The sequence below is a fragment of the Callospermophilus lateralis genome, unplaced genomic scaffold, assembly GCF_048772815.1.
Source record: "Callospermophilus lateralis isolate mCalLat2 unplaced genomic scaffold, mCalLat2.hap1 Scaffold_79, whole genome shotgun sequence".
Taxonomy (NCBI): Eukaryota; Metazoa; Chordata; class Mammalia; order Rodentia; family Sciuridae; genus Callospermophilus; species Callospermophilus lateralis.
In genome coordinates this window covers 4,542,944-4,615,032 of record NW_027515935.1, presented here as the reverse complement: position 1 = coordinate 4,615,032, position 72,089 = coordinate 4,542,944, and the positions used below count along the sequence as shown (strand labels likewise).

Below are 72,089 nucleotides of genomic sequence, written 5' to 3'. Positions count from 1 at the left end.
TCAAGACTTTGATTAGTGATGTTATAAGAGAGGACTAAGGAGATTCCTCTTTGCTTCTCCACCTCAGAACACAGTGACCAGAAGACCAGCTATGAACCAGAAATCAGCTGTCATCAGATACTGAATTTATCATTGCCTTTATTCTTAGTTTCCAGAATTCTGAGAAATAAGTTTCTTTTACTTATTAGTTACCTAGTGTATGATACTATTGTTAGAGCAGTCAAATGGACAAAGACAGTCTTCTCACCATAAACGCAAATTTTAAAAACTATACATATTATATCATTTTCACATTCTCTATAAAGGAATAGATATTCATCACATCCAAAAGTGGTGGTAGTTGGAAATAGTGGGTAAGGCATTGTCAAATTATTATCTCATTGTAATACAAGGACTGTGAGAAAACTGGCAATACCACTCAAAACTAAACCTATTCCTCTGAAAATAATGAAGTAAAATTGCAATGCAAGTATTAACCAAAGGCATGTGTAGTTTGTCTTAGGTTAATACAGCTATTGGTTTTATTTTCAAAATTAACCAACGTATATTGGTGGGACACACATAGGGTGGATATTCCATTATGGAAGAAAATCTAGGGCAAGAGGAACAGTGTCAGGTCTTGAGCAAGTCCAAAACTTAACAAAGTAAACTCTGTAAGACTTTAAGCCTTTATGATAAATCTCTCTGGCTTCATGTCCAGATTTCTGAGCCCAATGCAGGGAAGTCCAGCCTTGAAGTTACTAAAATAGTGATCCTGCCCTCACAGCTCTTCCAGGTGGGGGTCAAGCTCTGAGAAATCCAGGTTGGCCCACGTTCATGGGTTTAGGTTGATGTTCTTTGGCCTCTTGAAAACAACACATTGCCATTATTTTCCCTCTTGAAATGGAAGAGGCAGCTCTAATGATCTCTGGTTTTCCTGGAAGTCATTCTCTTCTAAATGAGATAAAGGTTTTTTTGTTTATTTGTTTTGTTTTTTTAAGAGACAGAGAGAAGAGAGAGAGAGAGAATTTTTTAATAATTATTTTTCAGTTTTAGGTGAACACAGCATCTTTATTTTATTTTTATGTGGTACTGAAGATCGAACCCAGCGCCCCATGCATGCCAGGCGAGCGCGTTACTGTTTGAGCCACATCCTCAGCCCTCTCTTCTGATCTTGAAAAATAGAACACATTTGCTCTATGGACCCATCCTGTGAAATGTGACAACTATCCTTTATGCCATTTTGTCTCCTTTTTCTTTAGTTTAAGCTGATTCTGTCTGTTTCTTACATAGTCATATTCTAAACAGTTGCTTTCTCACACTCACAGTGTTCTCTCATGTTTTTCATGATTTCTTTCTTTTATCTTTTTGAAGAATTGGTAGGCTAAGAATTTTCCAGTCCTTTAACTTCTAGTTTTTTTTTCTTTTTGCTTAATAATTCCATGTTCAAATCATTTCTCTTTTTTTTTTTTCATTTTACTATAAAGATAAATGGAACCATTCTTCAATAATACAGTTGGAAATCTCCTCAGCTAAACACTTTCCTTGTTTAGAAGTTCTACCTTCCATAAACAATAAAACTGGAACACAGAGGTAGGGGTGTAGCACCTTGGTAGAGAGTTTGCTTAGTATATGTAAGGCCCTAAGTGGGGTTTCCAGCCCTGTAAACAAACAAAACAGATAAAAAAACAAACAAAATTCATCAAAGTTCTTCTTTCATCCTTTTAAAGGCTTTCTCTCCAAATAAAATTACTGAGAATAGATTTTATTATATGAATTTTGGAAGAACACAAATATCCAGTCCTTAGTAAACCCATAAATTGAAACTAATGACAAGTAAAATCTTAACTTTTTAAATTAAGAATTCTTACTCATTTGAATTTTTCTCAAGTGAATCTCTTGACTTTATAAAATGATCTGTATGTTGTTATCACTATAGACATAAATAGGCAATGTATAAAGAGAAATTTTACTTACTTCACTAAATAAGATTTCTGATTTTAACAGGATATGCATAGTTAGAGTCAATAAATTATTTGATCAACATAGCTACATTTTCTTCTTCAAAGACACAAGGTTATAAAGACACCAATAAATATATACTGTTTAGTTATTTCTTAATCTGATTTGTTAAACCTTTTTTTTTCACTGAATTCATTATGATGACCTTTCTGCCTCTGTTTAAATATCTCTTGTCTTAGGATTGGATAAAAGATGCTTCAAATTTAGAGTGCATATACACTACAAATTATCTAGATAATTCTGATTTATGCCTGTTGTTTCATAATAATTATTAATAGCAAACTTCTATCATTTCACTTTTCAAAGTTTACTGATCTATGTATTGTGTTACCTATTCACCTAAATTGCTCTAGAATCCATTCACTGCCCCAAAATGTTCCAAATTTCACAAATCAAACAGAACAAGACCAATTGTTTCCACAGCACAAGTTTGTGTCACTGGGAGTTTCTGTATAATGAATGAACTCTCACTTCCCTTTGTACACATAAACCTCACATGCCTGCAGGGAAATTATGTTCTCTCTACAAGGATCACATATTTCTATCTATTAATTATCTGTAGCAACAGATCTTCTTGTTTGTTTATTTTTCCTTGAGCTCTGGAATGATTCTCCAACCCTAAGTGGACATAGTTATATAAATCATTACTTCTATTGCTTTTCCTGGGAAGCAATCTGTAGCTATCAGCCATCTCTCTCCATGAAAGTTTAGTTCCTTTACCATTTAGAAGTGCTCACAGCCCCCTTATGGACATTGTGTTCCTGATTTATTGGTGGGTCATGTTGAAGAAATAAAATGTAACTTTAGTACTCATCTAAAATATTTTATATAGATCTCTTAATGTCTTTATGACCTCCTAAGAACTCTGCCACAGCACTAAAGGGTAAATAAGAAAAATGCTGTTTTTTTTTCACATTTCAAAGCTTCCAATTTGAGTCTTTGGTGGTGTGTTACTCAGCTTTGTATCACCATGACTAACTCCTGAATAAAAAAAAATGAAAGAGGGAAAAAATATCTTTGCTACTAGTTTCAGAGGTTTTTGGTCCTTGGTTGACTGGATCCAATAATTTGGTACTGAGGTGAGGCAGAATATCAGGGCAGAGGGATATGGTGAAAAAAAGATGTTGACTTCATGACAGCAGGAAGCAGAGGGAGGGACAGAGAAAGGGAGTCAAAGTCAAGCAATGCCTTTCCAAGGAATGCCCCAGTGACATACTTCCTCCAACCACTATCTAAAGTTTCCATCTCCTACTAATATTCATCAGATTATTTACTCATCAATGGATTTATTCACTGATGAAGGTGGAGTCCTCATGATTCACTCATTCTCAAAAAACCCATCTCTGAACAACTATTGATTGGGAAGCAGATCTTTACCACATGAGTATTGGGAGATTATTCCAGGAAAAAAAACAGTATTCACATTACTAAGGTATTCAGATATTACTAAAATAATTTTATTACTCATCCTTTCATAAAGTTCCTGGGAAATGATATAAAAATGCTACAATTTCTGGTTTTTTTTTTGACATTTGGTAAATTAAAATTTTTTTGGAGAATTTATAGCCTCACAGACAAACTTGGATGTGCCTGTTTACACAAACTCTATTTTATTTTATTCTTTTTTCATGAAAGCAATTGTTATATGTTATATAATATTTTCACAGCCTTGATAGGAAATTAGGATAGATAGCAAAGAGAGTAGTGACATTATTATCCCATTTTATTAATGATGGTATCCATGACATTTTGCAGGAAGAAGTCTGTTAATAGAGCTCATTTTTAAACACAAAATTTATTTTAATAACGAAGTAAAAGTACAAAAGAAACATGAATTTAACAAAATAATTATTTATATAAAATTGAATCAAAATCTAAGAAAATTTATTTCAGTGAAAATATCTAGAAAGAGAAGGTGGTGGTTAAGAGTATTTAAAAGAGAAAAATCTCATCAAAAGCATTTAGAGCATTTTTGGTGTTTAAATCAGGATAAAAGCATGGTGTGGATTCATAGGAGATGGAATCCAATGAGCACTTGATTCTCAAAGGGTATTTCAACATTTCCATTTGAACCAACACAGGCTAATCCTTTTATTCTTGTACTCTACTGATGTTCTTGATAAAGCAGAAGTCTTTATTTCATTGGAAAAATCAAGAGTTAATGCCAAGGAAATTGATTATATGCTGGAAATCTCCCTGCTGGAATCTATACATGCTTTAAGGAAAATATAAACGGGTAAATTGTGGGACCCACCTCAGACATCAAATGAAAAATTCAGAATAAGTTCTATAGTATCACAAAGAACAGTTGTTCAGCATCTTGAAATTGATTTCAAAATCAATTCAAAACATATTCATATCTTGCTGCAACTTTTATTTATTTTTCTTGGAGAAATTTGCTGATTTATTGTAAAATAATAAAACATCAAAAATAAATTCAGTCATGAAAATTCAAAGTCCTAAAGACAAAAAAATTTAGACTTCAAACAAAAGAAAGTAGGTAAAATAAACCCAGGAAAATATCAAGAATATAGAAATTCTCATTTGCAATATAACAAGTAAATTTATTTTTGAACTTTTATTCCCTGCATTTATCTGAGCATGATAAGACCAGTGACATTAAAAAAAAAGGCTGAACAGAAAGACATCTTATGACTTCAACTGCAAGAAAGCAATGAAACATTTCTAAATAAATTTGTTCTGTTTCATTTTACCTTAACCTGACAATTTTTGTTTAGTCTTTGAAATTGTGAGGAAAACAAAATACCTACTTAAATGAAAGAATAGAGTATTTCCTTCCATCTAATTCCATTGAATTAATAATCTCATATTATATAGAAATAATGTGATAAAATAACCTAACGTTGTGTGAAGTAATTATCCTAATTATAATACAGGACACTTAGTTGAAATCCAAATAATTCTTGATTTAGCATGTTTTATTTCTGTAAAATGTATAATATGATACTGACTAAAATGTTATTTGAAATGTGTATCAAGATTTAAAAAAATATATATGACTTTCTACTAAATTAGAAAATGTATGGACCCGGTAGAATTTAACCATAAGTTAATTAATGGCGTGCTTGTTAAAAACATATTGCATAACAAGCTCTTTTCTAAGTGCTTTCAAAAATATTGATCTTTAGTATTCATAACTCTGGGCATAGATAAGGTTTAGGTGTAAATACAGAGGCCCAGAAAAGAAGTGGCATTATAAAGATTACATATCTCTCAGATGAGGGAGCTGCAAATCAAAAAAACAAAAACAAAAACAAAACTTATGTTTTCAGGTCCATCATATGTTCCAATGGAATCGTGACCCTGTCACTTCACTACTACCCACCACAGTCACAGGCACTTGACACAATTTTTCAGGACCATGTAACCAATGTCGTTTTATATAAATATACATTTCCACCATATTATACACTTATAAAAAATTCAGTGAACTACTTATTTGATTTGATCAGCTTAATATATGGAGAACACAAAAATATAAATTTTAATTTCAATCATTTTGTGTTCATTATTGAATACTGAGTATAATAAAAAGGTCAATAAATATTAATTACCCCATACTATACACCAAGCATATTTTAAGCATCTGTACATTTTCTGTACATTAGAAGACGTTACTTGCACAATATTTTATAATGACTTCTGTATTTACATCTATGATTTCTGTCTGTATGATAAAAGGCAAACACCTTTAAGTACTTCTAAATATACTACTTTTTTCATGTCATTCAATATGTCATACTAAAATACAATTGAAGATGAATCCATCTAGTCTCTGAGATCCTCAAGGATAGAATTTGGACCTTTTATTCATAATGGGATCTCCATACTTCATACTGAAATAAATCTGTGTTAAATATACAAATAAACTATTAACTTCCTGCGACTAAGAATTTAATGTGACTGATATTCTGAAGTTAAATGAAGTCTGACTGTTGCTGGTTGTAGAATCTAAATGAGACCAAGGTATTTTATTCTTGCTAGTCATTTATCACCAAAATTCATGATTTCTCTTTTCCAAATAAAAAGTTATGAGTGTAAATTGACCAAGACATTTTCTTTGCTGGTCCTATTATTTTTATTGCTTCTGTTCAAAATTTTCCTCCACCACATCAGAAGTAGACACCTGTTAAACTCTTAACTTATGTATTTGAAATATTGTTATTTATTCTCTGCATATTGTGGTAAATATTTTAGTTAGAAACATGGAATTATGAAGGTCTTGACTATCTTACCCAAAATTTTTCATTTGCTGCATCATGGTCAGATTCTTACATAAGTGTTTGGGTTAAAAAATAAATGCCTATTCTATTAGGGAACTTTTGAAGTCTGACTGGAAACTTAAGGATGAAAAAATAATCTGGGCATTGTGGTGCACTCATGAAATCACTGAGACTTTCAATGCTGAGACAAGAGGATCATAATTTCTAGACCAACATAGACAATTTAGCAAGATCCTTTGTCAAAATAAAGACAAAGATTTTTTATTATTATTTATTATTAAAGATTTATTATTATCATTATTATTATCACATTATTTCTCCTCCTCCTCCTCCTTCTTCTTCTTCTCCTTCTCCTTCTCCTTCATTTAAAATAATTTTTTTAGCACTGGGGATAGAACCCAAGATCTTGCACATGCTATGTAAATGCTCTACCACTAAGCCATTCCAAGACTTATATTATTTATTTTTATCTATTCAAATGCTTAATGGCTGGAAATGTTGCTGTTTCTAAAATTAATCCTCAGAGAAGTCAGGTGTATAATAACAATATAGAAGGCATATAATGTTCAAGATTTTTAAACAAAAACCAAGAAGATTATCATAATTTTCTGATCATGAAATTTGAGACCAGTATAAACCTGTATTACATCTCTATACCTGCATTGTCTAGGATGAAATTGGAGAGGTTCTTTTTTTTTGGTTTAGTTTCTCCTCTATTATACAGGGAAATTCAATATATTCAGTTAGCATAATATAATTATCTACGTATAAAATTGTCAAAGCATAAGTCAAACTTATAGATAAAAATGTTTGAGTTGTTTTTTTTCTGAAACAGCAATATCATTGTAATTCAAATTAAGGTATGAAAATGACATTTTAAAATATTAACAAATTATTTTATTTGATTTTTATACTATGAAGAAAAGAAAAAGAAAGGAATGAACATGCAGTAAAATTGTATATTAAAATTATCTCACTTTCTGCCACAAAATGCCAGATAAAACATGAAGATCATTTATTTTCCAACTACAATTTTATGAGTCTAATGAAACACTTTCTTACTAAACAAATCTGTTTGGACTCAGAAAAATTAATCAGAGAAAAATTTAGAGATTATATTTTTTGAGAGTAATCATTTTATTTGTGTAATAGATATCTCAAATATATTTTATTTGTTTTCTAAAAAATAAACTCCTTTCTGAAAAACTTCATTTCATAATTACAGCTTTATTGTATGTGTTTTGATATGGAATGATGCAATTTGATTTTAGTGATTTCAAGTCAATGCAAAATAATTTCACACAGATGTATTGATATTGATGAAATAAATCTCTAAAACTGAAAAAAAATCAGTAAAGTTTCCTTCACGGAGTCATCTTTGCTTAATTAGATTTTGAATGTCTGTTGAACATGTTATAAAGTTTCAGTGTGGAATATGCAGGCATACTAACAAGTTATAAAAATATTTGCTTTGGCAGAGAAGTTTTAATTTCTTGAGTGTCCCTTGGTCAGCGTACACAATATGTGTTTAAAAACTTTGTTGGCTCAAATCTAAAAATTATTCACTATTTCTTATTCGTAGAAAATCCATTTGAAGACCAAGATTCCCTCCATCTTGACACACACGCACGCGTGCGCGCGCACACACACACACACACACACACACACACACATTATTCCAGGGATTAAATTCAAGGGGATTCCATCACTATGCCACATGCTCAGTGAGACATGGTCTCACTGAGTTGCTTAGTGCCTTGCTTTTGCTGAGGCTGTCTTTGAACTCTTGATACTCCTGCCTCAGCCTCTAGAGGCTGGGATTACAAGAACACACCTGTAATTTCAGCACTCCATTTAACTAAAGTTAGTTTCAGAAAGCAATGTGTTATTCCAAAAAGTAAACTTTCATCCCACCCACCTGTATAATATATTTATTTCCACAACTATATAAATATAGTTATGTACCATATGCATGATAATGTTACAAAAATTTCATCAAGTAAATTTTTACTCTCCCCCTTGAAATTCTCTATATGATGAGATCATCACATTATTTCACTTTTCATCATTAATAAGGAAGTAAAAATAACTGAGCAGTGATACCTACTTTGAAAAAAATTAAGTATAACTGTAATTTACTCAAAAAGTTAGATGAAATTAAATATTTATAGAATATTATTATTATTGACTACATTTCATTCAAATTACTGAAAAAAAACATGCTCAATTTATCAGAATATTAGGTTAAAATGATTATCTTAACAATTTGTACTTCTAGTAAGGTAAAGAAAATTAAAATATTTTTATTGTATTTGTATCACTAAAAAATGCAAAATTTGAGTATTGACATAGATTTTACTTTCTGAAAGTAATAAAATTTCAAAAAATATCACGATGGTGAGAAATTATTGAGTTCCATCTATTATGCATGTTCCAGCTAAGTGGTTTAAGAATCGTTATTAACAATTGATCATTTATCTAGTAAGTATTATGTACAAATACACTAGTGAATCTTTGTCCTTGACAAACTACTGAATTTCTCAGTTCCTAAGCTCCCCTATAAATGTGGGTAATTTTAGTAATGTAAGGATTGCATTTTTAAATACAGATTAGTGCCTTTAAAAAGTGCTGTATACTTAGGAACCATTCAATAACTTCTACTTGTTTCTTTTAAAAAAATACAATTCTAGACTTTTTGCATTTCCTTAATTATTTTACAGAATAAAAGGGCTCTAAGGGAATGTCAGTATTCTTCAGTAAGAAATAAAGAAACATTTTAGCAAATTGAATTTTAATGATATAAAATTATATAAACCAATTATATAATATGAGTTATATATACAAATATTAACATGAATAACCTAACAGAATGCTTTTCCTGAAGTGCTAGTATAATGTTTTGGGCTATCTTTTTCCTACTGCCCCCTTCTCAGTGGTAGATATCAAATTTAGGGCCTCAGATGTGCCAGGCAAGTGTCTACCACTAAGCTATAACCCCTTAAGTTTTATTATAACATTATAACTATTATATTAAAATTAGGTAACATAATATTAAATGTATTATACTTGCATAAATTAAGTTCATTTTCTTAATGTTTAAAAGCTATGTAAGATCAATTTGGGGGAATTTAATAATAAGGAATGATGATTAATTTATTGTTAACATTTTCTTTGTAATACTTCTATGATTGACCCCTATATTTGTTCTTATATGTATGTTTATATTTTTAATTATAAAAATAATATAAAGTTCCAGTGCTTTTCAAAATAAATGATGTGCTCCTGCGAAATATCATGTAAGTCAAAGAGGATGAAAACTAGTAATCCATGTAACAGTGGATGCAAGCAAGATAAATATGATTGGAAATCCTAAGATGATTGCATAAAGAACCCAAAGTTAAGGTTTTATATTACTAACCTGCTATGATTTGATTACAGTTAGTCCCCATAAAAATTTATATTGAAACTTATTTTTTCAACATGGCAGTGTTAGGAGGTATTTTCCAGTGAGAGATGTGTGGGACATGGGAATAAAAGCCATCATAAATAGCTTACTCCCTTCTGGTCAGAGTGAGTTCTTCCTCTCTGGGAACTGGTTTAGCTGCCATAAGAGCAGGATTTGATAAAGCAATCCTATACCATGTATATATCACATGTTCCCTCTTCCACACACTCCAGCTCCCCTTTCAGTTTTTCTGTCATACATGGAGTTGAACAAGACCCTCACCAGAAATCAAACAAATGTGAGAATCATGCTCATGGATTTCCATAATTATAGGGTGAACTAAATCCATCCCTTTGCAAATTACCCCATCTCAGGTGTTCCATTATAGCAACAGAAAATAAACTAAGGTAACACCCAAAGTGCAAATGATTCAAATAGAATTGAGAACAACTAATAAAAAAAAGAATTATCAAAAAACAAAACAAAACAAAACAAATAGAATTGAGAGGGTTATGGATTCCAGGTGGAGAACTTTAGAGAAGGAAATAGAACTGATGTTTTCAAACATTAATTAAATATATTGCTGAAAGAGAAGTGGTAAAATTATTTGATATTATAAAATTAATTATAATTACATAGAAATTTTTATTATGTGAATATAATGAGATAACAGCTAAAACAAAAAGTCACAAAAGCAAAGAGTAATTGTAAGACTCACAATTGATTAGTATGTAATGAGTATAATATAAAAGTTATCTATTATTTAACTTAATATTGTAATGTAACTATGAAGTATCTAAGTTGAGGATGGGTACTTTGAAATCATTTGAAGAAGAAGAGATAAGGCAGATGGCTAAATATTTTTATTAAATGAAAAGATAGCAATCAGCAACATGGAAGAGGGCCCTCATCACAACCATACCATTCTGGCACCTGATCTCACACATATACCTTCCAGAACTATGAGAAATGAGCTATTAAATATGTACTGTCATATTCCCCCTGTATTTAATATTTGAAAAGTAAAATTTGCTATTTTAAATAATCCATATATGTTTCGTATACTGCACATATGGATAGTAGTTTAAAGCTTATTATTTTTCTCCTCTGTGGATGTATTTCTCATATATTTCCATGTGAATATATGCATATATACTTAAGAATATGAATGAAAACACACATGTACACACACAAATTTCAAAAGAATTACCAGTGAGAGTTTGCTCTTATAATTTGTTTTTTACTTAGAAAGAATATTCAGGACTAGATACGGGGAGAAAGAGGAATAAAAAGAGAGGAGAAGGCAAGATAAATCTGGAGGATTACATTACAATAATTCTGGAGGAGTTTAGAATTGTTCACAAGCATGAACCACATTTCCCACCTACCCAATGAGTGTTATTTTCCAGGTACCCTTCTCTCTTAACAGACCAGGACTCTTGTAGGTGGTCCTGTAGAAAGAGGAGGGAATCTTAAAGACACTAGTGAAAATGATAGCATGAAAGGAGAAACTTCTACCCTAATTAATTTGGATCCCTTATGAAATACTGGGAAATTTTCTGAAGTGATTGACATGCTGAAACCACAGATAGTGGCTTATAAGAAACTTATTATGATTCTCCAAATCAGAAGAAATGCACCTCTTCCTGCCTGCTAAAAAGATAACTGACTCTAATTGATCATAACTCAAACAGTGACAATGCTTCTGTTTGTAATGAGCTGACTAGAAAAACACTGCCATATCTAGAATGCTCCTATACGAAGTGGTATTTAGCAACTTTCCACAATTATGTTATATCTATAGTGGTCTTATACTCAAAAATTCAGCATTCATGAAGTCAGTGGTTGCAGATTATTTATTGTAAATAAACTTTTATGTTGAGCATTAATGTGATCAACTTTATTCACCGGTACATGCATATACGACTTAGAACAAATAATGCTAGAAAACCAAAAGTAAGAAAGAAAGATTCAACATACATTTCCTCATAATCTGTCATATAATTCATGCAGCTTTATGTAATGAATGTCAATTTTAATTTTTCTACAGATGTTATAGTTAGATTATGTTTATTTCTACTAATATTCATATTTAATGCTGATAGGATTAACTGAATGATTATTCTTGATGCAATCTTCATACTGATGTTTGATATTTGCCATTTTTATTTTAGAATGCTTTTATTTTAGAATGCTTTTGGAGAAGGGGTTGATTTTATATGTTATAGTCAAAATCAAAATGAAATAGAAGAAATAAATCAACTTTATGCAAACATAGTAGTAACTAATTCACTAAATACATTCTCTATGAGCATATCAGGTGCATCTCCAATGTATTTTCATACAGAATTATTTCAAAAGGTACACATTATTGTGTTTGTATTGCTTTTACCACCAGTCCACTAGCAAACTTGATAGAAGTTATGGTACTAAGAAAAAGAGAAAGATCATGATTGTGATAGATCTGTCCAATAATTGCACTTGGTCAGTGTCTCTAAATCCTGGAAAATTTAAGAGATATTTATATGTGTTTGGTTTTATGTGGAGAATATTGAACCAAATTACTTATTTTGTTTGTTTGTTCAACCAAGAGTAAGTAAGGAGAGAGATTAATAATTTATTCAATTTATTTTTTCTTAATTGCTTTCTGTTCTTTTCTCCTTTTAAAATGGCAGGTAAACATATGCAAATAGTAGAAAACTAAAAATACAGAGAAAAAATATAAATTGTACACATTATTTAGGCAAAATTATGTTCATAGAACACCATATTAATATCCATAGTCTGAGGTTGAAATTAAGCCTATTTAAAACTTTTGTAATATGCTTAAATTGTATTTTCATTTTATTAATAAATAACACGCCACATAACAATATGTTAATAGCTATAAACATTAATAAGCATGATAACCTTTTTTCTATATGGTAAAAATACACAGGTATTACATAATTACTTACAAAATCAGTCATTAATATGTAAGAAACTAAAATGTCTTAAAAGTAAATAAATTATTATTAAGATTACACATTTAAGTATTTATAAGCATGTGCTATTTTCTAATACCAAAGAAAGCCAGAATTCTTAGAACTCAAAATTTGAACCTATTATTTCAAAAGTACATCTAATAACATAAAAATATTTCTTGTAAAAGGTTACTTTACCAATCAGTGTCATGTGGGGTTTTCTTCTTTTGTCCTGATGATTGAACTCAGGGTCTCACACCTACTAAGAACATATTTTACCACTAGCTACATCCAGGGCTCCATGTCATATATTCAAGTAGCAAATTTAACCACAAATGCTGGATGACATAGTCCAGATTTAAAAAGCTGACAAATTTAGCACAATTATATCAAATACAACTTTAGTTCAGATGAAGACATGCCTTACACCTCAAAATATGCATGCTTAATACAGGAATATAATCTGATGTTACATAAATACATAAATTTTTTAATAAATAAAAATAATGTCTCAATTTAATAGAACTTTAAAACAATAGACAATGAAGAGAAAGCTGGTATGGCTATAATTTCAGACAAAGCAAACTCCAAAGCAAGGAAAATCCTCTAGAATACAGAAAACTTTACATAATAATAAATGAACAGAATAATTCTCTCTAAGACATAGCAATCCTTAGAGCATAAGTACTTCCTCATCTGCACTGTGTCTGTTTGGTGCTTAGTGCAAAGCATTATATTAATTGAAAGAATAAAGATAATTAAGGAAATTTTGGATACTTCTATTCTTCATTTCAGAATAAAACTTAAGATCTGTCATTATCTTTTCAAATACATAATACCTGAAGATGTTTCAATTCCATGATTTGTTTTTAGAATTAGAAATTTAGGAATAAAAGACAAAAGTTGGGTAGCTGCAAATATGAATCATGTAATGACATAAAATAGGCCAATTTAAAATGTTATGTTCAGGGGCTAGGATTGTGGCTCAGCAGAGAGCTCTCACCTAACACGGGTTAGGTCCAGGTTCTATCCTCAGCACCACATAAAAATAAAGGTATTGTGTTGTGTCCATCTACACTTAAGAAAGAAATATTTTAAAAAATTTAAAAGTATGTTCAATTTTCAGTAAAAATGCTGCTTGTGTACTCTCAAGAACAAAGTAAAGTTAAATTTAAAATCCTGTTAAATAATTCCGCATTCAACAATAGTATATTAATGTCTAGGTAATTTGATAGCAATGCTATACAAAGAAACCCATACAGAATGACTTGTGAATTTAAGTCAAACTTTTTAAGACTAAGTGTAGCACAAAAAAAAAACAAAGAAAATCAATAATATCTGACATTTCTATACAAAAATTCAGCAGTTGGCTAAGCATGGTGGCACATGCCTGTAATACCAGTATCTCAGGAGGCTGAGAGTAGAGGACAAAGAGTTCAAAGCTAGCATCAGCAAGGGTGTGGTATTATGCAAATCAGTGAGACCCTGTGTCTAAATAAAATTCAAAATGTGGTGTGGGTGTTATTTCACTGGTCATGTGTCCCTGAGTTCAATTCCTCAGAACAACAAAAAATTCAGTATTTGTTTTTCCAAGTCTATACTTCTATCCAATAATAAGCCATAAATGCAGGTCAAATTTTGACAATATGATACTAACAGCAGTCATACTACAATCTCATTTCTATGGGACCATATGTAATAAATCACTTCCACACAGAAATTCCTGGGAGTATTTTAATACCTCTTGAGCAAACAATGCTTACTTCATACATACCATGTATTACTTGAGAAAGTCTATAACGGATACTCGTGAGTAATCTGAAGATAAAATTAATATTTAAGTGTCTAGACTTAAATCTAATAAAACATGTTGTCTAAAAGTTTAACTGCATTTTAAAACACAGAACATTATCTCCCTGAAAAGCTCCAGAGCCTAAAATCAGAAAATTTCCTCTATCACTAACAAGACATATACTGAATGCAAGCATGTATTTAATTCAACTTTGTGTATTTTGAATAAACCTTTTATGAAACAAAAGCTTCCATTTAAAAAATAAAAATATACTTTGTATTTTGATTTTTAAAAACTCTTACAAAAAAACCACAAAACTGTAACTTTAATTTCACAAAATTGATGCCAATAAATTTCTATATTAAAAATAGTTCAGAAGTTTTCCCATAATTATAATAAAGATAATTCATTTCTTTTTTACTGACTTTACACATCTATATTCATTACTTTTTTCCTACTACCATTCTCTTAAAACATTTCCTTTATTTCCTTACTATTCAGCTTACTATAAAAGGCAAGAATAAGTGCTATAGAAATGCTAAGTGTTGTTTTACTACAGATCTCTCTTCTGCTTTTCTGTTCTGGATTTTTTTTTGTTTGCTGTTTGGATTTCATTTTTGATACAATATGTTGCCCAGACATATCTGGAAATGTTGGGCTCAAGCCACCTTCCTTGCTACAGCCACCCAAGTAGCTGGGAAGCTGGGATTATAGGCATGTGCCACCCTGCACAGCTAATATATTCAATTTTTTTCCTATTTTTTAATTGCATCATATTAGTGATACATTAGGATTCATTCTGATGCAATTATAAATGCATGGAGTATGATCTCTTCCAATTCAGTATAAAATGCTTGCCTTTATCTACCCCCTCAGATCCTCTTTCCTTTCCTTTATTGATCTTTCTGCTATTTAAGTACATTAGTTTTTATTCTTTCAATTAATATCTTGTGGAAGTACATGATGATGATATTCACTCTAGTATAGTAATATTAGAGTTTTAAATAAAAATGAAGATACTGACAAAATTTTTAAAAACATGTTTTTCTATTTTCCTATGGCACTTCAGGTTCACAAAGGTATAATATGAAGATCTTTAGAAATACACTAAGTAGAAAGTGATATGAATTTAAAGCCTTCAAATACAAAATGGAAAGTTAGAGAATGGGCATGTAGAGCCTTAATATATCTAGTATAAATATTTTGGTGCTTTGAAAACAGATGACAACTTAACACTTAAGCAAACATCTTTCAAATTCATTTTCAAATCAAAATCAGAGCTGATTGTGTTTGTAATAAAGGTCTAATTATATCTATATCCTATCTTACACTTTAATCCTACAAAATAATCTCAAGTCATGTAGTATTAAGTAGATCACAGGGAAAATGAAACTTAGAAACAAATATTAGGAATTTTCTGATATGGAAAAGCACTCAACAGAATTATTAAACATAACAAATAATAAAATCAATAGTAATAACCCAAATGTTCTTACCAATTTCAGCAGGTAGTTGTTTGATTTTGTTCTCTCGAATGCTAAGCATTCTGAGTTTTGACAGGTTTTTTATGTCCTTTTCCATAGTAGTTATGCGATTAAAGTGAAGGTAGAGAGTGGTGAGAGAATCTAACCTATACACCACTGAAGGAATTTCTCTTAGTTTATTATGCCATAAATCAAGCAACTGCAGCTTCTTTATGTTATCAAGAGAGTCAGGCAAATTGGTAAGTGAATTTTCACTTAGAGCCAGTATCATGAGATTTACTAGACAGCCCACCACTGCTGGGAGGGACTGCAGTTTTTACTGTATAAATAAAGTTCGGTTAATTGAGCCAAGTGTTTGATTGATGATGGCAATACGTGCATAGACCTCTTGGATAAGTCCAAACACACTGAATTATCTTCCATGCATTTATTAAGCTCTTTAGTTACTTCTGCATTACTGGATTTTTCCCCAGTCCCACGTGGAGGACTTGCCCGCTTGATTGTATTAACTAAAAAAGCCACCCCTGGTTGGGCAGTACTGGAGATATTTTTTCCATCTTTGGCATCTTTCCCTTTGGTTTTAGGTTCTTTTTTATGGCTTTCTTTCTCCAAAACTCCAGAAGTCTTTGACATCTTTTCTCTTTCTTTGACTGATGGCACTTTCAGATCTTTCTCTTTAGAGTCTTTTTCTTTCCCTAAAATACCACTCATGGTGACTCAATCTTGAAAAAAAATACATTTACTTTTACTTTATTTCCTAGCAATTAAATTCAATGTTGAACAGAAAAACATCTCCTAAATCTTCTGAATTACATGGTCACATTGGTCACAACAATGACCCCACTTCTGGTACCAATTTTGTTTTCAGTCATCTTTTGCACCATTTTGACCAAAGTAACTGATATGAACAATTTTAAAGGAAAACAACTATTTTCGGCCTCATAGTTTCAGAGGTCTTAGTTCAAAAATTACCCACTTAATTACTCAGGTGAAATAGAAAGACATGTCAGAAGAGTGTGATGGATGAAAGCAGCTCAGGAGAAGGAAACAGAAAGGAAAAAGAATTGAGAGGCAGGCAAACGTGTGATCCCCTAATAATGGGGAAATATGTATATTTTGAAGGCATGCCTTTAAAGAACCACTTCTTCCAGCCTCATTCTACCTCTCTATAGTTACCACTCAGTTAATCCCTATCCAGAGTTTAATGCAATGATTAAATTAAATTTCTCATAACTCAGTAACTTCACATATAAACTTTACTACACTGTATCACACATGAGCTTTTGGACGTCAATGCCTACCTAAATCACAACAGTATTTCTAAGGGAAGAGTTTAATTCTGTGAGTACCTACATAAAAACAACATGAAACAAACAAAACAGAGACATATCAAAAAAACAATCTAAGGCTCTAGAAAAGCAAGAACCAATCAAATAAAAAAAAACAGCACAAGAAAGGAAATAATATCAGGTCTGAAATTAATGACAAGAATTAAAAAGCAATATAAATAATTAATGTGAAAAGAGTTGATTGTTTGAAAACATAAATAAGACTAATAAACACTTAGTCAAATTAACCAAAACAGAGAGAAGATAAACACAATTGGAGATGAAAAATCAGGTAACAGCACACATCACTGAAATGCAGAGGATCATTAGGGACTATTTTGAAAATATGTTTCAATAATTTGGAAAATCTTTATAAAAGGATACATTTCTATAAACATACAACCTACCAAAATCGAATCAAGAGCACATAGAAAATATAAACCAGATAAAAAGAAATGAGATTGAATTGGTAATAAAAGGCCTCCCAACAAAACAACAACAACAAAAACCCAGAGTGTCAGCTGAATTCTACCAGAATTTTAAGGAGTTATTACTGATAGTTCTCAAATCACTCAATGAAATGGAAAAAGTGTGTTGAGCATAGAAATTTCCAAAATCATCCTAGGAAGCTACTATTAGCCAAATACCTATGGACATATCAGGAAGATCAGGGTAGTATAGACCAATATATTTTATGAGCATAGATAAAAAAAATTTAAATATTTTTTTTAGTTGTAGATGGACACAATATCCTTATTTTATTTACTTTTTTTTAACGTGGTTCTGAGGATCAAACCCAGTGACTCACATGTGATAAGCAAGCAATCTACCATTGAGCCACAACCCTAACTCCCACAAATTCTTATTAAAATTTTAGCAAATCATTTACAAAATAAATTAAGAAGATTGTACATCATGATTACGTTGGTTTCGTACCATGAATGAATGTATGGTTCAACATATTCAAATCAAAAATTGTAATTCACCACATAAACATTATTAAGATTTAAAAATCAAATGATTATCTCAATATGAACAGAAAGAGCTTTTGACAAAATCTAGCACCCATTCATGATAAAACACTTAAGAATCTAGGTATATAAGGAACTTACTTCAACATTATATTTGTATTTTAAAAAATTAAAAAAAAAACATATCCTACTGGATAGGAAAGAACTGATAGTATTTTTGAATATCAGAAATGAAACTAGGATGTCTACTCTCATCATTGCTATTCAATGTAGTACTTGAAATTTTAGCCAGAAAAATTAGCCAAGAAAAAGAAATATGAGACATACAATTAGTAAAGAAACAAGTCAAATTATCACTTTTTGCAGATGATAACATTCTTTACCTAGAAATTTAAAAATTTCCAGCAGAAGAACTTAATGATCCATAAAAATAATTCAGCAAAGTAGCAAGATACAAAGTCTAAATACACCAATAATCTATCCACTGGGAAAAAAATCAAGAAACCATTCCATTTACAATAGAATTTTAAAAGTACATGGAAATAAATCTAACCAAGGAGGTAAAATAAAATATGTCTTCAATAAAAATTATAGACTATTAAAGCAAGAATTTGAAAAAAAGGATAATAAAAGATGGAAAGACCTCCCATGTTCATGGATATGTCCCATGGAAATTGCTAAATCATTTATATATCAAAAGTGATTTACAAATCCAATGCAATCCCTATTAAAATAATATTGGTATTTTCCCCAAAACCTAAAAAAATAGTTCTAAAATTTGTATGGAAAAATAAAATAACCAGAGTAGCCAAGATAATACTGGGAGAAAAAAAAACAATGCTGTAGCCAACATGATAACTGATTTCAATTTAAAATGAAGGGTTATAAAACAGCATGGTACCAATATTAAAAACAGACTCGTAGAACAATGGAAAAGAAGAATCTGAGACGAACCTATAGATACAGTCATCTGATCTTTGACAAAAGTGTCAAAACATACATTGAAGAAATGACAGTCTTTTTAACAAATGCTACTAGGAAAATTGGACATATGGAAAAATTATCTTAGATCCATCTTTATAACACTGTACAAAAGTCAAAGTCAATCAAATAAAAGTCAATCAACTCAAAGTCTATCAAATACCTGCTAATGAGACCAGAAATTATGCATCCATAGAAGAAAATACAGAAGTAAAATTCCAACATATATGTCAGAATGGCTATCAACAATTTAAATAAAAATAAATGCTGGTGAGAATCCTAGGGGACTGAAACTAATATAATATTGGTAACATTTTAAAATAAGTGCAATGTTTATGAAAGTCAATATGTAAGTTCTTTAAAACACTAGGAATGGAGCCAGTGTATGATTAAGCTATACCACTCCTTATATGAAAGAATTAAAGTCAGTATACTTTAGCAATACATGCATATCTAATTCACAAATGCCAAGTTATGGAAACAACCTAGATATTGGCAACAGACCAAACAGAAAATGTGGTATACAATGTAATTTTATTCAGCCCTAAAAAAACGAAACCATATAATTCCCTGGAAAATAGATGGAGATGGAAAACATCATTTTAAGCAAAACAAGCCAGTCTTAGAACGCCAAGGATTCTATGTTTTCTCTTATATGTGGAAACTAGAGAGAAGAATGGAAAAATGGGGATCTCATTAAAATTTAATGTGAACTATAGGGTAGAGGAAAAGCAATAAGTGATAGGAAGCAAGGAAGGGAAAAGGGAGGCACTTGCACATATAATTGACCAAATTATACTATTGCATGTATAAATATGTTGAGGGTCACAAAGAAGTCAAGATGGCACCTGGCAGTTTGCCAGGTGGAGTGGTCTGTGAAGTAACCCCAGGGAGCCATTAAGATGATGAGGATTCCTTGATGACTGACTGCTGTAACTCGATGATGTTAATTAAGTTAAACTGTGTGTAATTAGTTAGGTATATGTACCTCTGCTGTCTGGAAGAGAAGCGGCTCTTGCTACCTTGAGTTCCCACTCAGTTCCCACTGAGTTTCCCTGCAATAAAACAGTTCCTGCTTCAACCTTCAGCTTGCTTGTCACCTTCACTGTTATTGTGCTCGACCCGACTGTGGCATAAATATGTCAAACAATGGATCCAACTATTATTTACAATTTTAATGTGGTATTAAAATAACTTTAAAAGGCACAGAGTATAAATTATGTGATTAGATTATCTCAGACTTGACATTATAGTAATAAAAATAAGTATAAATGTGATATTAATTTTTTGCTATTTACAGTAAAATGTATTTCTGAAAAATGAAAGGCAAAATAGGATTCTGAGATACATTGTTATAAAAGTGCCTGTTATAGGAAAAGCAAGGCTATTATAAGTATTTTACCAAGCCACAAAATAATTAATAAATGTACATACTGCTTTTCTAAAAATAAAAAGAGAGATGATGCTTTTGGTATATAACATGCAAGTCATTGCTAAGATAGAAGAAGTATTTTATTCAATTTTCCATAACAGATAGTATATGCATTAGGAATAGATAGAGTATGAATTTTAAAATTTGAACATTGTTCTGATATTTTTTGGCAAGTAAAAAACTTCTCTTGAATTCTAAATCGGGGGATATTTGTAAGGTGTGTTCTTTTATTAAAAACTATGTCACATTCTTTACATTTGTAGGGTTTAATCACTATTCTTGGCATTTTTAAATGTTAGGCTTTGATTAAAACTTTGCCACTTTTTGGCAATTTAAACTATTCTTCCAAGTATGAATTTTCTAGTAATTATTAAGTCATGATATCACAATAAATGATATTTTACATTCTTTAGATTTGTAAAGATTCTCTCAAGTATGAATTCTCTCATGCTTGATAACCCTTGAATTGTACCTAAAAACTTTGCCACATTGTTTACAGTTGTATAACCTTTCCAGTATGAATTCCCTGGTGTTGGGTAAGGCCTACTCTTCAAATAAAAGCCTTGAAATTTTCTTTAGATTTCTATGGGTTCTTTCCAGTGTGAATTCTCTGGTATCTACTAAGTTGTGATCTTTGATTAAAATGTTTGCCACAGTATTTACATTTGTGTTTTTTCCTCCAGTATGAATTCTCTGTTGTATACTAAGGTATGATATTTCTTTAAAAGCTTGTCACATTCTTTACATTTGTATGGTTTATCTCCATTATGAATTCTTGTGCAGAAAAAAGGCTTTGCCTATCACTAAAAGCTTTACTACATTCTTTATATTTGTATGATTTCTCTCCAATGTGAGTTTTCTGGTGCTCAATAACTGTATGCCTAACATTAAAAGCTATGCCACATTCTTTATATTTGTATGATTTCTTTCAAGTATGTATTCTCTGGTGTTAAATAAAATGTGATATTTGATTAAAACCTTTGCCATATTTTTTACATTTGTATGGGTTCTCTCCAGTATGAATTCTCTGATGTTTACTAAAGCATAATCTGTGATTAAAAGCTTTGCCAAATTATTTACATTTGTATCACTACTCTTCAGTGTGAATTCGCTGATGTCAACAAAGATATTGTCTCTGAGTAAATATTTTTCCAAAATATTTATATTTGCATGGCTTTTCTCCAGTATTAATTCTCTGGTGAATTATGTAGTGTGAATTTGATTAAAATGTTTGCCAGATTCTTTACATTTGTATGGATTTTATCCAGTGTTAGTTCTCTGTTGCACAACAGGGCTGTTCTAAACAGTGAATGCTTTGCCACATTCTTCGCATTAGTATGATTTCTCTCCAGTGTGAATTCTCTGGTACCCAATAGGGGTTGCCATAACATTAAAAGCTTTGCCACATTCTTTACATTTTTCTGGGTCTTTCCACTATGAATTCTTTGGTGTTACATAAGGTGTGAGCTTTGATTAAAAGATTTGCCACAGTTTTTAAATTTGTATGGTTTCTCTCCAGTGTGGGTTCTCTGAGGCTAAATAAGGATTTGCCTAACATTAAAACTTTCCCACATTGTTTTACATTTGTATGGTTTCTCTCACTTAATGTCTATTACAACCTTCTGAGAACACCAGTTTGTTAAATGTGTACTTCATTTTGGTTATAACTTGCATATTTTGTTTTTTACTAACTAATTTATACTTACCATAGGAGGAGGAAATCCTGGTGAGTATGACAAGATACATACTCCTAAGTAGTATAACCCCATCTTAAGACACAGGCTTGTAAACACATACACATGTAAACATATGTAGTACTCCCTAAGGCTTCATGGTATTGCGAATTTGGCAGGGACTTTATAAACCTATCTTAGTCTAATCAATTGTGACACACCTACCTCTGAGGAGGTTACTTTCTTTGAATCTTAAAGCCTGTGTATGACATCTACCTTGTAGTGTTCTTGTGAAGAGTAAGAGAGAATATGTGTGTGAGTGTGTGTGTATGTATGTATGCATGAACACATACAAGCATATATGTGTGTGTGTATATATATATATATATATATATATATATATATATATATATATATATATGAGAGAGCATGAATACAAGATGAACAGTACATATTAATAATGCTGGCACATGTATTATAGTTAACTTATTATAGTTCTATCTCTCATATGAACTAAAGTTTTCTCAATGATGAGCAGTATCTACTAATTACACTGTTTCTGGGACACCCAGCCCAATATCTTGCACATTCTAGAGTATTCAGTAAGAATTTTTCTAATGATTGAAGCCAGCATTCACACACAACAGAATGGTCAAGATAACTATCTGCCAGAGATAATGACACAGGAGCAAAGAAAAGTTATGTTAACTCACCCTATATTATAGTAGTGGTTATAGGAGAGATTTCCTATACTGTTTGGCCTATGTGGAGTCCATAACTTTTATAAAATATTTAAAATCTTTCTGATGTATTTCAGAGTGCAGTCTAATTTGGAACCAGACAGGGCATTTACAATCACTCTTTCTACAATGTTTAAGAAATTAGGAGGAAATGGTAAACACTTTAAACAATGACTAAGTAACATGAGGATTCATTGCAACATTGCAAGATTCCTAGTAGAGAGATGATCAAATCTGACATTTTTTTGGATGGGGGATGTGTACCAGGGATTGAACTCAGGTGCTGAACCACATAGCTACCACTTTTTATTTTTTATTTGAAAGGGTTTCTATACTAGCTTGCTTTGGACCTCACTAATTTGCTGAGGCTGGCTTTGGACTTGTAATACTCTTGCCTCAGTCTGCTGAGCCCCTGGGATTAGAGGCATGTTTTAGTCAGTTTCTCATTACTGTAACTAAACAATCTGTCTAGAACAATTTTAGGAAATAAAAGGCTATTTAGTGGCTAAAAATTTCAGAGGTGTCAGTCCACAGATAGCAGGCTCCATTCCTTGGGATTCCAGTTAATGCACAACATCACAGCAGAACAGTGTGGAAGAGTGAACCAGCTCACATGATGAGAAATCAGCAGAGATAGAAGAAACTCCACTCTCCAGATACAAAATATAGACCCCACAGCCATGTCCTCAACAAACCACTTCCTCAACCCAAATCCCACCTACATCCAGCCACCACTCAGATAATCCCATCAAGGAGTAATTCACTGATTAGATTAAGGCTATAGCCCAATTCTGCAGCAACTACTGCCACTAAAGGCCCAAGCATCCAAGATACTTGGATACAATACACATGCTGACTTTGTCCTTGAAATATATACTGCCAAGAATACAAGCTATGTGAGAACCTTTCTAGATCAGTTCTTATTATTTTAAAAAAATGGTTATGTGGTTTCCAATTTTCCTCTGATATTTTGCCATATCATGTCAACTTAAAGTCTCAGAATCAAATATCTCTTTGAGTATATCCAGTTTTCTTATTAGTTAAAGACATTCATTGATCAGTTCTTATATTAGATAGTGTAATTATTCTAGGGGCTTCTCATAGTTTACATTAATATTACATTACTATTATTCTCCTTCATTCTTTCTTGCAGTTTGTTTGGAATGTTTATAGTAATTCCTCACATGACATCTAAACAGTGTTAACCCATTGCATTTATTCACTACCACTACATATTTAGTAGTATATAGAGGTATTTATAACTTGGCTACTATGAATTTGCATGAACTAAGCTGACATATATGACATAAATAGAAACAACATATATTTTAAAATGTAAACATTTTATGCTCCAGGAAACATTTGTCAATATATGAAAGGAATATAAAATAATATACATCAAAACTATTATATAAAATGCTATATTCACATCCATTTTAAGTAATTTTTTCATAAAGCTTGTACAAATTATGGTTCTTACATCCATAACATTTAGTCTCTGGGACTCTCTTACTTACCTATCCCCTCAGTCTTAGTGTCCCCATTCCACGAAAGAAATGATTATTTTTTTCTCTTTATTTTCTCTTTCATTATGATGAAAATGGTTGAATAATTCAGACACAATATATTATTATTGTTGTTGTTATTATATCTCTAATTAATGAACCAAAGTATGATTTCTTTTATTCTCTCCCCACTAACCCCTTCAAATTTCATTCACCTTCATCCACATTCCAAAGTATTTCATTTTTCTTTTGAAATCCTTTTGTTAACTTAATTAGGTTCTAGAATGATGTGTTAAAATCAGCCATATATAGGTTAAAATCCATGAAATATTAATTATGTGTTCCACGAATGATATTCATTATTATATAATTTATTAATTGATGAGACATATATGAAATAATTACCTAGTAGATAATACCATACTGTGGTAGGATTGTAGGAAGAAATACAACAAGTCCTTGCTTCAATAGTCTTTCTACCTAGTGGACACAACAGGGATGTGAGCAGGATATTGCCATATAGTCCATGTTATATAAGAGGTTGGTTCAGGAACTTAACATGTTTGTTGAGGTTTTTTTTAGTGGTGACTACATATGCTGAAATTTCTCCTTCACACATCTGACTAGCTTAATTCCTTTAACATTGTCTTCCCTCTAATTTCAAATTGGCTTATTTTCAAGTGAATTGTCCTGTTGCTGCCTGCTATTATATACTCTCTCACAAACTGTGTTAGTTAGCTTTCTGTCACGGTTACAAAATACCTGAGAAAAAACAACTTAAGGAATGAAAGGTTTATACATTGTTTCTGGATCTGTGTTGAATAAGAGCATCATGGTGAAATGTGGAGCAAAGCTGCTTACCTCATGGCAGCCAGAAAGAAAGGAAGGGAGGGTGGGGGGAGAAAGAGAGAATGAGCACATAAGAGAACACATAAGAATGAGGGTCTTGATACAAAATGTATCATTCAAAAGCCTTCCCCAGTGAATTACTTCCTCCCATTAGGCCGCACTTCCTAAAGGTTGTTCCACCTTCTTATAGGACCATAGGTTGGCAAACAAGCCTTTAGCACATGGCCTTTGCACAAATTTCATATCTAACTCTTAACAGGGCTAATCAAAACTATATCACTTTGTATCCTGTATGAGTGTCCTCCTTTTTACTCATGGCATTTTTCAGACTATTGCCTCCATCTCACAGTGTGGGGCAACCTCTAAATTCCCATATCCCTTGCAAACCCAAGCATACTTTTATCTTAAAATTTGTAACAAATTGTGAAAAATGAATACAGAAGCACTAACTCATTTACCCAAAGAAAAAACAAGTATTTAACAGTTGAAGGTAGTAAATAAAGCCTGATGCCCAGAAGTTTCTCCATCTAAAATGTAGAATTGCTATATCCAAATTGTTCTCCTTTGTAGGAATGGGCAATGTGAAACTAAACTCATGGTTGTCAGATATGTTGAGCAATTTATAGATAATACTGACCACAGGTCACATCTGGTTTCTTTCCCTTGGCTTTCTTAACAGCTTAATCTCACTGAAGAATAATTGTGCACATGAGTTTAGTTTCAATATTACTCTGATCCCTGGATTACAACCTCAAGTTAGAGTTCTTTGAGGTAAACATCAATTTTGTTGGTGCTCTAAGGGAGTCATTGTTGGGTTTTGGTGGTGCTCAAGGAAAAAGACAGTTGTTAATCACCCTAAGGAGTAAAAATCTACTGCTATAATAGAGCTTTCATATGTTTAGTACCTTGTTAACATATTGGCAATATGGAAGAACAGGCTTGCTCCAGAGAGCAGTAGACCACTAACTTTTCCAATTACTTCACAGATGACTTAAGCCATAAATTTAAACCCTTGGGTGAGGCAGAAAGAGATTTTATTTTGAATTTGAAAAAAAAAGAACAGAATGTAAAGAAAGATGTTTTGTATATGATGGAAAAAAATCAATGCCTGGGATCTACACTACTACATGACTCAGACAGAAGAACTCAAATACTCCAGAGACCAAGAGTCTCTCAAGGAGTACTTCCCCATCTAGGTGGTCAATGAAGCCTTGCTGAACATCTACCAGGAATTGTGGTGACCTTCCTTTGAGCAAGTGACAAATGTTCATGTTTGGAATAAAATTGTTACACTTTACACTGTGAAGGGTAAAGCTAATGGAGAAGTGTTGAGACAGTTCTGCTTGGACCGCTATCCAAGTTTCTGAGGATCATATTGCTGGAAAGGACTTAAGGGATTGGATTCAGCTACTACACAGTTAAGACTTCTCCCTTCCACATTTCCCATGAGTGATTCTTAGTGGGGGTGTTAAAAATGCAGGCTCTGATGCCAGAATGTCCTGGTTTCATCATTTCTGGGCAAGTAGCTTAATTTTTCTGTGCTTCAGTTTTCTTAACTATATTATAGATCTGATAAAATGGAAATTCTTGTAGCATATGCTTTGCAGGATTATTGCAAAAATCAAGTTGACTAGTTACCTCCAAAGCATTTAGAAGACTTCCCAGCATATAACAAGAGGTTTTATGTATATTGGGGACTGCCATCATCTATTGTGTGAACCACATTTGTTGCATTTAAAATTAACCCCAGAAATGTTTATTATTTGGATAATCTGTTTGCCAGTGCTCTTAAATCTATGACCAATCCCTTCAGTATAGCTAGGAGGTGGCACAAAAATAGTAGGAATAGCAAAATATTTGTAGTCAATTAAACTTGAGTTTGAATGCTTGAATGACATAACTTAATGACATTGTTTCCTTCCAGTAGAGAACTGATAATCCCTTTACAGAGTTGATTTTCATTAAAGACAACATATGCAAATTACCCAGCCCAGCTGTCAATCACTGATTAGAATTTCTGTAACATGTGGCAAATGGACTCCATGATTTTTCATCTAAAACACAAAGGTTTTTGATCTCTTTCTCCCTAGTTGAATTTATAAAACAAAGCCAAAATGTCACAATTACTAATTCACTTTACTAAATAGACCAAAGCAAATTGTAGCATTCCTTTTGTTCACTAACATGTAACTTTGTAGTCCACTGACTGGAAGGGGCTGGGTACATGAGCCATTCAGTTGACAAGCACAGGTGTCCTTTTGTGTCCAGATTATCCCACAGCTTTATGAATTAGGACTGAATAAAAAAGGCAGGAAGTGAAGTGCAGTTGAACTTAAAAGCTCAATTATGCTGCTACTTAGAACAATAAAGTGTTTGAAAAAAATAGCCACAATCACACTTAAGATTCTAGACTGCTGTTTAAATATTAAATATTGCTGCAGAGCTTAAGAAAGGCACATCATTTTTGTTTTGTTTTCCCAAAGCAAACTAAATCTAGCTCCAGATCCTCATCCCCAGAGTTTTCAGTAAGTGCCATATCACTGTTTACAAATCCACTTTTTAAAATGAAATCTATACGAAGCTTGTAATTGAGGCAATAATTTTGCCATGTGCCTTTTCTGTAGTCTGTATTGGAACATTTACAAGATTTCCTGAAAATCTTTGTGCTCCAGGACCTAGATGTCTCCAGTTGGGTAACCACATGTGGGTGTTGAACCCTCAATATGAGGTTGGTACAACTGAAGAACTGAATTGAAATATATATATTTGAATTATACTAATATATTATATATATATATATTTGAATTATACTAATATATTATATATTATATATAATTGAACTATACTTATATATATTATATAACTGAAATATATATATATATATATATATATATATAATTGAATTATACTAATATATTAGAATAATTCAGTTTTCAGCACCACATATTAAAAAAATAAATAAAATAAAAAGGTTCATCTACAATAATAAAAAAGATTCTTAAAAAACTGACTTCACTTATTTTTTTGAAGTTTTAAAAATGTAGTTAGCAGAAAATTAAAGTTATATACATTTATCTCATATTTCTATTTGACAGTACTATCCTAGAGTTTATGAGATGAAAACTTTAATCTAACTTATTTCTTTCTGACTTAGGTACAGGCTGATGTTAGATGATAGTCTGTGTACAACTAATAAGTTGCAAGTAATTTCTAGGCATAACTAAAATGTAAACCAAAAAGTTTCAATTGTATGGCTCTGTAGGGTATTATTTGGTTTTGCAGCTAAATTTGTAGACATTATTAATGTTTTAATTTCCTAACAATTTAACTAAATTATCTGATGGTTGTACTAAGCTGAATTTTGTTATAAGTCAAAATTTTGATTATTTATTCTCTTCCAGTTTTCTAGCTTATACTTGAAAGAATAATTAGTCCTACCCCAAGCCTGGTGGCTCACACCTGTAATCCCAGCAATTTGGAAGACTGAGGCAGGAGAATCACAAATTTGAGGCCATTCTCAGCAAATTAGTGAGGCTCTATCTCAAAACAAAATATAAAAAGTGCTGGGGATGTGGCTCAGTACAAAAAAATAAATTAGTCCTACTGATCAAATTATACAATTAATGTAAACTGAAGTGTTACTCTGTGAACTATTTATGTGTGTATCTGGAAATAAGTTTCATTGAATTGTCTTGCCTTGCTTCCCTAAAATCACAGTTTCAGGATCTGAAAGTACTGATGATGAGTAAAAACTGTTTTCATTTACATTATCTGCTCATGTGTTTATGTTAATAATGGCAAAGGAACTGTAATAATTTTTTAAATTCCATCCCTAAAGAAAACTTTCCAAAGGTCCTCATACCAGTGCTGACCCCAGAATTGCCTTACTGTGGACACTGTGATATATTGTTCTCTCTACCACATTCTTTAAGGAAGAGTCTTGCATGTTTTATTTGTGATATTTTACGAGATAAAAAAAAAAAAAAACCTGAAGCCATTTCATAGATGTGTTACTATTTCCAGGTATGCAGAACTCCACATTTGTAGCCTTCTGGAACACTTGCTTTGCTACCTTCCCCTCCCTTTTTTGTACAATACTGGGGATTGAACCTAGGGACCCTCAATAACTAAGTTATATTCCCAGTTCTTTTAATTTTTACTGTGAAACAAGGTCTTGCCAAGTTGCTGAGGCTGGCCTGGCACTTGCAATTCTCCTGCCTCAGCCTCCTGATTTTGTATATTGTATTAAAATCTAAATTCCATTTCATCACACAACAATTTTGGCATAGTTGCCAATTACAACATAAAGAAAGTTCAGGCTGTGTGTGTGTGTGTGTGTGTGTGTGTGTGTGTATGCACACAAGCGCACATGTATGCAGACTGGGATTAAACCCAGAGGCACTCTACAACTGAGCAAACCTTTTATTTTTTAATGTGAGACAGGGACTTCTTAAGTCACAAAGGCTGAACCCAAACTTGTAGTCCTCCTGCCTCAGTCTCCTGAGTAACTGAATTTAATGTCATGTGCTTCCTGACCAGCTAGGCATCTTTTGTAGGGGTAGGTACTGTTCTTTTCATTTTTGTCTTCACTTGTCTAGAGAAATATTTAAGTGAATATTTACTTCATGATACATTTCCAATTATTCCTGTAATTATCTGAAGCATGGACTAGGCTCAATAGCAAATACTCTCATTTATTTAGAGGAAATGCATAATTCAAAAAATATTTTGGAGATATATTTAACAACAAACATATGTCCTCAAAAGGGACTTGCATACATTAAGCTGCTTCCCTGGGCTCAGCTGGCACCCCATGTCCCCATGGAAGCATCTCACACTCGCCTACTAGCACTCGCTTGGAGTTGGTATAGGCCTCCTGGGCATGCATATGCATGGTCCATGGCTGTTACTCTATTTTGGGTCATGGATAAGTCCATGAAGTGGAAGATTGATGGGCAAATGAGTTGGGCCACTTCATGTCCCTGTTCATGGCACTATTTATTGAAATTCCTGAGTGTGAAGAAGAGTTATAGCTCCATATTGCAGAACATGCATCACCTTCACAATGATCTATACCTGGACATTACTAATTGCCATCACTGCCATTTTCTACAGCAGACCAAAAAAGTACATCAAATAGATATTTTTCCTCATAGGCAATAAACTTGAACATGAGGACTTCTATGCAGATTTCAAAGTATTTAAATCAGAAATGGTTTACAGATAATTTTGCAACAAAAATAAGAAATTCAACTTCATTACAAGAATAAGGAGGAAAATTATTCATTTTATTAGCTCTGATCAGAGAAAAGCTACTGCTGCTTTCTTTGCATATGGGATATGGTTCTATATTTGGGAGAAGTCCAGGAAATGCACATAAAATATTAATCTATGGAAATACATTCTCTAATCCTTTCAGAGTTGCTGCCTATGGAAGTTTCAACTTTTATATTACTTTCTTTACTGTTCTCATATAGTGAAGAAGGCAACACATTATGGCTTCTTAAATTTCAACATATTTGACATTGATAAATACAAACACTATGAAATAGCGAAAAATGGAAATTTAAAATGAAAAATATCAGACCACCTTCTGCACAATTTATGCAAGATACACAACATTATTCTGATAGTAAGACTCAAAATGTTACTGTAGGTATTTTCTGAGTAAAAGGATATATGTTGCTAAACTCATTGATCACCTTGTTTTTTTCCTTGTGGATGATAGCACCCCAATGGATGCCATTGTAAAATAACTTCTGGGTATGTATGGAAATGTGGAAGGTGCCATTTCCATGCACTGTAAAGTCTGCCTTGATCTAATGTCCACTCAAATAGGCCACATCATAAAGCATTATGGGAGGAGAGCAGCTGAGACTATTTCCTGGGTCCAAATCTGTAGACCCAGCTCAGAGATCAGGCCTCAGCAGAAGGATTTGGTCATGAAACAAACCAGTGTCTGGCTAGATAGGGACCATATTCAGCAAAAGATAGGGAGGCAGAAGAATGGAGCACACTAAGCAGCATCAATCTTCACCAGACTTCTCTTAGGTGGTATTTCAACAAGCTGTGTGAAAAATCAAGACAATCAGAAACCTGAACAAGGTAGTGATGGTGACATAATAAATGGAGTTCCACAAGGTGATAGAATTGGGGCCTTGAAAAGCTGAATACCATCAAAATCTAACATTATATCACCCATAGTAATTCTTCATTACACACTTCACATTTTTAAACATTTGAATGTAACTTTATTAAAACAACCAAGTAATCTGCTTTGAGGAAAAACAGTTTTAGCAGTCCCTCTTTAACAAGGACTAATATTTTTACATGAAATAAAAAGTTGTGATCAGAACTGAAGAAAGAATCTGGGAATAGAAAACTCTGACAAGATTTAGAAAAATTTCTTTCAGAACTGCCGCAGTCTGGCTGGACAAGAATAACCGAGCCGCCACAAAGCCTTGTAGGTTCAAACAGCAACTACTTTATTTCAACTCTCACTGGCACTGCACTCACGCTTTTCTGCCAACGCCACCCACACAGCCCTTCCAGAAACCCCCCACATCAGAAATCCCACCTCCGGTACTTCCCCAACCAATGGGAACTCCCCCGGGAATCCCCAGGAGAACTCCAAAGTAGCGGGTGCCCTGAGGCATCAAGAGCTGCCCCATTGCCCGACAGTAAAGGTCAAATATACAATACAATCAATTCAGAATCACAGCAGTTATATATGGCTTAACTCAAATCATCATCTAAATTGTTCACTGGTGCCACCTTTCAAACATTCCCTCAGGCAAATGCTAGTTGTCATTCTGACTGACCTGGCTCTCAACACAGAACAAAACAAAATTTCAGATGCTTTAGTTGCTTTCCCCCTTAAAAATATATCTGAACAAGAAAAGATCCACTAGAGTTTCAGTAACCCAGAGTCTGAGGTTTGAGCAGTGACATGAAGGGCCTGATTCACTTTTGTCTGAGTTAAACCACAAAAACACTGTTATCAACTTACTTTCAGGTGAAAGTAGCACACATTTCACCATCCAGAGTGTTGCCCAGTCTGTGTGGTTCATTTTGTCCTTCTGCTGATAATCATATTCACTAATAGCCCTCAGAAGTGTATCTAATGAGGGATTTTGATGTTCTTATTTTTTATTTACACTGTGACCCCAGCAGATGCTCCTGCCATGGATCTTTCCAAATGGGACACTATTCAATTCATCCATTCTGCCTTTTCTCTTTGAAATATTGTTGTGCATTTCACTATATGAAATACTAAACTGATTGCCTTTCAAAAAAGCATGATTTACAAGAGATAACCTTTGACAATGACATTTAAACACTGTTTTATATTGTAACACCAAGTAGTACATTGGGCACTGTAAACTTGCCAGGGAACTATTATGAATACTTTAGAAAACTTAGGAGGCAGAACTGGTTTCTAAGTTGGAAGATGATTGCTACTGCTTACTCAGGGTTGTTTTCCACTTAGTTTTTGTGCATACTAGTCTCAGTGGCATTCCCAGTGTTCTCATGGAGCCCTATTGTCTGCTTTGGGGGCTTGAGGCAGACATGCAGGACACACAGATTATTAATTTTCTGGATGCCTTGTGCCAAGGAACTTCCTTTTTGATATTACTTAGGGACCAAAGTATCAGAAGGCTATGCATTACTGGGTATCCCAGTCAGTAAAAGTAAAATTTTGTTTTCTTCCATGTATGAACACACACACACACACACACACACATACACACACACACACACACTCACACATACACACTGACACATACACACTCACTGTTGGGCTTTGCCTCTGCAAAGAGCAATCCCATATTATGGTGGCTTTAAAAGGAAATAATATCAATAGTTTTCATGGTCTTCCTGTACCAATTTGGATTATTATTTCTGTGTAATCACACTGAGGACATTCCAGTGAAAGTCGTTAATTTTGAGCTACAGTTGTTGGCAGTGACAGCACTTAATTGTTGAGTGCCTTCTTCCTTAACCTTCCTTGGACACAGCCAGGTGTGTAATGCACAGTGGTCAGAGAAAGTGTTCATATGCTGCTAAAAAAAATGGGTTTTGTAATTAAAGAAAATTTTGCAACCACATTGGTTACTTCCCTAAGAAGTGAACACCATCCATCCATCGTAATCATGCTGTCCTCTCCTAGTCTGAATCCTGGACAGAGGTCCTTTTGGAAGGCAACACCAGGCAATGCTTTTCTTCAAAGACAAGGTGAATATGTGAGGAAGACTGAATGCACACAGCTGCCTTTTTTCAAAGTTGTAGCAAGACAGGATAAATTGTCCTTGGATTGAAACATGACATTAATGGGAACTAAGACACAAGTCACATGGCCATATCTTTATGGGCAATTCTTTCTGCAGTAGACTCTGAGCAGGCAGGATCTTGCCAGTTTCTTAAACCTGGGGACTAGATCAAGGAAAGCAGTGGATTCTTGTCCCTGAGGCAAAAAATGGCTAAGATCTGGGTGGAAGGAGAACCATTCCATGTGCTGTTTTATGCTGAGAAAATGCTAAACACTTGAGCTGTGCCCAGGACTTAACTGCTGTGACTCAGGGTGAAACTTGTAAAGGCCAAGTCCTCCATAACTAAACTCAGTGGATGCCAATCCATATGCCCATCTGCAGCAGATGGTTATGTCCTGCAGCAGAATGAGTAGATGTTCTTTACACCTTGGCTCATGCCACATTCTGGTACCTCGTAGTGCACAGCCATCTGGGGACTTGGTCAAAACTTTTGGTAACCACAGTGCTTTTCTCTAAGTTGCTTTTTTTGGGTTGGCTTCTCAACTTTCCAGCTAAAATCACTGTCATAATCACTGTATGTAAGTAGTTCACTAAATTAGTCAGAAGACACTTTGGATTTGTTGAAGGCACATTCCTTCAGATTCCCAGATGACTAGTGCTATTACATCAAAAGAATTTTATAGCAACAAGATTAAGCTTACTGGGGACATGTGTATGAACCAGAAAATTTCTGGGTCTGACACATGGAAAGTTCCTTCTGCAACAAATAAGTGCAAACTCCATCCAACAGGAAACCACAAAATACACAAATCTTCAAGGATTGTAACTTGGAGTCCAGTTGGAGACCTTCCTTCTATAGAAAATGAAGGAGTACATTTCAGGTAGAGTGATTCTGCTAACTTATGGGCCTGAAATACCTTAAAATATACACCAAAACCACTTCCACTAGGATTAAAATTAGAAATGAATATTCATAGGTGCACTTCACTCAAATCATCAACAATCAGAAAGAGTCCCAGAGCTGAGTGTCTAAAAAGTATGCTCCTCTAGCATAGAGAAACTCATGGTGTATAAAAGACACTAGAACACTGTTCTCAACAATAGAGAGGGTTGATGGTAAGCCATGCTTCATTCACAGGCACCCTTGCCTGTGCTGAGTGGTGGCTTTAATTTTCTGTAGAATTTTCCAGTTATAAGCTTGAGCCTTTCAACTCCCCCATTTGCCCCAAACTCACCTTGCTACTGCTTACTAAGGGTTGTTTTCCACCTAGCTTTTGTGCAGACTAGTCTCAGTAACATTCCCAGTGTTCCCATGAAGTCCTATTGTCTACTTTGGGGGCTTGAAGCAGACATTCAGGCAACACAGACTATATATTTTGTGGAAGCCTTGTGCCAAGAGTACCTTGAGTCTTTGCTTTTATTGAATTGCCATCCATGACAGATGAGCAGTGCACTCTTTTGGTGTTTTCTATAAGGAACCACCTGCTTCTTTTCTTTTTCTTATTTTATAGCATTTAAAAAGCAATGATTACCAAACTTCCCCCCCCCAAAAAAAAAAAAACAATTAATGAATAGTTCTTGTCAACTGAAATGTTCTAGTGAAGCTCACTGCTGCTCTTCCATTTCTTCTTAATTTGAATGAACAATATCTCTAAGTGCAATTACTATGGGGTGTGTTTAAAACATGGGACAATTTGCCCATACTCTGAAGAAAATTACCTCCTTATCACATGGAAGAACTGTCATAGAAGAGTAATGCAGTATTATATTAATAATTTGCAGAATTTTATCTAATCTGCAATCATGAACAGATTATTAGTTTTAAAAATAAATGGTTAATCAGTCTTTGATCATTGTTTTGATTTTTTTGTTGCTGTTGTTTAAATGTTTCTTATCATACTTTTAAAGCTGACAGAACTGATTGAATGTTTATTATCTTGAAAGTATTTTGAAGATAGCTTTACTGTGGCCTGTAAATTGTGCATATATATGTAGATTGATACATATTCTTGATTTGAAAATATAGTATATTATTACTGGTTTTATACAAAATACTGAATAGTAAAATTGTATAATTACATAATTAAAAGTATTACCCCCCAAAATGGGATAAGTTGAAGAGTCTTCTGAAAATGGCATAAGTTGAGGAGTCTTCTGAAATGTTATTCAAAAACATAACCTGATTTTATTTTAAATAATAATCATTCATTTGTTATATTCATTAAGAAAATTTTTTACCTTTTCTCTCTCCAAAAAATTTCCATTCCTTCTTAAAAAGTAAATTTTCATTCTTATAGTTTTTATACCCTCCCTTTTTTTGGGTAGTGATAAATAATTTATTCCCTTCTCCACTGAATATTCTAGGGTTTGGTGAGAATACATTCTTGAATGAAATGAAAATATCAAGTTATTCCACTTACTACACTGTTGTGAATATTCTCCAAAAATATATGAAATTTTACCAAGCTGGGGAAAATAGCCATAAGCAGTACGAAACAATTTCTGATAAATTAGAAGAGTGAGGAGAAAAACATATCAAATTTTAGAACATTATTAAAATAGTCAGATAAACATTTATATTCAAAATTTTAAAATTCCTCAAGAAAAAAAATTGGATAGGACCAAGAAAAATAAATGAGCCATTTGTATAGATACTTCTATTTGGTTAAAAGTTAAATTCTTATCAGATGTTTTCCAGAAAGGAATTGGAGGCAAATGCACATAATATCACCAAGACCCTGAAACTTGGCTCATCACCTGTCAGCAAAATTCATTGTAGTCTATCATTTTTGGAATAGTTAAAGAAATTTGCCTACAGTGAAAAATTTGCTAAAATGTAAAATTTGTTTAATGCAACTACAGACTTGTTATTCCCATGTCACTATTGTTCTCTTTGATTCACATGCTTACACTAATAAGAAAAAAATGAAGTTTTAAAACTCATTTAAAACAGTATATTCTGTCTGGGCATGGTGGTGCATACCTGTAATTCCAACAGCTTGGGAGGCTGAGACAGGAGGATTACAAATTCAAAGCCAGCCTCAGCAAAAGCGAGGTGCTAAGAAACTCAGTGAGACCCTCTCTCTAAAAAAATACAAAACCAATATATTCCATCTTACTCCATTTTTTTCTAATTATTGAGAAAGTGGAAATAGCATTTTAATATAACTCAGGATCTTTATGAAAATTACTAGGTATTTTACTTGTGTTGTTTCACCCAGTACATTTGTGAAAACTGCAATTTAAGAATAAACATTGAGGGCTGGAGATGTGGCTCAAGTGGTAGCATGCTTAAGCATGCAGCCCGGGTTCTATCCTCAGCACCACATACAAATAAAGATGTTATGTCTGCTGAAAAATAAAAAAATAAATATTAAAAAATTCTCTCTCTCTCTCTCTCTCTCTCTCTCTCTCTCTCTTTAAAAAAAGGAATAAACATTGATGTTCTATTTTCTAAAGCTATCTTTAAACAAAGAGTATCATGCCGATAGAAGTATGAGAATTTTCTCAGGGTTCATGGAGAGACTTACTAGGCAAGATATATTAGCTTTCTGATCTCCAAAAGACCCCAGGATTCATCAAAATTAATTTCAGTCACTCACAATGGTTCATGTCTTCAATTGCAATAACTCTGGGGTGAGGCAAGACTATTGCAATTTCAAAGCCATGTTCAGCAACATATTGAGGCTCTGAGCAACTTAGAAAGACAGTGTATCCAAATAAAAAGTAAAAAATGGGCTGAATATGTGGTTCAGTGCCTAAGTGCCCCTGGGTTCAATGCCTGTTACCAAAAAAAAAATCAATTTAAAACTACACTTAAGACACAACTATCTTCATAATTTCATCATAATTAGTTTCTTAACAAATAAACCTAACAAGTGATAACTATTTTTATTGTCCCACAGGAAATACTTGGCAGGAGTGCTTCAGGAAAGAAAGGTCCTTATAAATGTTGCAAGAAATCCTTTGATACAACAGAGTTCCCCTCATAGAAGACAGGTAGAATTGTTTTATGTGTGACCAGAAAGCAATTGTTGAAGTGTCCCTTCCCACAATATACATTATAGAAAGAAAAAAATTTAAATGGTTAAAAACACCCTGTTGAAACTTTCTTTCTGTTATGCAGTGCACTTAATGTTTTTCAAGCTTTAAATGTGAATAGGAGAAATCTTTTTTTGTGTGTGTCCTGCATTTTATAAGAAATTCTTTTAATACCATAATGATCTTACTTTATGGAAGGTAAAAATGTAATCGAAGACATCAAACATATCTCTATTTCCTTCACTGAAGTGTATAAACAAAAAAAAAATAGGGGGTGACAGATTCAATCTGATGTAAAGCATAGTTCACTATGCCTTGCATCTGGCACTTGTAAGTGTTTCTGTTTTACTATTATTGTAATTGTCTCTGGATATCTTTTTTTATTGCCACCAAAATAAAACAAATAAATAAAAACAAAAACCCATAATACACTCCCACATACACACACAAAGACAAAAAAAATTACCAAAATTCTAATAAATTTAGGAAAAATGTTGGATCAGAATAAACCAAAAGGTGAATGGAAGGAGAAAACCATAAAATAAGCAGAAGACTGGGGGTAGGACATGACAGGGTAAGATTGGGAAAGAGACATAAATGTGCACTTAAGACACCTAAATGTCAATACCTGCTAAAACTGGGGATCCAAATATGGGCTCTCTGTGCTTCTGAAACAACCATGTACTGCTACTGGGTGAAGGAGCAGTGCCTAATGTTCTCTGTAGAAATTACTTAGTCCTGATTGAGTGGTACAACAACAGGCAGAAACAATACATGAAATAAGGGGCAGGGCTTGTTCCAGAAGAAGTTCATTTCCAAACAGAGGTTTCATTTCCACACTGGCTGGACCTGAAAGCAGCAGCATGGCAACCCAATCCACATTTTTAGTAGTTCTATAATTGTTCACTCTAGAACTCCCTCAGCTTCTCTGTACATTTTAACATTTACATAATAAATGTTGGAAAAATATGTCTTTGAATTATCCAACAATTTTAACTATTATGCAAAGTTTAAATACTAAAAGGTCATACATTGTAAAAGAAATTCATATTCTTGAATATGGTGAAGACAGATACCTACAGAGAACAGAAACCACCAAGCACTGGCCCATGGCTTCCCAAGTTTCTGAACTCTCTCACTTTCTGTACTCACTTGCCTGCGGATCAACAGTTCAACAGAGTGAGGGCAGTCCATGGACAGTGCTTTGAGCTGTGTTTATACTGTTTTCTTTCCTAATGTCTGTGATATTATGAGATTAATATTTTAAGAGGATAAAATTATATTTATAGTGTATGTTATATGTGTATGTCCAAGGCCCTGTGTTAAATCTCTGTCATCAAAAATGTAAAATAAAAACAGAAGAGATATGGGCATGGTGGCACACACCTGTCATACCAGCATCTAAGAGGCTGAGGCAGGAGGATCATGAGTTCAAGGCCAGCCTCAGGAACTTATCGAGGCCCTAACCAATTCAGTGAGACCCTGTCCTGAATAAAATATTAAAAATGGCTGTGGATGAATCCTGAAACCTAGAAGTCACAAAGTTAATCTGCAGAAATGCTAAACCCATGGGCTAAATGTTTGTAGACTATGTAACTCAGGAGGTACCTGAGGACCCAAGGTAGATCTGATAGGGATCCATGCCAGGGCTCAGGACAGGGAGTAGGACACTGTGCTGCTTCCAAGGAGTTTTCAGTTAGTGCAGAGTGCTTCAGCCCTGGCACTATTGATATTCTGGGCTGTCCCAGCTGTGGCCTGTGCATTGCAGGAGGTTTAGCAGTGTCCCTGTTATCTACTCACTTGATGGTAGTAGCACCTCTGCATAATTATGACAAGCAAAACATTGCCATGTGTCTCCCCACAGACAAATCAACTCTATCATGAATGACTGGCACAAGACAAAATATTTATAATCACTATTAACAAGAACTATAATATGCCAAGTAGTGAGGAACTTTAAAATTCTCATGGAAAGATAACATCCATGGAAATTTCTATATCCTGACAGGCACAGTGGTTTACACCTGTATTCCCAGCAGTTTGGGAGTCTGAGGGAGGAGGATTGAAAGTTTGAAGCCAGCTTCATTAACTTAATGAGACCCTAAGAAATTTAGCAATACCCTGTCTCTAAATAAAATATATAAAAGGACTGGAGATGTGGATCAGTGGATAAAATGCCCCCTGGGTTCATTTCCTGCTACAAAAAAAATAACTTGTGTTTCTTGCTGGTCACAGTGGCACATACCTATAATCTTAGCATCTTGAGAGGCTGAGGCAATAGGGTGACACATTTCAGGCCAGCCTCAACAACTTGGGAAGACCCTGTCTCCAAATAATAATAATAAGAAGAAGAAGGAGAATCAGAATAGGCTGGGGATGCATCTCAGTGGTAGAGCACTTGCCTAGCATATGCAAGGCCCTGGGTTACACCCTCAATACTGAAAAAAAATTACATATCCTAGGTGATACTTATAATCAGAAGGAAAATGATAAGCGATATCTATACTGTTCCATGACTGTGAAACTGCTCCCAATTGTATTGTGATTCAAAGATGACCAAAATCTATCCAGCAGGATATTTTATTGAATGCTCACAATAGTCTTCCAAATAGTTATTATAGTATGTACTGAGTGGAAAATAAACCAGAATACCCAGAAACATTATTCCTTTCAATATTAAGATGCTGAGGTTGATGCTTAATGTCGCCAAGGCTCACGTCACCATCACCACCACCCACATCCACCAAAATAATACTATCTATGCAGGGGACACACATATGTATCAACTACCTACTGTTCTAAGGTCATCAAATTATTTAATGCACATAAATCCCTATGGTATCATTCCATTTTACAGAAGGATAAGAGAAATTGGAGATTTAGCCAAAGCTAATGTGTTATAAATTGGTAGGTGAGGGATTTTTCACTGCCTCACAAAAGTGGTTCCTCTTTCCAGCTGCACACACAGGGAGAGAGATATTCAATCCTCATTATTAATAGTTTCTATGTGTGCAAATTTTCCTACCCACCAGATTTAATTTGTAACCTCAAAAATCAATGCTCTTGACACTTTCATGGTCCTTTATGAATACACACAGAACCATGAAAACTTTTAGCCACCAAGTGTGCATGTACCCACCTAGATCATGCCCCACCCTTCTTATTATTTCATGGTCACTATCAACATCAAGCAGCATTGATGGTGCAGGAGGACTGAGTTATGCAAAAGACATAAGACAGGCTACAATTGGGGGCATGCGAGATGCCTGGGCATCACTGATGTGAGGCTAAAACACTGACATGACAGTCACGTTACCCAGAGTGAGAAAGATGTCAAACCCTTTCCAGCAGCTCTTTTTTTTTTTTGGAGGGACCAGGGTAACCTGGGATTGAACTCAGGGGCACTTGACCACTGAGCCACATCCTCAGCACTATTTTGTATTTTTTTAAGAGACAGGGTCTCACTGGCATGCTTGGCACCTCACTAAGTTTCTGAGGTTGGCTTTGAACTTGTGATCCTCCTGCTTCAGCCTCCTGAGATGCTGGGATGACAGCCATGCACCACTGTGCCTGGTCTACCCTGTACACTTCAGGGTAAGAAACTATCACAGGTGAATCTGTAAGCAGCTGTGCACCCTTCAGAGGTGCAATAGCTCTACCCTTTGCTTCAGGCCACTATAACGGTCCACCATTAGGTAGAGATAAGCCCTGGACACCATTGCGGTTTTCTTCCTGACCATGTCCATCCTCCGTAGTGTATGCCAGATGGATAACACAACCCAGATTGATGTGGCAGAAATATCTACAATGATCCCACTGAGAGAACAAAATAGCAACAAAGAATGTGTCCTACATTGCAGCGTCCTGATGGTTCACAGTGAGAAGAAATGCCATTTCTTTGCCTAGAATGACCAAAGGGAAAAATAATCTTCAAATTAAGATATTTTCATTTTAAAGGCACTGATCTACATTATTTGGTGACAAAAGGAGCACTCCTATGAAGAAGAGGGACCTAGGGGGTAGCTTGAAAAATAACTCAAAAGTGTACAGTTGGGGTGGAGTATGAGTGTCTGAGTGATGGAGGGGGCTGGGAATGTGCTAGGGGTGGTGATGCATACCTGTAATTCCAGCAGCTCAGGGGGCTGAGGGAGGAGGATGTCAACTTTGAGGCTAGTATCAGCAATATAGTGAGGCTTTAGGCAACTCAGTGAGTCCCTATCTCAAAATAAAATACAAGAAAAGGGCTGGGGATGTGGCTCAGTTGTTAAACACCATTGGATTCAATCCCTGGTACAAGAATAAAATAAAATAAAATGGCTTATATAGTGTAAACAATGTGATAAAAGCAAGTGTTTGGTTCCTCAGAATTCCATAGTGGCTGATTCCAGGGAGAAAATTAGCCATAAGGTAACACTTAAATATGCTTTTGGAGGCCCTTGTAGACTCCTGTATGAAGAGAGTGATGTATGCTTGGCACAGTCTGGGGAAAGAGGGATGCCTGTGGGAGAGAAGACACAGCCAGGAGGAGTGTGTGGCTTTCAAGGGGTAATTCTGGACACTCAAAGGGAGTAAGGAACCTATTTCCCCGACCTACAGCTGCACCTGCTTGCAAATGGGACAGAGCAAGAGGATTTAGTCAAGTTTAGCTCTGATTTAGACTGTGCTCTTGTGTGACTTTTTCTAACTTAAGGAAACTTCAGATTAGCAATGTTGAAATTTTGCTGAGAGGTGACAGTATAGTTTTGAGTCCACAGCATGAACCCTGAAGCCAGGCTGTGTGGGTCCCCATGGAAATTCTGTCACTAACAACTCATGTAACCTTGGGCTAGCTTCTTGAACTCTATGAACTTCAGTTTTCTCCTTTCAAAAGAGGTTTTATGCCAGGCATGGTGACACACCAGTAATCCCAGCAACTCTGGAGGCTTAGGCAGGAAGACTGCAAGTTCAAACCAGCTCAGCAACTTAGCAAGGCCCTAAGCAACTTACTTATCAAGACCCTGTCTTTAAATAAAATATAAAAAAGAGCTGGGGATGTGGCTCTGGTTATAAAAAAAAGAGCTGGGGATGTGGCTCTGTAGTTAAGTTCCCCAAGGTTCAATACCTGGTACCAAAAAAAAAGTTACAGTGATGTTTAAATGAACAAATATACCTAAACCACTTAGCACAGTACCCATCACACAAGGGTTATTAATTAGTTGTGTGTGTTTATAAGTTTGTACTGGCTCCAAAGAGTCATATGCTAACATGTCTACCCAATTCCAAACTGAGTGTTATCAGTCATTACAGCAATAATTTGTTATACGTTTATCAGCATATGGCACATCAAGAATTTTAATATGTAACTAACACAGACTAGTTTATGTCAATTCTTTGCTATTCTATAGATGACATAAACATTTAGAGGTTGTTCCCTAATCCTCAACCCACTAACCAATACTCGTGCTCTTCAATCTACAATAAAAGGATGCCCACAGGAAGTTAAAAACATTGTATTAAAATGCATTCAATACACTTAACCCACCAAATATCAAATCTCAGCCTAGCTTGCCTTAAACAAACTCCAGTGGTGTGAGTCTGCTGCAGAGCAAAATCACTGATGCCATACCTCTTTTTGTTGCCAGGGGGTACTGGAGATTGGACTCAGGGGCAGTCAACCACTGAGGCACATCTCATCCCTATTTTGTATTTTATTTAGAGACAGAGTTGCGCTGAGTTGCTTAGGGCCTCGCCAAATTGGTGAAGCTGAACTCAAACTTGTGATATTCCTGCTTCAGCCTCCCAAACTGCTGGAATTACAGGTGCAGGCCTGCACCCCTGTGCCCAGCACAGAGCTCAATTTATAACATAGTGTTGTAAGGCTCATGGAATTCAATATTGAACTCAAAGTGAAAAAAAAAAAACAGAGTGGTTGCCAAGATCTGCTCTCACATCACTGTAAAGTTGAAATATTTTAAGTCAACCCATCATAAGGTGGGGGCCATCTCTATTTATGGAGTGCTATCAATCTGTCTAGCACAGACTCGCTCATTATGGGGTACAGAAATATCCTGAAGGTCCAAATAACAATCTCCCTAACCTATTTCACAAAGATAAGCCATAAGGAAGAATCAAACTCATGCCCATTCCCTTCTCATCAACCTCTGCTCATCTCTTAGTTTAAAGGAAGAGCAAGCAGGAATCTGTCACCAGCTAGCTGGGGAGCATTGCTTTCTCTGGAATCATGCTTAGTACCACCAAACTTTATCAGGTACTGTTTGTTTCCTCCCCCAGAAACCTCAGGTCTATTCCCAGATAATGTGGATAAATACAGCCTGGCCCTGAGGCTGTATCATCTGCTGCTCTACCTGTACTCCTACTATATACAAACCTAGCAAAACCATCATGGACCATAGGAGGGGCACACAGAACCCCATTCACGATCTGAGTAAGAATATATCAGGACTCCAGAGTAAAAATGTATCAGGACTCCAGAATGTGTCAAATTGCTTTTTCTACCACTTTCTACCACTGGGGGATATTCATTTCACCCTTTTTAGCTGTGTCTTATGATGTAAGCTACTTGAAATTGTGCATGATACATTAATCACAGTATCTAAGGATTATAGAGAATATATTCTTCTAAGCACTTTTTCTAACTCCTCTTTGCAACCCTGTGAAGTATGTTGGTAATACTCCACTTGACAGGAGGAAAATCTGAGCTTTAATACATTAATTTGTGGGCTGGCATTGTGGCTCAGTGGTAGAGTGCTTGCCTAGCACAAGTGAGGCACTGGGGTTTAATCCTCAGCACCACATAAAAATGCATAAACCAGATAATAATATTGAGTTCATCTCTAACTTAAAAACTATTTTTAAAAATGTCTCTAGTAAGACGCTAACTCACACAAATATGCACATCAAATGTCTCTGTGACTTAAAACTGCTTCCTAGCTGGGCATGCCTGTAATCCCAGCAGCTCAGGAGGCTGAGGCAGGAAGTTGGCAAGTTCAAAGCCAGCCTCAATAACTTAGCAAGGCCCTAAGCATGTCAGGGAAAACCTGTCTCTAAATAAAATAAAAAAGGGATGGGGCTGGGATGTGGCTCAGTAGTTGAGTGTCACTGAGTTCAATTCCAGGTACAAAAAAAAAAAAAAAAGAAAGAAAAAGGAAAAAAAAGAAAAAGAAAAAAGCTGTTTTCCAACTCCCTTCCTCTTAGGTAGTGAAAAATTTCACATGTATTAGAGATCACTTTTTTCCCACTTGAAAAGTGGCTGCAGCATCCTTCAGAGCAAAAGTACTTCACCTCCCCAAAAATGTGCAGGCATAAACTAGATTCAGTAGGAATCTGTGCCTCAATGAAACCTGAGGGGGAATGCGATCATATTTTCCAATTCACAAAATGTTTTTATGTCATCTGCACAGTCAAATGCAAAGAAAAAAACTGAGAATTATCCATACAACGGACAGCAGGCTTTAGTGTGAAAATCCCAGCTTCTATCCCTGCCCCCCCCCAATAAAAATTTATGGCAAGAACTTACATCAGAAACTGCAAGATTCTTGCTGAAACTGTATATGCTAACCATGGACAAACTGTGAAAAGTGATGACATGTCTAACCATTTGCTAAAAAAGTCACCAATCTTGTTTGTGTTTACCAGTGGCTAATCTGCAGGTTACATAAGTTGAGGTCACATTGACTTTATACACCCATGTGTAGAAGTGGAATTAAAAAGTTACATTTAGCTGGGTGCAGTGGCGAACCCCTGTAATCTCAGCAGCTCTGAAGGCTGAGGTAAGTGGATTGCAAGTTCAAAGCCAGCCTCAGCAACTTAGTGAGATCCTGTATCTAAATAAAATAGAAAAAGGGATGGGGATATAGCTCAGTGGTTAACTACCCTTGGGTTCAATTTCAGGTATAAAACAAAACAGAAAAAAACTTGTTTAAATATGTGGATTGATAAAATAAAAACAACAATCATTCTTCATCTTTGAAGAGGGGAGAATCCTTTTAAAAATGCTAAGCAGAGTGTTTGTGAGGGGTGAATAAGAGGGGATTTTCTGGCTTATCAGACCAGAGTACAATTCTGCTCAGAAATTCATTTTACCAATTAAATAAGAGATGCTCAGATATTGTGAAAACAATTTTCTAGAAATGGATATGAGAGAAAACAGGTTTGTAGCTGTAACTCCACTCCACTTCTTTGAGGCACAAACTTCTGGTACATTTTCTCCAAAACAAGCACTGCCTAGTGTTCTAGCTTTTAACAAAATGATTCCAATTCTCTTTATGACTATGGAATTATAGAAGAAGGGAATCAATAAATCTTAAGTAATATGCCAACAGGTCATGATCATGTATAATAAGTTCCTGTCTTCTATTTCAGTCTCAATTTATGTTAGGTTCTGAAAAAGTGTTTACAAATATTTGTTTCCAAGCCAAAGGGACATGACACAAGCCCCCCACCTCCAGCTCCATCTGTTGGTGTTAGACAGAGTCTTAGTTCTGTGGCAGGCTTGAAAGTTTCTTTCTTTATAGGATTCATGATATTCTGATTGATATATTTCATTCAGGGTACCCTCCCCTTGCACCCCTTCAACTCTCCCTCTGACACCTTTGTCTATGCTACAGTTATAGTATATGCAGTTTCAAATATACCACAACAAAACCCACTATTCTATATAATTAGCATACACAAAAAATCTCCCCTTTACAGGGGATTGAACCCAGGGACACTTAACCATTGACCCACATCCCCAGCCCTTTTTCATATTTTATTTAGCAACAGGGTCTCACTGAGTTGCTTAGGGTCTTGCTTTTGCTGAGGCTGGCTTTGAACTTGCAATCCTCCTGCCTCAGCCTTTAGAGCCACTAAGATTACAGGTATGCACAACCACGCCTGACTCGGAACTATAGTTTTTAGGAGAGGGGTCAAGGTACTAGAGTGCATGTTACAAGAGCAGCCCTTGTTCTTCTTTTGCTGACATACTTCAGTGTGCTCTCATTTCTAGCAGCCCTTACTTTCAAGGCTTTATGGAATCAGCCAGGTTTTGACGAAGCCGTTACCTAAAGTCACCACCAAAAGGGAAAGGAAAAAAAATTCCAGTGTGCTCTTTGCATTCCCAGGATTATCCCTTGCTCTGTTCCATGTGTTCTCTGGCTGAAAGGCTGCCCACAGAGCAACCTGCTTTATAATTCAGAGACTGGGGAGGCTTCAAGTTGCAAGTCACATATTAACAAAGAGGATTCATCTCATCACTGCAGCCCAACAGATGTACACAAACTTCATACTTACTGCAGATGCTATAAGTGTGCTCCCAATTTGCTTTTTTGCTATTGGTGCCTAATGGAGAGTACAAATAATGCCACCAATATTCTAGGGTCACACTACCTAAGGATTCAAGCAGGCTGCTGGGCTCCATCTCCAATGATAAAAGGATGGGAAATAAGGAGGATAGGAACATTCTGAGCCTGTGCTGTCTGATCTCTGCCACAAAACTTCAACCCTGCCATCAGCTGCAAACACATATGGGCACTGGAGATCCAGTGAGATACTGTGATATTCATTTACTTATGTGTGGGAAGAGTGGATGAAAAGCTACACATATTTGGAGTTTCAACAATAATTTAAAAAGTGGCATGACATCCTTGAAAAAAGAACTCCTTGCCTCTAAACTTAAAAGACATGGGAAGACACTTGCTTAGAATAAATCAATTTGGATGGGTACAGCCACTCCGGAAAGCAATATGGAGATTCCTCAGAAAGCTTGGAATGCAACCACCATTTGACCCAATTAAACCACATGGTATCTCATCAAATAGTGTGCCCCCAGGCCTTCCCAACCCCCATCAGGATCAGCAAGCTCTCTCTTCCCTTCTATGGCACTTACTGGATTATGCCATGATGAAGTACTATGGGACTCCCCCCAAACATACCCATGTACTTGAGCTTAAACACAGGGACACTCTATGAGCTGCATTCCCAGTCCCTTTTCAAACTTTATTTACATACAAGTTCTTACTACGTTGCAAGGGCTGGCCTTCAATTTGTAATACTTCTGCCTCAGCCTCCTGAGTGACTTGGAAGACAAGTGCCATGGCTCCTTGCTGGTGGCTAGGGGCTTCTGTCCTCTACTGAAAGAAGCTTCCGGAGGATGAGGATCAAGATTTCCCACAGGGTATCATCCTTCTCTGCATCTACTTATGACATTACCATATTCCTTGTCCACTAGATCTTCTGGGAGGCACCAGCTGAGAAGAAGATCGAGTGTACTGAGAAAGGGAAGAGCAACCATGAGGATGCTCAGGCTCTGCTGGCCTCCTGAGCCTCACAGGGCACTCTTCCCTGGAGTACTGTCATAGGAGGGCAGACCTCTCTTTAGCCTCGGCACTAGTGGCCCTCACCTAGGGGTCTCACTGACTGATCCCTTTATCCCCAAGATGGAGTGTTTCAACTGCATCTGCTTCCTGCAGCCTTACAACACCTCCCATCTGTATGTCTGTGGTACCTACGCCTTTCAGCCCAAGTGCACCTACATTGTGAGTGCTGCCCCACCCTGGCTGCCTGCCACCCTGGCCTCCAGTATGGGGTCCTGCCCTCATGCTCATCCTCCTGACTGGCTCCCTCTGCCTCTAGAACATGCTCACCTTCACTTTGGAGCATGAAGATTTTCATGACGGGAAGGGGAATTGTCCCTATGACCCAGCTAAGGGCCACACTGGCCTTCTTGTAGGTGAGTGGATGTGCCTGTTTTGGGTGAGTCCCTTGGAACTTGACACACTCTGGGGTGTCTACACCTTGTTTATGGCCTGACTATCCTTCCATTTCCCACAGATGGTGAGTTGTACTCAACCACCCTCAATAACTTCCTGGGCACCCAGTCTGTCATCCTCCAGAACATGGGGCCCTATCACCCCATGATGGCAGAGTACAAGGCCTCATGGCTCAACAGTGAGCAGGGAGAAAGACTGGGGAAGCCCAGGGTGGGAAACCTGTGAGGTCCTTGTCACCTCATGACTGAACCTCCTTGCCTTGCTGCAGGGCCCCACTTCATTGCCTCTGCCTATGTCCCTGAGAGTGTGGGGAGCATCACAGGGGATGACGATAAGGTGTACTTCTTCAGTGAGAGGGTGGTGGAATACGACTGCTGTACCAAGCAGCTGCTGACCCAAGTTGCCCGTGTCTGCAAGATATTGAGCCCCCAGCATGAGCCCTGGGAACCATGTGGGCTGGGCAGCGGCTGACCCACTGCATCCCCTTGATATCTGCCAGAGTGACATAGCCGGTGCACGCACACTGCAGAAGAAGTGGACCAAATTCCTGAAGTCACAGCTGGGGTGCTCAGTGCCCAACCAGCAGCTCTATTTCAACCAGCTGCAGGCTGTGCACACCCTGCAGGGTGCCTCCTGGCACAAGACCACCTTCTTTGGTGTATTTCATATGTGATGGTGAGTTGGCCAGGAATGCTGGGGTGGGGATGAGCAGGTGTTCAGGTCAAGGGCAGTATGTGGGTGGGAGGGCCTGAACCATGCTGTCCTATAGGAACATCCAAGTGGTCAGAGTCTGGAACATTGAGTACTTGCCCCTTTTAAAGGCCCCTGGGGAAAGAAGGCAAGGCCCTGCCTGGTGGCACCTTAGATCTGCCTGCTGGTATATTCTTCTGCCCATGAGCATTTTCTGCTGATCCCTACATTCCTGCAATCCCTGGAGCTGGGGTGAGATGTTAAGGTGGGCATCGGACCTGACCCTTGAGATCCCTCTCTCATTGCAACAGGGGTAATGTGGACCTTTCCTTAGTCTGTGAGTACCAGTTGGAAGCAATCCAGTGGGTGTTCCAAGGTCCCTACAAGGAGGGGGACATGGTGGGGAATCAGCAGGTCAGGCCCAGAGCACCACTGGGGACTAGGCAGAAACCAACCCTGGCTTGTTTGAGGAAGTGCAGAAGTAGGGTAAATACACTGGCCCAGTACCCAGCCCCCAGCCTGGTTCAGTGAGTCCTTTGGGCAGGAAGTGTTCCCTGTCAGTTCCAGTGGCCTCCCACCAGCTGATAGCTCCCCTGTCCATACCCCTACCCCCACAAGTGCATCAACAAATGTCTCCATCATCATGGTCACACCAGTTCTCTGGAGCTGGCTGACAGAACCCTCATCTTCATCAAGAAGCACCCACTGATGGACAAGCAGGTAGAGCCTTCATGGGGCCAGCCCCTGCTCATGAAAACACCAACTTCACCCACCCGGTGGCTGACCAAATTACAGGATTTGACAAAGCCATCTATACACTGCTGTTCATTGGCACAGGTAGGTAAGCTCTTGGGTGTGTCTGGGGCTGGGAGACACCCAAGAGCCTCATTCCCTGTCATTGACACTCCCTTCTCCAGACTTTTCCAGGAGATGGTTGGCTGCTCAAGGCTGTGATCCTGAGGCCTGGGGTCCACCTGATTGGGGAACTGCAAGTGTTTGATAAGGAAACTGTGGAAAGCCTTGTGCTGTCACCAAGCAAGGTAGCTAATTAGACTCCATGCACTGCCATTGCACCCACTCCACCATCCCCAAATCAGGTTGGCATGGTTGGCCAGTTCAGCACACCTAAGTAAGCTAAGGGCAAGCCTGGGAAGTCAGGGTGTGTGCGGACAGGATTGGCACTCCACAGGATCATTATGCATACCCTGGTCCCTGCAGGGCTACATTCCCAGAATTAGTCCTGGAGAAAACTCATGGTTTTTTTAGACACCTCTATGTGGGTCCAGGACTCTGCTTACAGCCTCCTCTCTGATCCTCTCCATACTCGCCAGACTTCCCCAGCTTTGACATGTTTATGGTGCCATCCCAGCGTTGGTTTCTGCCTAGTCCCCAGTGGTGCTATGGGCCTGACCCGCTGATTCCCCACCATGTCCCCTGAAGTGTTGTCTTTTTCCTTAACCCTCATACACATTTGCAGCATCCTCTGGATGATGATTTGTTTGCCTTTTGCAGCTATTATCACTTAAAATTGTTTCCCAGCACATGGAGTAATAGCAGAAAGAATATGGGGTTGTGTAAACACTCAGATTGGCAGTTACCTTTCAAACAGAGAACACCTTATGCTGTGCTGGTGCTATTGTGAGAGCCAAGGGCACTGGAGGAAAATGTTTCATGCCTTCTGTGTGTATAGCCTCCCTGTTTTCTTGAGACTTGCACCTTCCTTTGCAGTGCTATCTTCTGCCTCTTCTTCATGTGGGCACCTCTCGTGCTTGTGCTCCTTGGGGTCTGAGCAGCCCTGGGATGCATGTGGCCCTACCAACCCTCTCACTCCTCTTCTCCCACAGAAGCTGCTCTTTGCTGGCTCCTGCTCTCAGTTGGTCCAGCTGCCCCTGGCAGACTCTGTGAAGTACCACATCTGTGCAGACTGTGTCCTTGCGCGGGACTCCTACTCTGCCTGGAGCATCAACACTAGTCACTGTTTGTCTGTGGCCAGCTACTCTGGGTGAGCTGGGTTCTGCAAGGGCTGAGATCAGGAAGGTGTGTGGATACGGTGGTTGGAACCACGCTTCTGATACCCCTTTCCTCTGCCAGATCTCTACTTGTTCAGAACATGGGGATCTCAGATACCATAGGCTTTTGTTACCTTCATGGCACTAAGAAAGGTGAGCTTTTTGTGTTCCCCTCCACTCCAGATGGGCTGTGGTCCTTAGGTGGATTTTCCACATCACACCTCCCTGGCCCTTGGTCTCTTGCACTGACTCTGCTACCTTCTCTCTCTGTTGCTACAATCAGGTGAATGCTGAAAAACATCACAATGGTAGTGGGCACAGACTTGGTACTTCCCTGTCCCTCTCCTCCAAGTTGGCCTATGACCGCTGGATCTTTGAGGGCCAGGACCTACCTGCAGACGAGCCAGGCTCCATCCACTATGATGCCCGTCTCCAAGCCCTGGTGGTGATGGCTGGCCAATATCACCATGCTGGGGCCTACAACTGCTTTTCAGAGGAGTAGGGGACATGGCTGGCTGTTGAGGGGTATCTTGTGGCTGTGATAGTGGGCCCCTCAGTGACCTGCAGGTTCAGGCCCCCATGGAATACCTATGGCTTATGTGGCTGGCTGTGGTTGCCCTGGGGGCTCTGTGCCTGGTGTTACTGGTTCTTCTGGTTTGGTCGCTTTGCCAGTGGCTTCAGGAAAATCTGGAAAAAGATATCAAGGCAGCAGAGAGGACCCTGTTGTACCCGCTGGAGTTGCTCAAAGAACACATCAGTCCCCTTTCCAGCTCAGAAACAGAAGAGTAATTTTGAGATCCTGTTGGATACTAGTAATTGGATGGTCCCCTCTAGATTGTGCCTGGACACGCTGGGGCCAGATTGGAGGTGGGTCCCTATCTGCACCTCCTGGCATCCCAGGCCAGCCGCTGCCTTCTTGAACACCTCTTTCTAGGGCCCTCAGGATTGAGCCTAAGGGCCTGTGATTTTGTTTAGAGACACTTTTGGTTGTTAAAATGGCAGGTGTTGTCTGCGGCCTTTCATGCCCAGGTCAGCTCCCACCCTAAGTACTGTTCTGGCTCAGAAGTTCAGTTGTGCTGATGTTGAGAAAGAAAACTTGCGCTGTCCAAAGCAGGGCCCTTCCCCTCCAGGTTGCTCTGACACACCTCTCATCTTGCTCTCCTCAGAACACTGTTGTCACCTGACTCCATTTTGTTTCTTTGTTTATGTATTTTCTAATTCCACAATGATAAAGATCTTTTTCAATTGTATTGTGTGAATTATTCTTCCTTCAAATGATACCTTTTCTCTGGGGTCATTTTGCTTTATTCAGATGTATTATTTTTTGTACTGGGGACTGAATCCAGGGTTGCCACATCCCAAGCCCTTTTTTTATATTTTACTTACAGACAGCATCTGCTTGAATTCCTTAAATCCTCACTAAGTTGCTGAGATTGTCCTTGAACTTGCGATCCTCTGCTATCAGCCTCCAGAGCTGCTTGGATTACTGGTGTGCACCAAAATATGTGCTTTAATTGTTTAATAACAGCTTAATAGTTTTTTTTCAGGGAGAAAGCTGTCCTTTCCTGCCCCTACTCTAGTTATAGTTTAACTAGTCATAAATCTCTAGAATTACAGGTTGTTGTTGTTGTTGTTGTTTAGTCCTTTGGAAATCTCTTTTATCTGCTTGTGTCTGCAGCAGTTGTTAAGTCTTCTTTTAATCTGATTATTGATCTTTGATGCATAATGTTCTTTTGGGTTTCTTTTAGATGTTCTCTTTTTTATTTATATTTTAATTATTGTTATTTTATTTTTGGGTTTTGGTACTGGGGATTGAACCCAGGGACACTCTAACCCTGAGCTACATTTCCAGAATTTTTATTTTTTATATGGAGTCAGGTTCTCACTAGGTTGGTTAGGGCCTTACTAAGCTGCTGAAGCAGGCTTTGATCTCCAGATCTTCTTGCCTCACTCTGAGTCATTGGGATTACAGGCATTCACCACCACAGTCAACTTAGATTATAACTTTTAAAAATTGGTATATTGTAAATATACATAATCATAGGATTCATTATGCCACATCTGTGCATGCCCATAATTTAGTCAATTTGTATATAATATTCTTAACTTGGGATTTTTTTCTCCCTGGGTTTAATGTAGATTTCAGTCCTATAACTCCAAGTTGATAAGTCAGTGTGTCTGATTTTGTGAGGGAGTTTCTGCTGCTTTTATTGTCTTTGTACATCTATTCAAATGGTCCCTTTTCTCACTTTTATGTTTTGTTCATTTGTTACCTTATCAGGGAGGCCATCCCTGCCCACTGCATTATAGCCTTTCACTGACTTCAGAGCACCTAGCACCACCATAATATATACATACACACACACAGTTTATGCACACAGATATTTCAGACTAAGCATATATTTATGTACAAGATACACACATATGCATTATTCTTACCTTTCCATAAGCTCCATGTAAGCTCCATATAGTATCATGCTGGCCTGTAATCTCAGTGACTCCAGAGTCTCAGTGGGAAGATTGCATGCTCCAAGACAACTTGGACAATTTAGTGAGGCCCTGTCTCACAAAACAAAAAGGGCTGAGGAGTAGTGCAGTAGAAGCACACCCCTGAGTTCATTACATTAAACAAGTTTCTTTAATTTTTCAAATTATTATTTGCCCAAATCTATGAGTTGGAGGTAAATATTGATATTTAGTATTTTATACTCATTTGGGAAGACAATTCTTGACTCTTATTTTATAAGTCAGAAAAAAGAAACCAAGCTTAGGTTTTCAAAAATTGGTTACCCTGACAAAAATAAAATTCTAAACTTGCACTTGCTTCCATTCCCCGAATAATATAAAAGAATTGATTTTACAAGAACTACAAGAAACCTGAAATTCCTTGAAGCACCAGTTTACCAAATTTACCCCCAGAATAATTCTGAAAATATTAATTTAATTAAGGCAAATAATTGTGTCTTGTCAAATGGGAGTATTGGACCTCTGTTTCTTTATTGTTTTATATTCCAAGGGGCTTCCCAGAAATGTATCAATTTAAAATCTTGTTAATTAGCCATTATTTAATGAGATTAACTATTATTATTTTGGAATACTAAGTATAGTGAAAATAATAGCTGAAGAATATAACTATGCTAAGCAATCAATAACTTGGTTTATTTATCCTAACAACAATCAAATTTTATAAAGAAAGACAAGAATTTAAAAAAAACACAATGTTTGTCTGTTTGTTTTTCCACAGATACATCACCATGTATCTGTGGAACACAATGCTGGTTAGTGTTCAAAACATTTATTGAATGATTGATTGATGAATATAAAACCAATCTAATCATATGGAGGACCTATTTCCTCAACATTATTGTTAATTTCCTCCAGGTTCCATTGGGAACATAGGTGCTGCTCGTTATTCCTAAAGAAATTGAGATAGAGAACTGGTTAGAAGAGGATATTCATATCTTCTGAATTTACTGCAAAACAGTTTCATTGATTTACAATAGCTATATAGTGGATGAATAAAGGTATGGAAAGAAATGTTACTTGCTGACAATGAATAACTCAAGGTGCCTTTCTTTGTTTGGGGCCAAGCTCCAGATAAGACATTTACTTTCCTCAACTAAAAGTACCATGAGGTTTTTTCCAAAAATATAATTTATGAAGTGAATAACTTCAAATTTATCAGAGTTCATATTTATCTCAAATATATATACAATAAGGAGATTGGTCAAGGTCAATTTGGACAACCAAGGAAAGAAGTACCACCATTGACAAGATGTGAACATAAACTTTTATCCAAACCCATTAGAGTTGCCAGCAACACTGTACTTTTTTATCACTTTTGATATATTTCTTCCACTGTATGCCCCAAATATGGCTTTACGTATATATGAGGAAAAAGCTATGTCTTTGGATGTTGTCTGGGTTAGTGAAAGTTGAATCTTCCCTCTGATAAAATGACTTAAGCCTGAACATTGGTTGATTCACATTAAGCTATAACCATGGGCCAATAACATCAAGAGAGTCTCCCTATCACATGTTTCTATGCTTTTGGTTACTCATCAGCATCTAATAGGATATCATTACAGGGAGAGAAGTCCTGTTAGTTTGAACATATTTTGATCACTATACCTGAAAAAAAGATATGATCACTTGTTTCTTCTACATCACAGGACATGATTTTTCTTCCAAGCTACCTAAAAATGTCCACATTTGCTTATGGTTTCCTTGTTCCTGAAATGTGTGATTCTAGAATTTAGCTGTGCCTACTAATGGGACACACTACCAATGGAAAGAAAACATAGCAAAGCCCACTCAGTGAAATAAATCAAGCTGCCTTTCTTTGTTTAGGGCCAAGCTCCAGAGAAGACATTTACTTTCCTCAACTAAAAGTACCATGAAGTTTATTCCAAAAATATAATTTATGAAGTGAATAACTTCAAATTTATCAGAGTTCATATTTATCTTAAATATATATTCAAATTTACTTCAGTCCAATCAGTATGAAACAACTAAAACTTCCACTAATTATGTGCAGATAAAATAGCCAACTAGTTGATATTTTTAATCAATAAACTCCTTGGGGATAGTTACCTATTCTTTGTTAATTTTTATTTCAATGAAAAAATTATTATTTCAAATAATAATTTCAATAAAATAATTTACCAAAAAAGTACATACAGATCCGAAATCACTTATACTAAATAAACATTGGAAACAAGATATACTCCAAAACTTTGTGTCAAAACACAAGTGATACCAAATTGACCTGAAGCAATTTACAGTTCTTATATAACTCATTTTCAACCCCCAGCCCTGTGTTGCAGCTCCGCCTACAGGAGTGTGTCTTCCCCACCACACTGGGCAGGAGCTAGTGCTGACAGTTAGGGCACCATCATATTTGCAGAATGCTTTATACCTGATCTGCCTCCACCCATGTGTTTCATGCCTTTTCCCTGTCCCCACAGAAACTGCAGGTCAAGGAAGAGTATAGAGCCACCTTCAGTGAGATCAGTAAATCAGGGTACTGGCTGCTGTCAGAGATGGAACTGCAGGTGTTACTCATCATTACCAAGTGCTTTGAGGACATGAAGGTGGCTGCTTAAGCTGTGGATGCCAAGAATGTGGGTGCCTGAGTAGGCCAATGAGTGGGCACTGTGGGAATCTCCCAAACTAGGTAGGGCCTTGCCCCTGACTGCCCACCCACTGTTCCTTCCCCCAGGACACCCAGATTCTCATTGAGGTGCACAAGTCAGGTTATGCCCGCCCTGATGATGTGGAATTTGAGGATTTCAGCCAGCCTGTGATCTTTGCACACTCAGAAAATGGCCTGGACACCTGCTCAGATGGAGAGCCTAATTTCCAGGGCCCTGGCCATAGTTGTGCCAAGCACTGGCCTTTTGGCAAGAAGAGCAAGGTGGGGGCCCAGAATGTTTTGTGAGAAGACAGTGAGTGGGGACAGCTGAGGCCCTAATGAGTTGAGCCCAGCCACAGGAATGCTGAGTCCTGGGCCATACTTTTCCTCTTTGCTACATTCCTGGGCTGGAGGGAAGGAAGGCAAGTCAGCAGCACATTGGCCTGGGAGTCCCCTGAGACTGAGGAGGGCAGGATGTTGTCCTGTGGCATCTGTCTGCTGATGCTCAGGATGCTGGGAGAAGATCTGCTGGTGGAATTCGTGCTGGACTGACAGTTTATGTTCCTGTCTTTTAGGAGTGCCCCAACCCCAGATCTCTATCCATCTGATGGATCCTTATGCTCTATAGTTTGGGTATTTTTTGTTTGTTTGTGTGTTTTCAGCATCAGACGTAAACCCTAACACCACTGGTTTATATCTTGGACAGCTCCTGACTCCCTAGTATGCCTTAGACACCTCCCACTGGCAACAGCCATTCTGGTCTTCAGCCCTCTCCTCATAAGCTGTAACCCCTGATCTGTCCTGCCTTCCACAGCCCTCTATGAGTGGCATGCCACTTTGGCCTGTGTCTGAAGACTTTCTTCATGCAAATGCCTCCTGTACCTCTTTCTAAACTGAGTCCAGAAAGCCCAGTGGACTATAGCATCCCTGTTCCAGCCCCTAGACCTAATAGTCAAGGGATGTAGGAGATGGGGTAGAGAGAGGTGTGACCTCTTGCTCTGAGTCTAATGTCCTCCTTGTTACCTATCAGATTTTGTGTTGCCCTTACATGTATTTTCTGTGTGATTATGCATCTTGATTTGGGATATTATTACTATTTTTTATTTATTTTTTGCTTTTGCTTCTCTGCATCCATACTTATGTTCATCCTTCTGTCCATCTTCATTTTCTGCCCTTGCCTCCTCCTTCCCTGTCCCTTCCTTGACCCAGCTGGTAGTCACGCCCCCCCAACCCTCTTCCCCCCTAGAGGGTGTCATGTCCTTGGCCTTGCCTAATGGGTTCCCTTACCAGCTATGTCTATGATCCCTTGGTCTTATGGAGTGAGATCAGTAAGTCAGTCAATCTGTGGCTATCATCCTTCCAGATCCTTCCAGGAGGCCATGGGGGTAAGTGGGGACTGTGGGAGGAGGGATGGCACTGGCCCTCCCATCAGCAAGGTGGTGGACCATAGGCTTGCTTCCTGCAGCCAGCTGGGTCCCACTTCTTCTTCACTCTGTCTATGACCTTGCTCCCAAGATATTTGGAAGGGGAGGAAGGTGGACTTGAATCTTCAGGAGTGTGCAGCGCCTGGAAGCTTCAGCTTCAGAATCCCAGACTCAACCCTCTCTTCCCTTTGCAGACTGTGGCTTCAGAGGATTTTATCCACTTGCCCCTGGAGCAGGAGAGAAAGCGGCTCCAGTATCAGTTAGAAGAACACAACCAGGAGCTGCAGAAGAGGTGAATCAGAGGTAGGGCCTGGCAGAGGGGCCAGGCAGGGGACTGAAGAGTGCCATTGGGTTATATTTAAAAGAATGGTGTGCTCAGCAGTAGAGTGCTTGCCTAGCACAGACAAAAAGTAACCATAAAATATTTACACTCAAATGCACCCAAAAATGTCACAGAGACACCAGCAGGGAGGTTTTATAGGTGATTCTTCATGCGCCTGGAGGAAACTTGCTTTCGCTCCCATGTAAGGATTTCTAGCAAACAGAGTGAAAGCTGCCAGTTTATTTAGAAGGCTGGGAAACCTGGGTTCCCAAATCAGTGTGCAAGAATTCAAGTCAATGAAATTATGGTCTCATTTTTCCTCATTTCTGGTTTTAGATACAAAATCCTGACAAGAAAATTTAATGATGTACTACAAAACAATACATGGCATGGTGGTGTTAGTTAGGTGCCACAGAACTGTATGCTTCATAGTAATCACAAGAGGAAATTTTGTGTTATGTCTCCTTCACCAGAATAGGAAAAGGTTATTTTTTAAAGAAAAAAATACATAATCAATTGGGCATTATCCCAACAATGCAAACATGGTTCAATATCAAGAAGCCTTACAGTCTAATCCATCACATTAGAGAGCTAAAAGGAAATAAAAGCATATGGCTAACTATTTAATAATTCAAACATTTAAATATTAAAAATAAAAATCTGCCAGGTTAAAAAGAAAATCTACCTATTTTGGATATTGAGAAACTATCTATTTAGGTAGAAAAACTATCTATTTTGGATATTGATTATATCAGTATAATTTCAAGGACTATAACACACACACACTCATAACAAATATTAATATATTTTTAGTGGCACAGAATGTGGGGCAAGGAGTATATAAAAAGTCTCTGTAACTTCCCTCAATTTTTCTATGAATCTAATTTTTTTTCTTAAAATTAAAAAAGAGAGATCCATATATCTCAAGACATAAAATAAATAGTATCTACATCTTGCTCAGAAAATCTTTAAATATATGAATACTCTAAATTTATGTATACAAAATTAATACTTAAATGAACATTTAGATCATTGAATTATTCTGACTATAAATGAAGTTAAATGTAATATATCCTTTGTTCCAGTTATTTTACTCATAGATTTAAGTTTAGAGCAATTCTTGAAAAAGTTTGGAAAAAAACATAGACATGATTGCTTTATTTTGGCATTGTTCACAGAAATGCCATAATTAGAGATAATCAGGAGAAGTTGGAGACAATGTTAAGATAATTATACTGGATTTGTACAATTTCAAATGTATAAAATTGAATTATAGCTATATGAATTAAGCACAGAAGATGTATTTAGTGAGACATATTTATATTTATCCAAGTACATACATAAAACTCATTAGAAATCTGCATAAACAGAGAAGTGGGCATTAGGGATGAAGGATAAGAAAAAGGTGAGTTAGGAGAATAGCATGAGACAAAATGCAGAAATTCATGAGATGATCCCTGTGCACCTGAGATGAACACAACAGAGAAACACCCAAAAATTTATTTACCTAAATAAAAATCATTTCACCATTTATTAATCATTTTATCCTATTAGGAAAATAAAGTATATACATTTATTTGTTTATTATTATTGTTGTACTTAAGATGGAGAAAGAAAAGAATGAAAAGACTCTTTCTCAAGGTAACTCAGACAGTGGAAAAGCATAAATAAAGCAATGATCATGGATGACTTCTTGAGTAATGGTTCATCACCATTTTCTCTCATTAGAGTAAATACAAGAGGGAAAATGTTAGGAAATTAATAAAAGTATAAAATCACCCCAGAGGAATAATACACAGTGAAAATAATTCTTCTATTTTTCTCTAGTGGCAAATGTCAAGGAATTATTTTACAAAGAAGCAAAAAGGAGGAGAAATATCTGAATTTTCTTTGACGGATTTCTTTTTCTATTTTAACTTGATTATGCAGCAGAAATGGATTTCTCATTTTGAAACCAACAAAGGGTGGCATTTTGGCCTTCTCACTCTGATCTTGTAGGGATTTTCTATTTGCATATTCCATCTCAAGTGCAGTATTTCTCAGTATCAAGGACTAGATACACAGCACAGCTGTGCTGCTTAATGTGTCATCTGTTCACAATGGTTTTGCATAATGGCTCTATGTTGCTTGGAGATGTGCACTTAATTGCAGCAATCCATAAAATACTCTGTAATGCTCTACACATTAATTAGCTCTTCCACATATTAAGGGGATGCAAGGAGAGGAAAAATTCATCTAGATGTTAAAGGAGAATTCACATAATTTTTCCTCAACTGATATGTGATAAAATATTAAATGATATTTCCTTTACTCTTAAGAACTTTTTGAAGAGTAAAGTATGAATAAATTCTACACATCTTTTGCCACAGTGGGAGGGGATTAGCTTGTTTAAAACAAGGGCAAACTGATGAAAAATTATCCTATACTAATGTCAAATTTAATGCATGTGCTCTTTACCTTGGCTTTCAAAATCGAAAATTAGCATAGATATCTGGACATACTATCTTAATAAGAACATCATTAATTATAATATTCTTTAAAGATCACTGTAGAGCCACAGTTGGTTTTAATTTAATATTTAGAAATATCAATTTTAACTGTTAAATTTGATAAGGTAAAACATATAGAGAAAAAAAACCTATGATGATAACACAGATATTTTTATTAAAAATTTCAAATTTATTAAAATTTGTCTATTCTCAATCTTTGTCAGTGCTAGATTTTTTTCTATTTTATAAAAATAAATTTTAAAACATATTTCTGATAGGATTTAAAATGCAAGCAAGTAATATTGAAGATACACCAAGATATTATTGACATATAGTGTTAGGATCTCTTTGAGGCACTATATATTCTAAATAATTTTTTATTTTATCTAAGTCTCAAAACTACTTTATGATGTAAATATTTTTAAGCAAAATTTATAGAAGGAATCTATGGCCTTAAAAAGGTTAAGAAACTTGATAGGGCATAAATACTAAATGGCACAAATACTAAATCTGGCACTGACAAAGACTGAGCAGAGATATTTAGTTTGATTCTGAGTACTGAAAGGAGAATAGCAATAAGGATGGTCAGAATTGAGAAGGACATAGATAAGTTTATATAACTTCCTGTTTTACACTAAAGTGCATACTTCAAGTGAACTTCTCAAGTACATTTAGTTTGAAATATGTGTTAGAACTTCATACATGTCCATTGATAAATGAAGTTGATAACTGAATTATAACAGAATGAAAGGTTCAGAAAAAATGGAAAACATAGCAGAAAAGAAGTATTCAGACCATTCTTTTAGTTATTTTCCTGACATCAAATTTCTTTGTGTATCATGAAGTTATGATATGATTATGATAAAATTATGATGATTCAATCTGTTATACCAACCAAGATATAATTGCATGAATTTTAAGACCTATATAAAAAAGAATTAAACTTTAATCATTTATTTCATCATGATAACAATCTTTATTATAACTTATAAAAATAGAATAAATATACTTTTGGTTTATAAGTGTGATGATTATTGGGTGTTCATGTGGCTGGTGTGGGAGATGTGCCTTGCTCTATATCTTGTCACTACATCTGCACATTACTTATCTGTTGTCAAAAAAAGGCTAAGGAAGGTATTTTATTAGGTAAATTTAAACTCCTTCCTTCTCTCTTGAGTTCTTATTTCTTTTTAATAAGTGATATAATTCCACCTTACTCTGATCTCTCCTCCTGGGGCCCATGAGCCACCCTAGAAATTGTCTAAAAAGAACAAAAAGAATTATCTTTCTTATTACCTTCCAATACATATCATATACTGTCCTGTTCAATTTTCAATGTAACATACTGTCTTGTTCAATTTTCAATTTTTTTTATTTTTTATTTTTTTTTTACAATTCTATACCAACTAAAGGATGAAGTCTAACTCTAAATAATGACAGATCTGACCTTTCTTGATCTCTTTACCCACTTCACATAATTCCAGTATATTATATTTTCACTTCCCTGAACACAATTGCTTCAAAATATGTTCAGGCCTCATCTCCTGGATAAAAATTTACAGAATAGCCCTGAAAAACTACCCTAATTTGTTTAATTATTGTATTTTGCACATAAAAATGAACACAAATTTTTCATTATGTGGATTCACCATTTTCAGAATGTTAATAGTATTTGTATGAATGTCAATGTTAATTTTTTCTTACAAGCATAAATACCAAAAGAAATTGATAAAAAAATCTTTAAAATTATTAAGGTACCACCTAATTATAACAAAACTAATGTTTCATTTACACTATTTTTATTAAACAGATGGAAGTCTGATGGCTTTGACAAATAGATAACATAGAAATCAAGATTCAGTGAGGGAAGGAGAGAAAGAGAGAAGCACACAGGCAACTTCACATAAAAAGTAGCTTTGAGGGCTGGGATTTGCTCACCTAGTGTGGGTGGGACCTGGGTTCGATCCTCAGCACCACATAAAAATAAAGGCATTGTGTTCTGTCAATGTACACCTAAAAAGTATATATTAAAAAAAGAGTAGCTTTGAATATTAAAAAGTTAATTTTTAACCAGTAAATCTCTAAGACAACATGGATCTGAAAGTTTTTATAATTCTTACACTTTTTTTAAAATTCTAAGTCAAGAACTTTCACACACACAAAAAGAATTCTGAGCTAGAACAACCACACACACAAAAAAAAAAAAAAACTTAAAAAAATGTTTAGGAAAACTGAGAGCTACCAAAGGTTTATATTGCACCAGAGCCAGTACAAATGTGTTTAGGACAGCAAATATTTTAGTATATGAGAAGATAAATCTATACACAACATACAGAATGAACTTCAGTTTCACATAATTCACATATTGTTATTGTTTGTTGTGAAGCTTTTAAGAAATAGAAATATCTTAAAAGAAACAACTGAACCTTGCCAATATAGTAAGAATTCTTGCCAAAAATGAACATATGTAGTTCTAACTCTTTAAGTATATTCTTTGCCAAAAAGAAAAGATGGATACTAACTAAGATTTATTTAAGATTTCTAAAGTTAAATAGCAAATATGCAATTGAATAAGTGATATTCTAAAATTGTTGGCTCTTGAAATATGCAACTTTTTTAACAAATTGAATTAGGAATGATGAGATTTTAGAAAAATCTTATCAATTTTAAGGAAGCTAGCTACTTTAATTTAAGTACCTTTTAACTCAAAAACTTGGCAACTCAGAGATGTCACATGACTCAATTATATGCATGTTTAAGAACTGTATCAATTCAACACACACTCATTCAAATGCACATTTTACTGAGCACTATACCAATATCAATGAAGGTCATAAAAGCATTAAAATACTGTTGCTATCATGGAGGATTTTATAGTCTAGTTGGAAATTCAAGACCCTAGAAATAACAGCAAACAAAAGGAAGTGCATAAAAATTTAGCTTAAAAGAGAGTCACAATATTGGTGGGTGCTTAAACACCATTTTTGGCTATGAATTAGCTTAAGTATGGCTTCATTATTGCATTAGCATTCTTCAAATATAATACCATGCATAAAAAGAGCATAATTTCATTTGGAAAAACAACAACAATAACAAAATAATGGAAAATAACTTTATTCCCAGAGAGTGTTATTAAGGTCAAAACACTGAATAAATGAATCTATACAAAGTATTCTTTCATGTAAATGCTAAAATTAATTAAAACAAAATAGTCATGTTTAGTAAGGGGAAAGACACCAATAAGTTGTAAAAACATTAAAACTAACATGAATAGAGAAAATCATCAAAGAGCAGCATTTGTTTTCATAAAAAAAACAGTTTCTCCAATTAATAATTATTTTGAGTTTTGGTGAGTGGGAAAAAGTTCCAAATATCAGAGCTAAGGAGGAACTTTTTGAAAGCATCATCATTAGAGAGAAATGAGGAAATCACAATATGTGACTCTTTCGTTAGAAAGGCCTGGGGACTCATCCGTGACTCTTTCGTTAGAAAGGCCTGGGGACTCATCCAACCTGAAGGCAATGGAGGAGCCGCTGCCCTGCTAAATGAAACTCTCACAGCATTCAGATATCACAGATCTTCTCTTTTCATTTTCATCCATTTTGCATCTTCTTTTTCTTTCTAATATCATTTCTACTAGAATTTTAGCTTTTCCAATTAATTGTATTACTCTTTCCATCTTACATATATGGTTTGGTTTCTGCACTGGAATTTTGGTTTTGCTTTTATTCTAAGATGCATTTCACTCAAATTTATTTCTTAGCTCTAAATACTACTCTCAGATTTTAAGCCCAGTTGAGCTAATTTTCTTTTTCTCTTTTCGCTTTTGATTTCTATATCTCCTATTAATATATTTCTTCTGAATTTAAGGTCAGAAAAGTTAGCGGGTAGCCTCCATTCTGCTTATTCTGAAATATTGACATTTCCTCTTGCAAGCTTGTGTTTTGCTAGTGATCAATACAAAAGAGAAAAAACAGCAGAAATAATAAATTCATAACTCATTGCTATAAAATTTAAGTTCAGTCTTAAAACCAGTTCCAAAATAAAAATATAGTGACATAAATATTTACAAAAATTTGATTTTATTATCATATTTTAACTGACTCATGTTTTCATCTAAAATATTTTGAGAGGTCTCCAAAAAAATCAATCAAAGTATACATTTATATTAACATCAGAAAACTCTCTCTATTTAAAAAGATGTCATCTACTCAAACTCATTTCTACCTCTAGTGTGGTGCCTTAAGGCCATTATATTTGATAGTCCTAAGAATAAATTTGGAATGCTTTCTTGGGAACTTTTAAATACTAGCGATATATAGAAATAATTTTGGCTTTGAGCAAAGAAGCTTATTTTTTATTTTACTCTTTAGAGAGTACAATTAGTCTACATTGCTTTTCCCCTAGGATACTATAATTTTGGCAACTCTTCCATTGATTGTTCTTACCCAAGGTACACGTGGGCCACAGACTTTGAAATAGAAACACATGCTCCATTTGAAGGACAAAGGTTTGTTCTAGTCTAGCCTCAGTGAAACTTACAAATGTGGGGGCTGCATCAAGAAAATTGGGCAAAAAACTTGAAAGAAATAAAAACCATTCTCAGCTCACTAATGGAATGAAGAAATATATTTTTGGGTTTTATTTTTAAAATGGGGACTATCTCATAATCTCTGAAAACCAGCACAATGTCAGAAAAAAAATATTACTTAATAAAACCACAGCAACAATCACAGCTTACCAACAGTAACTCTGAGGTTTATTTTTGCCCTTCTCTAATCCAAAGAGTCTCTCTTATTTTTGGAGCATAGTGCTGTCTCTGGCTAATACAAGTTTCCCTAGCCAGTGTCTCTCACAGGCAGGTAATCTAAGAATGGCAGAAGGCATGAAGACTGTCATTGTAGGTTCTTTGCATGGCTTTCCATTATACAGGAAAGTACCTCTTATCTTCTCTGGGACTCATTTTTTTCTCCTCTTAATTTACAATAATAATTAAACTTACTTTCTAGGGTTTCTTGGGAAATTAAAATAACTAATAGAAAGAGTGATCCATGCACTTGTTAAATTAGTTTTCTTACTTCCCTTTATTCTCTCTGTATTAGTCAAGGTTCATTAGAAAAACAGATTCAATAGATTGTTTGCATGTGTGTGTGTGTGTGTGTGTGTGAGAGAGAGAGAGAGAGAGAGAGAGAGAGAGAGAGAGAGAGAGAGAGAGAGAGGAAGAAGAAGAAGAAGAAGAAGAAGAAGAAGAAGAAGAAGAAGGAGGAGGAGGAGGAGGAGGAGGAGGAGGAGGAGGAGAGGAGTGGTAGCAGGAGGAGAGGGGATACAGCTTTAGTTTTAGGAATTTGCTGAGATTGATAATTCTAAAATCTGCAGAGCACTCCTGTGGGCTAGAAAAGAGATGATGATGTAGTTTCAGTCTAAAGGAAGTCTGGCAGCAGAATCATGCTTCTTTAGAAGAACTCAGTCTTTTCACATAAAGCCTTCAGATGATTGGATCAAATTATGACAGGTATTTTGTCTTACTGAAAATCGATTTAAATATCAGCCACATCTAAAGAAATCTTCATTGCAACCTCTGTAAAGGAATTTCATCAAAATTTTGAGACTTATTCAAGCCAAGTTGACACATAATGTTAAGCATCACACTTCAATGTAGCAAGCAGTAACCACATTTCAAGGCAAATGCAATCCATATATTCTATACTCTTGTATAGCAGAAAGTCTATTCCCCATTTTCTCAAAAGTAGGTGGGAAAATTCAAATCAAAGAATAATGAAGCCACCTTATCTTAATGTAACTAAATTTGATTATATATTTTTATTGAACATTTTGGTAGATATTCCCCTCCTAAAATTAATTGGTGCATCCTTTATTACCAGAAAATCGGAGGAAGTATGTGTTACAATAGTTTTCCTTATTTCTGTAATAAGCTTTCTTTATCTTAACAGAACCAGATAAAGTTTGGGATGTCAGGAAATGTCTCACTCAGAATATCCTATTTAAGATTGGGAATCACATAGGGCTATATGTTCATTACACTTTGGAGGTGGGTTGACACAAACTAATATCCTAGTAAAGGAAAAGCTTATACATAGAATCTGAGGCAATTGTGAGCCAGCAGGAGATGGGGATAAACAGAAAAAAAAAGAGCCTTTCCACCACTCCAATATTAAGAAAAGGAGTCAGAGCAGTGGGAGGTGCTCAGGCAAAAGCTACGAAAACCTGGATTTTCATGAGGTTTCCTTCTTTGAGGAACCAAATGTCTTTTAGGACCTGTCTGCTTTGAGCACCACTTCAGTGACTTCAGATCATTTCCCCTGCCCCAGGGTTTACAATTGTTACCTGCAGATAATATCATTACTAGAATTACAATGAACAACGTTCTTTTTTTTTGAGAGAGAGAGAGAGAGAGAGAGAGAGAGAGAGAGAGAGAGAGAGAGAGAATTGAGAAAATTTTTAATATTTATTTTGAGATTTTGGTGGACATAACATCTTTATTTTATTTTTATGTAGTGCTGAGGATCAAACCCAGTACCCTGTGCATGCCAGGGGAGTGCTCTACCACTTGAGCCACATCCCCAGCCCACCAATATTCTTTTTTTTACATTTTTAAATATAAAATGTTTAAATAATTGGAAAAGTAGGAATAATATGACTACAAATACCTGTGTTCCTGCTTCTTGGGACTTAGAATCTTAAAATCTAGGACAACATTGCTTCTAAGCCCTTTCATGAGGCAGAACAAGGAAATATATTTAAAAAGTCATGAATTCTTAGAATGTCAATTCAATTTTATTTTTTTATATATTTTTATTTTGTCTCTAACAATGAAATCTGGGTTTCTAATAACAATAACATGTAACATGATATATTTCCAACAGGTTTGACTTTGATTCTGTTTTTTTAAATTTATTCTCTGTTCCATTATAGGTAATAGTTTATATTTATTTTGTTTTTTTATCATTACTTCTTTTTTAATATGAGTATAATATACATGTATTCCTACTTACTTTTCCTTTTTAAAAAATGTTAAAATATAGCTGTGACCCCTGCTTGTAAATATAATTATGGATATTTTCAAAATATGGAGATAAAAGGCATCCCTGCACATCATTGAAAATGACTTACTTATTGCTGCTTATACAATTTAGTATTTACCTTTGGTCTAACAATTTAAGAAAAAAATTACTTGTTAAGAATTTGTTTGCTCACTTATATTAAAAGTAGTTATCATGATTGTAAGGTTTATAATTTTATGGTTCTACTTTTAAATTATGCATTGTTTATCTCTCTTTTAAAATTTTTACAGATTGTAAATCCAGGTTGCTTCTGGATTATTATTAAATGAAGTGAATTGGATTATCCATAATGAAATACTGCAGTGAAAGACTTTTATAACAGCATGTGTCTAGATACAGAAAAAAAGCCATGCATACTGGAAGAGGGGCAGTTATATTTTATATGTGCTTTATTCACTGTGTCTTGGAACACTACTCACAATGTAGAATACTTTGTCACCTAAGGTGTTAGGATTTTCAGCACAAGGTAGAAGATAGCCATACAAAGACTGGTTGTGTAAGATCAATGTTGGGAAATTGGAAATGGCAAAACATCCAAATCCAGGCATTAGAGTCATAGTCTAGGGTATTGGAATGAGAAAATTATTTTAAATCCTCAGCCAGTGTAGACACTTCAGCAGAGGGCTTGGAGTTCTCAGTCTAGTGCTGACACCTCCCTTTTGGTTGCTTTAGACTTAGACCCAATGCATGCTTCTGTATTTTGCTTACACCATGTTATGGCCTGCCTCTTTTTGACTTCTTGCAATATCAGTGCCCATTGTCCACTATGTGATGCCAAAACCAGCATAGCCAAACTAGTAGGTTCCAGTGAGGGACAAAGAGGGATGAGAAAAATAAACATACACACACACACACACACACACACACACACACACACATGATTTTTAGGCTTTGGATTATCTGTTGAGTATGATGATCCTGTGTTTCAGTCAGGATGTTGAGGAATGTCACTTAAGTGGAAGTGGTTCCCCTTAAGAGAAGCTGCAAGTATTTATTCATTCAGCCCCTCAATAAGTAGTTTTTGAAGACTTACTATGTGCCAGACACTGTGGTGGGTCCTGGAAATATGGCAGTAAGCAAAACAAATAAAAAGACACATCTTCATAGAGCCAAAATCCATTTGTGACAGGATGTAAAAAAACTTAGAGGGTGGAAAAAGCCGTGCAAGTGAATGGAGAGGATAACCGTGTGGTTGCAGTTTTATATCAGTCTCACACATGACATGACTGACAATCATTTGTAAGCTTTCTGATTTCAGAAGTTAAAGCAATGCATTTTTAAATTTTTACTTTCTAAAAATTTTCCTTAGTTAAGGAGTCACAATGATTTTACAGTACTCCCCCTAACCTGTGGGTGATATGTTCTAAAACCCCAAGTGAAAACCTCTGAATATAGGTTGGGTTTTTCCATGTACATTAATATTTATGATACTTTAATTTATAGATTAGTCACAGTAAAAGATTAATAATAATATGTAAAATAATAATAATAATAATAATAATGCACTTTAATAGTTTGCACTTTGGGGCCATTAATGGTTACTTGAACATAAGCACCTGCAATACCAATTCTGTAATGGATATGGTTACTGAGTGACTAATGGGTAGGTGGCACATGCAGCATGGGTATACTATACAAAGGAATACTTCATGTTCTGGTCTTGATGGAATGAGATGGAAGGAGATGGTGAGATTTCATCAAAATACTCAGAATGGAGCATAACATAAAACTTGTGAATTGTTTATTTCTGGAATTTCCTATTAATATGTTCAAGTTTTATTTAACCAGTGAGCACTGAAACTGTGGATGAGGGGACTACTGTAGTAAGAAAAACAGTGGAACAGAATCTGGGAGACCTGTATTCCTCCTGAAATTCTTTAACTTGGAGACTGTGTTTAGCTTAGCAGGTCCAGAGAGTGACATCTCTGCTCTTCTGTAAGGTAAAATGTAGGCTGAGATGGTTTCCAGAGGGAACTTTTGGTCCAATTATGTGACTAGAGATTCTTGACATCAAACATAAAAACCAAATCTTCCTTTTCTTTTGTAGGTTTGTGTGGTATATTCCCAGGAGCCAAAGTGGTGGTGCAGGGCAGCCTCTCTCTTCTCCACCTTCCTTCCTGGAAAGGGCATATGGGTTTGGGCACTTTGCTTTGCATCTCCTGGAGCCTTCACCAGCTGTTCTCTGTTGCATTCCCTCAGTTTGCTCCTGTGATGGAGCAAGTCCATTTGGGAAGGGTGGCTGCAAGAAAGACAGTAACAAGAGTAGAGAGGAACACTTATTTTCCCAGAAGGGTAGGTTGCTGGTCCAGCCTCAGGTTGCAGAGATCAGATTGTGTGCTCAAGTGTGTGTTCCTTATTCTCCTGCTTATCAAAGTGGCTTCAGGTGGAGGGAGAGATCGTAATGAGCTGGTGACTGGGTGGTGACTGGGCAGTCTTCACTGACTCTGGGGCCACATGTCACATTTACTAGAAAACATGAGCAACAAGTCAGTCTCAGCATTTTGTGATAATGTTTCTAGTTTCCTTCTCAGAGTAAGAGATTGTCAGTTTAATAAATAACTATGAGTACTCTTCTATTGAAGGAGGAGCAATACCAAGTAACCTTCAGTTGCAATAGGAGGGTTCTCCTGAATATAAAGAACAATGTGACAGCAGGAATTTCCAGATATTGGGGATTTATAGGTACTTAAGAAAAAAGTAGATCCTTCTCCAGCTTGCAATTTTGCATGTTTATAACCACAATTGTTATTAAAATAACTTGTTTTGAGCTCTTGGGGACTTTCTTTTTGTATTTGGTATTTTGATCTAGGTGTATTGAGACAGGAGAATAAGATGATGAAATTAGGCAATCACCTTTTCCTAAATTTTATGAGACAAAAGATGATGTACATATAGGCATGATGAGGATCCAGGGAAGAGACTAGTTCACATTGAAATAATCTGGTAAAGTGGGCTGTCATTTGTCTTAATCTGAAGAAAAAACATTGTACTTTTTTGGTACTGGTTTTGTTTTGTAGTATTGAACCCATACATGCTATCCTCACCCACGCATGCACTCTATCACTGAGCTGCATACCCACCCCCAGTCTGATATTGAACTTATTATCCAATCTCAGTATTTTATTTCTTCGTGCAAAATTGGCAAATACTAATTATTGCAAAATCCATCTATTTACAGAAACTTTCATGTAATTCTGGTCTTATACCAATGTTGATATTTAAAGATCATAAATAGAATTTTTTCACAGATTTGTTCATTATGTCTCAACCACCAAATCCTCATTGAAACACTTTTTTAAAAAAATTTTTGGGCTTCTTTGTTGAAATTTTTATACCAACATATGCTCACCATCAATTTATGTACTATATGTATATTTGTGCTTTTTACATAAAAATAAAGATTTTTTTGTCATTCTTCAAGAAAGAGCTTTTTCCTTGCCTGTAGTAGTGCCATTAGAAAAAACTTTTGTATGTGTTTTGTTTTACATTAAGCATAATAATTATATAGGTATGTTTTAAATGAGTATATTATTCAAAATTTTTGTTTGTAATGGAACTATCTCTGTTTCACTTTTAAGAATCCGGGTTGATGTAGAATATTTTATGCAGCTTCCCTATAGAGCAAAATAATTCAGACAGTATTGCACAAAACTATTCTGTGAAGACAATGCTGAAATTGTGTAAGTACAGCTTCTTCAATAGTTTGAATCATTAAAAAGTCTTAAATTAAGTGTTTATTTGAAATCTATTTCTTGTCAGGAATGCTAAGAAATTCAGAGGTCTCTTTTCTGCAAAAAGTGGCTTCTGAGTCACTGCCAAAACTGGCTGTGCAGCAGAGTCCCCTGGGCAGCCCCATCTCCAGAGGCTTAAGTTGGGGTCAGGGAATGAAGAGAGGGCCTATGCTGCTTGCCCTTTCTAGTATTTTTTAACTTATAAAAAGTAAGAAGTTATCTATGAAGAAAATATACAACACAATCATGGCCATGAAAGGTTTATTAACCAGGCATGGTGCTGCATGCCTGTTGTTCCAGCTGCTTGGGAGGCTGAGGTAAAAGGATCAGTTGAGCCCACGAGTTCAAGGCCAGCCTGGGCAACATAAATCTTGTCTCAACTAAGCAAAAACCAAATATTTATGGTATTCCTCTCCAGACCTGTGTCCTTCCTCCTATGAGGACTTGTGGTCTATTAAGCATCTCAGTAAAAAGATTTATAATTTTCTTCTAGATCAATAAAAATTTTTAATGTATTATAAATTTGCTGTAGCTATTATGAAGGCAATGTTTTTACCTATATGTTTTTTCCTAACTGGTTATGATTAATACATACATTAAAAAACATTTTTTCTATATGTTTATTTCTTATTCAGCTACTTATTGGTGCTTCTGTTTATCACTTGCTTGCTGACTGGAAATTTCTAGTCCTGCCTAAATCCCATAGGTCCCACATGTTAATGTTTTAATTTCTCTAATTGT

The 72,089-nt window shown here is 35.7% G+C and overlaps 3 pseudogenes; 2 read left to right on the top strand and 1 right to left on the bottom strand.

Annotated features, from left to right (window-relative positions):
• Window positions 1-15,891: 15,891 nt before the first annotated feature.
• Window positions 15,892-16,640, bottom strand: LOC143640938 (leucine-rich repeat protein SHOC-2 pseudogene; annotated as a pseudogene).
• Window positions 16,641-43,939: 27,299 nt separating this feature from the next.
• On the top strand, window positions 43,940-51,163 carry LOC143640937 (semaphorin-4C-like; annotated as a pseudogene).
• A 10,377-nt stretch (window positions 51,164-61,540) lies between these two features.
• On the top strand, window positions 61,541-61,649 carry LOC143640962 (small nucleolar RNA U13; annotated as a pseudogene).
• Window positions 61,650-72,089: the final 10,440 nt, after the last annotated feature.